The following is a 51656-nucleotide window of genomic DNA, read 5'->3' as shown; positions in this document are numbered from 1 at the left end:
CTTGCAATGATTATTCTGTAGTAAAAGACCACTAAAATAAACATTTTATACGAACTTTTAAGTAGTGCTACAAACTACATGGATTATCATACATTGCCTCAGTGGGTACTTCCCTGAATCTTAAGTCTGATGCATGTGAACCCATTTTGGACTTGTTCGGCTTAGATGTAGTCTCCTTCTCTACACCTGAACATATTTTCTGGACCCAAATGAAGGAATGCGGTCGGTGGCTCATTCACAGCTGCGTAACATGCTTTGACACGGTCTAGGAAAGGACCAAATGGGACACAGCACACACATAACTACAGCCGTCATCTGGTAAACTCTGCGCAGTAAAAGGGCTTCCAAAGCGCCTTCCAGTGGCAAGTATTTTAGAAGTTGAACCCCATGCAAACTGCAAAACTCGGGGCGATGCTCAGGGGAATAACAGCACTCCCACCACAGCCTTGCATGCTGAACATGGCCAGGTCTTCTGCCAGCCCCAGGCATCCCGGCCTCCACAGCAGCCCAGCAAGCCCCAAACTTCATTCTCCTTTTGAGGTTGCGTCTTGAAAGCCCAGGAACAACAGTTTTACCACCGCTGCTAAGGCCACATAACTTAAAAGTGGGTGCAGAGAGCACTCACTGAGAGCTGTGCCAGGGGAGGTTCAGGTTGGAAAAGAGAAGACATTTCTTCTCAGAAAGAGCAGTCCAGCACTGGGACAGGTTGCTCAGGGAGATGGTGGAGTCTTCCCCCGGGGGTGTTCAAGGAAAGGTTGGACATGATGCTTAGGGAAATGGCTTAGTGGTGACATTGGTGGTAGTGGGATGGTTGGACCAGATGATCTTGGAGGGCTTTTCCAACCTTAATGATTCTGTGACTCTAAGATTCACTGTCTTTGATCATTAAAAAGACAGCACCTCAGGCGGGAGGTGAGCACTGCAGCCCTCCCTGCCTCCCCTCACGTCCCAGCACCAGGTGCCCTCATGCCCAAATGCCATTGCCCAGACTCATGTGAGGAACCTGCCGAGCCCCTCAGCACCCACAGGGACCGGCCGGGCACAGCACCCCGGGACCCTGCGGCCACCCCGCGCCTCAACCCGGCCCGTGGGCAGGCTTAATTCCCCCGGAGGGCTCTGCTCACCCCCTGAGGGTGGGCTGGGGACGAGGAGGGGACCCGTCCGGCTCCCTGCGAGCGGCAGCAGCCCTCCGCCCGCCTCCCCTTCGGCACCACGCCGGCCGCACGGAGCCCGCCCCGGCAGCGGCGGGCGGGCGGGCGGAGGAGGAGGGGGCGGCCGCTGCGGCGCGGCTTTAAACTTGCCGGCAAAAGCCGGGGCGTCGGGAGCGGGAGCCCCACCACGGCTCTCCCCCAGCGGGGGACGCCACCACAACCACAACCACCACCGCCGCCACCACCATCATCATCACCATCACCAGCGGGCTACGAGGGGACCCCTCCGGGCCGGCAGCGCTCCCGCCCCCTGCCCGCCCCCCGCCCGCCATGGCCGCCCGCGGAGCCGAGCGGCGGGGCAGAGCCGGGGGCAGCGCCGGGGGCTCGCCGCCGGCCCGCAGCGCCCTGTGAGGGGGGCACGGCGCCTCCCCGAGCCCCGGCCGCCCCCCTCCGCCGCGGGGATGCGCCACGGCCCCGCCGAGGGAGCCGCCGCCTAGACCGGCAGCCGCCATGGTGCCCCTGCGGCCCCTCGTCGTGCTCCAGGGCGTCCTGCTGCAGCTCGTAAGTGCCCCCCCTCCAGGCTCCGGACCCCCTTCCGTCCTCCCCCCAACCCTGCTTTGTTTGTTTATTAATTATCTGCCTTTATTAATTGCATCCCTCCGGGCCGGGGGAGCGCGGGGGCGAGGCCCGGCAGCGCTCTCCTGAAGTTTGCCGCCGGCCCCCGGAGCGACTGCTGGCTGCTGAGGGGCTTCCTTCTGCCTTTTTATCCCTTTTTTCCCCCTTTTTTAATATAAATCCTGTGCTAGGGGAGCGGGGTGGCCTCCGGCGGGACGTTTCCCTTAGGGGCCAGCGGCCGCAGCCGCACCAAACGCGGTTTTCAAGACTTTATTTATTTTTTTCCCCCTTTCCATCACTATTATTATGATGATTATTTCGGGAATTTCTGCCGGCGTGCTCCCCTGTCACCTCCGCTTCGTGCTGCCAAACTTCTGCCTCCCTTCCCCAGCTGCCTCGCACCTCCAAAGTTTGTCACCGTAGCCAACAGGGAGCGTGTAATAAACCCTGAAGGGATTAACCACCCTCCCCGAGAGCCGGCTCCTAATGTTGCAGCGTGAATTGATTGATTACTTTTCGGGGGAAGCTTATGTCAAATCCTAATCCGTTCTCTGGCTTGTGCTTGTCGTGTAACGTTTCTCGCTCCCGCACTTTGTCGTATAGCAGCGAGGCGCCGAGCTGCAGCCCTGCGATAAGGCACCGCCACCCTTTTCGGACGACCAAAGGCTGTTGGCATCCTTCACTCACACGGCAGCAAACAGCTGAGCAAGGCAGGGGTGAGAGGTGCGGATGGGGAGCAGTAAATGGACGGCCAAGCTGCTGAGCAGAAGGGGACTAAACAGCAAGGCTCCTTCCTCGCACCTCCGAGCCCTCCGAGCCCACATGCCCCGTTTTATTTATTAGGCAGAAAGCAAAGGGATTCATTGTATCACGAGGGAGCGGTTGTGTGGATAGTGTTTCAGATAGCATCGTGAGGTTGCTTGCTGTCGTGCTGAACGCGCTTTGCAGGGAGGCTGGCTGCTTGGAAGAAGCAAAGTTGCTGCCTAGCACGCAGCCGGTGCAGGTTTCCAGGTGGATGTGGCACCAAACTCACGCAGGAGTGCTCAGTTTTCTGTTTTCCTCACGTACAAACCAGCAAAGTTTTGTTGTCGATTAGTTTTATTGCTTACACAAGTTAGTGTAAGTAATAATTTAAAGCAAAGGGAGAATGTTTGAGATTTTAGAGATGCTTTAGATCTGTCTTTTAACGCTCAGCTATTACTAAAAATACACATGAAAACGCTTTGGCATGCGTTTCCAGAACATCTGGTTAATTTCTGGTAAACATCTGGTTAAAGCTACACTTTATTATACGTTGCAGGCAAATATGTTTGGTGCTGCTGGTGATGCACAGAATACAAGTCTCTGTGCTATCCTCTGCTCTCTGTGCAATACTTGGAGTGCCTGGTGGCTTCCTGGAATCTAATTAGCAGTTTCAGCAGGCAGGCATCGGTGATGCTAATTCTCAACTGTTTCTTAACCAACAATGAGTACGGTTAATATTAATAAAATGCAGAATGCTCAGCATTACAGCCAAATGAAGAAAAAATTGTGGCTTGCAGTGTTGTAGTACAGCAGCACTCTAGTAACCCAGAAGTGCTGCCATCAAACCCTTACTGATGGCACAATCTTAATTTTTAAATGCAAACAGACTTGTTAGGATGCAAAACATCTTTGCATCTACAGTCTACATTTTAATGAAGCCAGAAATACTTTTTCATTAGACCTCAAACTCTTGCTTGGCTTTCAAACACAGAAGGGTGTCATCTGTGTGCCCACTTTATAAAGATGTGCAGATACGGGGTAAAACTTCACAAATTTGAGGAGATGCTGGCAGAAAATCTCACTGCGTTTTTGAACAGCGTTAGTTCGGTGATGGTGTTATATGCAATACCATTCAATCAGAAGTTCATGTTTGGTATTTTCTCAGTGGAGTGTGGATACATTTTTGTAACACTTTCCTGGATTATTATTTTTAACTAGTGGATGGCGTGCCAATAATGCATGCAGTGTGAGCACGGCTGTATCTCTTAAACTACTTTGCATTATTTGGGTATGGAAAGCAGCACGGCTGGAACATGCAGCTGTGTCAGGCTGAGGTGCTAACTGGCGTCTGGATAAATGCGTTCAGTTCAAAAGTGAATTTTGGCTCGTGCTGCCAGTATAGATCAAAAAATAATTTGCAGTGCTCGGTCAGTGATGTTCAGGCTGTTATTGATAAGAAGCCCAATAATTGATACGCTGTATTGTCGCTAGAAGATGCTTTTCCTTTACCGTTAGTCATCAGTAAGCTTTTTAATTTTCACATAGTTGCTGAATACCTTCATAATTATCTCTGTATGAATAACGGAGTTCTACATATTGGAAATTGAAAAGACCAAGGTATTGGGAATTTTAATTTTAAGGAGATCTTATTAAAGTACATGCTGTATATATTTGGTGTTTTCATGTTCCTAATTTGCACTGTTAAAATGCCACATTTAATACCCTTCTTTAACGTAGTTTATGGGGTCTTTAAAATGTACAAGACTCACCCTTTGCTTTACAAGGGAGGGAGCAGGGGGCTGTACGTAGGGTTTGAATCAGCTCAGGTCTGTTTTTGCTGTAGGTAGGTGGTGTAAGCAGTACTTTGCCTTGGCGAGGGGCAGGGACAGAGCAGCACTCGCAGGTGGGACCCATGGTTCCGTAGGGTATTCAGCTCAGCTGATCTCAGCCGGCTGGAATTAAAAAGGGATTGCAGCAGCGTTTTCCAGCGCCCATAGCTAAAGTTGTGTCAGCAGTCCTCCCAAGGAACTTGCTTCTAGTGTTAGCAGTGGGCAGAGCTGTCACCATTTATAAACCGAGGGAGTTAGTTATTTTACAAACACTTAAAACTGCATTTTTGTTTTTGTTTTGTTTTGTTTTTCCCAATTGTGTTTGGATAGATGAGAAAAAAATAGAGTGACAAAGTATATTGTTTCAAGATTTTTCTCCACCTAGGCTGAATATAGCATCTATTGCTGTGAATTTCAGTGACGCTTTGTTTTGGCCTTTTTAAGGGATGACATTTTTACCTACAATGAATATAATTTTGCCTGACAGTTAAGCCATTTTTTATACAGCGTGAGTTTAAAACAGAGTTAAAAGGTCTTAACCACTTAAGTAGGAAAGAACATTTCATAACATGCTGTAGTACAAGACAATGCTTCGTCAGCAGAAATAGCTTGAAAAGTGAGATAAAGCTGCATTTCCATTTAAAATATTTATATTACGTGGGGCATAGAACCAGAAGTGTGTTTCTCTTGGCTTCTTTAATTTTGTCACCGTCACCTTGCAGACTTGCAGTGTGTAACATGCCAGTGAAGTGAGAATCAGAAATAGCCACCACGTAAAACTCCAAACTCCATTTGTGAAAGGTAAATGCTACCCTCTGGTCATTGGGAAGCACAGGGATGAAATTCCATCCCTCTTAATTTCACTCAGATATTTGCCACGAAATACATTCAGCCCAGCTTTCCTTTTGGTTTGTTTTGGTGTTCTCGGTGCTGTAGGCATCGTACACCTGCATCTTATTCTGGTGTAATAAGGTACTAGAAGTAATCTAAGGAGTGAAGGCAGTTTGAAGTTAAGACAGCCCAGGAAACGCTGGTTTCAGCACTTTGGGACTTTCATCATCCCAAATGAGGAGTATGCATCAAGGTGGATGGGCCAGGTTTAGTTTAGGAAGGGTGTTGAGATGCCACGCGAAACTCAGCTTGCGGCAGCATCACATCTTTTAGCCCAGTTCTGTGGAGCTGGTGCCTGACGTTTTTCATGGTTTATTTGCAGGTTGACTGGGGCACAGAAAGGTTGTGGATCCTATTTAATAACTGTTGAGCAAGTCAGTTTGAGTGATGTCTGTGAGACCACAAGAAACCCCAGGCTTCCCAAGCACAGGACACTCAAAATCCAAGCCTCAATCTTTCCACTTGGGACATGGAGAGCATTTGTCTGCCACTCTAAAGAGCTTTGGGATCTGCCTACCAGTGCTGTAAGCACTTTTGTTACCTGTATCGTAGTGTAACTGCCAGGGAAGCAAAACAGAGAAGTGAGTGGAGCCCGAATGCTAAGTTGGTGAATTGGGATGCAGTGGGTCAGTCACCTCCTTCTGCTTGCTTCCTGAGCCTTGGTTTCTGCAAGGAGGGAGCTCAGAGTTGTGGGCAAAAGGAGAACACATCTAAAAACACATCTAAAGAAAAATGCATCTAAAAGCAGGTGTATTTCAGAGGACAGTGCATTTTCTCTGTCAGTCTGTCTCTAGTCTTGATTTTTGCCTGCCTATCTGTAGCTCACCACTTAGCTATTCCCAGTTATAAAGCAGAGCTATTGGCTGTGACATTTTTACCACATCACAGGGGAGGTTCCCATTTACGTGACTCTGATGCATTCACCCTGACCTCGATTTCCAAATGTTCTGGTTTGGACCTTTCACCAGAATAGCCTGATTATCTTTGTGTATGTTTCCCCTCGCCCCATCCCTTGTTCCCGTCCCATTTTCATTCTCTTCCTTTCCTCCCCTGTTTGTGGCTGTAGTTTGTGGTTTCCTTGCGTAGGTAAAGAATCAGTCAGAGTAAAAGTTAAAAATGGGAGGACCTGTACAGAAGCAGAGCATCAGTAGTGTTAAGTCCCTGTCAGTCACGTTTCACCCTCTTAGAACCTCTCCTGCAATTTAGCACTTCCCACACTTGCAGGCTTTCCCTGATGCTCTGTAAATTCAGCCCATCCATCAGCTGTTCAGCTGTGGCTCGCACACTGCTGGGTGAGCAAGAGGTGGAAGGGGCGGCTGGATGAATTTGGGGACGGATGTCTCACCAAGGCTGAGGCTCACAGGTCAGGGCGTGGAAAACACTGTAGCTCCTTCACTGTAGAGGATCTCTTGTGGCTGCTGTTGTGGCCAGCCATCAGTTCAGCTGCAGCTAAAGCTTATTTCAGGGCTAGAAGGACAAAGAAACATCTTAAGATGGGAAGAGGAAATGAAGAGCTATGAAGATGGGTCCACAGAAGACCAAGTAGTTGTGTCCTAGAGGCAGAGTTTGGTGCTGGTACAGTGCTCTGGGCTCCCTGGGTTGCAGCACTTGCTCTAAATACCCAATCTGAGCAAGTTGACTATAATTTAAGGTGGAATTATTTGTAAAGAGCTTTAAGAGCTGGAGTTCTCAAGCTCAGGTTTTCTATTTGTTCCAACTGGCTGGTAGCAATATAAGTTACTAATAGCGGGCAAGTGAAAATGTAAGAATAGGGAGAAATAAAAAATAAAATAAAATAAAATAAAATAAAAATCCAATGTCTCTAAAAGCAGTTTTTGTGTGCGCTGGGACCAATTATGGTTATTGTGCCATTACAATGAAGAGTTAAGGTTATTTAGAGCACTTGAGTTCTGCTTCCCCAAATCCAGCATGTTTGGCTTATGTTTGTGATGAACAACCATTTGAGAATTTCCTGACTTTATAGAACTTGGTTTTGGTGATGACCGGGTATTTCTAGAACCATGAATCACCAGTATAAACTCAACCTGAATTTCATCATGCTGTAGCCAGTATCTAGGAAAACAAAGCACTGTGCATAGATGTGCTACTGTATTTGTTCTGTCATTGTGTGGATTTAAGGGCTTTGGTGAAGGAGCTGGCTGTGCTTGAGGCTGACCTGAGGAAGAGGAACACTGGGACTTGTTTGTGGGGGTAGGAGGTGAATATCAGAGGGAGGAAGATGATGGAAATGAAAAAGCCTGATGGGCAGGTGGAGTGAACTTGAGCAGTCACTGCAGGAGGAGAGGGACCGAGAGACCGAGAGGAGCAAGGTCTCTTTCCCCGACCTGTTCTGAGTCTGTGCTTGCACAAGTGCAAGAACCTGGTGGTTTCCATCAGCAGTTTTCGGCACTGTTGCTGTTTTTTCTGCCTTGAAAAGGGAGTGGGAACCCCAAAGTTGAGCATCCCAGGATGGTAAGACATGGACCGTGAAGTTTTTTCCTTTAAAGCTGGCTGCTCAGCTTTTTTTTTTTTTTTTTTTCTTGTTTATTTCTCCCTGCAAGCATCTGCTGGCTGTTTCTGTTGTTCATTACGTGGGTCTGGAAAGTTGGAGTTGCTGTTCCCCTGGAGGTTCTCATGGGCAGTGATTTCCCTCCAACCTCCAGCTGCAGCTGCTACTGATGAGTGTCTTCCTCCAGCACTGCCAGCTTAACCACCCGTGGGATTCCCAGCCCAAATTTTCTCCTTACCCCAAGCAGTTGGGTTCTTGTAGTTCCCACAGGCTGGTTACTGCAGTCCTCAGAGATTGTAGTGCAGGAGCAGGTATGTGATGGTAGCTTTATAGTACTTACTAGCATGACTTCGTGGCATTTATAGTCAAGAGATGTGCACTCATTTTTTTTGTGAAACCAAGGAACAAAGGCTGACTGAACGTAAACCAGAGCCTCACAGTGTGTTTCTCACTTTTTTGTCTCCAGTGCACCAGGAAAATGTTCCACACTGCTGTCCCTCCTCCCACTGGCCTGCCTCAATACAACGGCAGGAGCAAGGATGAACTTTGTCAGAGAGGAAGCTGACTTCTCCAGTCTGTTTGCATCAATAGTGTATGACTATGTGTTGATTCATACGACTTACTGCTTAGGGTTTTTAACCCATTAGGTGTCACTGCACGTATTTTCCAAGTGGAACTGTAGTGCTGTGCCACGTGCTTTCTGTTTCATATACTGTAGGGCAGATAGTGCATTGTGAGACTATGGGCTACATGAGCACATGCTCAACCTACTATATCCCTTGTTTCCTGGGGTTCAACTTAAGTCTGGAACTGGGATATGACAGCAGAAACTAGCACCACAAAATGTTGCTGAGAAACAAGAATGGCAAGGTTGGTGCATAAATCTGTCTGTACAGCCTCCAGATGTAAGTGCAGGAGAAACTAGTGTATGGCTCCTGGTTTTCTAGGCTGTGCAGATGTGTTCTGTGTTTTCTCATGTATCAGAAGTTGGTGGTGTCTGTAAGAAACAAAACTCTGTTTCCAGAATTTTATTGTTTCATTTGGGAATAATTACAAAACCTGCTGCTTCTGTTTTACTCTACTATGGATTATTAAACTATGTTCTCAATTTGGAGCCTTAATTTAAAAGCAAAGAAAAACAGTAAGATACTCATTTAAAAAAAAAAAAAAAAAAAAAAAAAAAAAAAAAGAGGAAAGAAAAAGGTGTGGTGTGTTCTTATTTGTTTGGTTGTTTTTTGAGGAAAATACAGTAGCAGATGACGAGTGGTGCTAAATCTAACTCTTAGGCTGGAGACAGGGGCATTTTTAGAGCAGCACAGTGGGAAGCAAGGGACGAGCGAAACCCAGTCCTTCAGTTTCTTGAGCAAACAGCATGTGAGGGAGAAGCCGAAAGCTTAGGCTGTTTTCCACTCATTAAGATAACAAAATGCTAATCAGCTTTGTGGAAAGATTCATAGCAGATAATGTTACCTTTGTTGCTGTGACACCGCTGAAAGGTTATCTGGTGTGTTAGCACGGTCCCCTTTAATTTAGATGATTGAAACAGTTATATACAGCAATCACTAGCTAAATTTCACCTTTCTTTCTTTTAAAATGAATGAGGTTTTGGCCATTGGTTAATCTCAATGTTATGATCGCTCAAGGCAAGGAAAAGACTGGCATTAAGATCCTTGTTGGGTTGGGATGGGTGCTGTGGTACTGCTGGAGATGGATGCCAGACTCAAGTTCATCCCCCTGCTGATCCCTTGTGTAGCTTGGAATTGGTTGTAGTTGTATAGCTATGGAATTAGTCTTCCCGTCATGGAAACATCCAAATTTGAGTTAGTTTTGAATCCCCCTTAAGTCTACTCTGTTAAAATCATAGCATCAGTTAGGCTGGAAAAGACCTTCATGATGGTGAAGTCCAGCCATCAGCCCAGCCACCAAGTCCCTCCAGGCTTTCTCTGCCTCCTGGAGGTGTCCACATGATCCAAAGTGCAGCAGCCAGGACCAGGTAGAAGGACTGCCTTCCTTTCTGCTGCCCAACTGCACTTTTTTGTTTGTTTGTCTTTTTTTTTAAAGCAAAACATACTCAATCTGTACAGGAAACTAAGGAGTTGCAGCCACCTTTCCAGGATCTCCTAGTGGTCATCAGTTCACACCGTGCTGAGAGCTGTCTGTCCGAAATCCCTGGTAGCAGGACAATCCAAAGGCTTTATCAAATTGAATCTTAGATTGTGTAATGCACTTCTAGAATGTTTCCACTTAAAACTAACTGGTTTTCAACTCAGTTGTTAACTCTGGGACCAGGGAATTAAACTCCACGTTTTATTTAACAAAACACTTTTGAGAATATTGGATGGGATCTGTTACTTTGCTTTCTCTAGAGTCAAGGTTTCAGTGTTTTTTTTTAATACTTAATGTTGAACAACTGGGGAAGGAAGGAATATAAAATACCTAACTTTGCGTTACGGTGACCAAGAATACCATTCTGCAGAAATTTGCTTTCTGGTGAGGTTTGCAATGTTCTTTCAATGAACAACAAACTTTATTTTTGGTGGAATAACAAGCTTAATATGGCAAAAAATAAAAATATAGTAGTTTTTGTATCTTTCTTTGGGTTTGATGGATTGCATTGTCTTGTTCAGATCAACAACTAGACTTCATTTTTAATTCATGTCAATAAAGCAGATAAATGTAACGGAAATTCGATGTTGTCCTATTTAGATATTAGAATTGTAGTGCTGATAATGCAAACCAGTAGTCACTGTACCTGATTTGTCCTGTACCAGTGATATTCTCTGAAGGCACAGAAGGATGTTAGCATTGAGATAAACTGGTCTGTGAGCAGGCATTAATAAGCCTGCTGTACTCTGAATACGGGCCTTGTACCCTGACTTCTGTCTTCCCAGTACCATTATTTAATAGAAATGTAATTATCTTTGAGATCTCCAGGTCTTTTAGATCTAGTTGAAGTGCACAGAATGGTTGAACAGTTGTTAGAGAGGGACTGACATATAGCTGCAGCAACGGCATCATAGGAAGCTTGTTTTTTTTTTCATAGGAAATGGGCTAAAACAGTATTCTAAACAGAAACGAGTCTGAACATTGAAAGAAACCCGAGTCCTGATCAGAAGTTCTTTAGGACATCCTGGGACAGACACATTTCAGGGATTTGCTTGTTATTGTACAGGCATGTAGAGGCCACAAGACATTTTAATCTTTCCTTGGCTTTGATGAAAACGTGGGCTACTGCATAATTCATCTGGTTCGGGTTCCTCTTTAAAATACTCAACTGGAAAAGAAGTAATCAATTTTAGTCAGGCAAGAAAACCTATGCTAATACAGAGGTTCTGCTCACTTCCTCAGTTTAAGAATAACATCTTAACTAAAAGCAGTCAGGCGTTTTTCTACAGTTCTGGAAAATTTCAAGTTCTGAAAAGATAGCACAGAAGTTACCCCTATGGCAGCTTTGAATTAAACACCTGCAGTTTGCATATTGTGCCTGAGAGGGGATTCAGGCGAGCTCGCTGCACAGAAGGACGTGCCGTACCTGGTAAGATCCCAGGCAGGAAGGAGCAGTGACTTAAATGCATCCCTTTTAGAAGCTGCAGAGCCTTCCCCTAGGTTGCAAGGAGTGCTTTTTCACTTGAATCCAGCAGCCTTGCTACATTAAGCTGTTTAGCTTAACATACAACAGCTTTTAAAGACTGATGAGTAAATTCTCTATGTGCAAATAAATTAGCGGTTATCCTAGTTTACAGCACTGGAAGGGAAAGGGAGCCTGTGTCTCTCAAGACAGTATCATATTTACCAAGGTAGACAGTATATTTCATGAGGGTGCTCAGTCCCTTCCCTCAAAGCTATTTAGATTCACTTTTTGGAGGAAGAGAGAACAAACACAAATTTGGAAGTGGGATATGCGAGCTGAAATTCAGTGAGGTCAGGAAGGTGGCTTTCCTCTCACACCTACCAGGTGATGCGCAGAACACAAAGTGGTGGAGGACTCATTGCAACCATTTTTCCTCCTCCTTCAACCTTAGTATAAGGTGTGTGAAAACCATGGCCTGAATTGGATCCTTCAGCAGAAATTGATGCAGGAATGCCTGGACTCGTGTCCCAACAGAGCCCATACGTGGATTAGCGCTGATGTCCTTGGTGAGACGTGCTCCAAAACAACTAAAGGCAGTTTTCATCCTTAAAGCATAAGGACTACTTGGGTCGTATGTCTTACAGGGCAATTTTAAAAGTTATAGATTTAGGACCTAGGCATCCCTTATGAACCCATGAAAAACCGTGTTTGCTGCCTCTTGAGCTCTCCCTATTCTTGTGTTTCACTTCTGAAGACAGACACCAGGCAAAGATATCCAATACCCTCCTGTAATGTAGGATTGCTGCTGCCCTAAGCTTCCTAGTACTCTTCCTCAGCTTGTTTTAGGTCTCACAGTAGTCCCTAGGAAGCTTCAGAGCTGACAGCATTGTGTTATTTAGTAAGCTTTTCCTGATATTACGCACAAAGTTTTCTTAATTCCTTCCTGTTATGTTTAGCTATCTTCTTTTTATCACTATTGATGTGCTTTGCTGTAGGCTTTGTTATTTGCCTGTTCCTGGGGACCTTTTCCTTGAAGAACCACAGCAGTAGCGTTGTGAGTTACATCAAGCTTTGCCTCTCTGTTGATCTCTGTTACTGACCATGCGTGTTTGGAGTGCCTTTTGTCATTTTTTGTTGTTGTTGTTGTTTCTTACTCCCATTAACTTTCACAGAGCCTCTTAATGTAAAGATATCTGCAGGGCTGACCCAGTCAGTAGTAAGACAGCCTGTTAATGTTACAAGATACCATCCAAGTGTTAGAGAATCCAGCAATTTTGCAGATGAAGAAAATGGGTTAGATTCAGGAGGAAGACAGTATATTCTGAGTGATACTCTTAACCAACTCTTCTTTTGAATACAATCACAAATGCACATCTGAAGCCAGTGAAATAAAATACCTTGTACTTTTATCCTACTGTCAAAAAATCCTGTTCTACTGATAGTGTATTTATTCTACTTCAAACTGCAAAGTGTTCACAACCATATGTTTTTATCCGTCTCTGGACACTTTATCTAGGCAGCTTTACTCTGGACACCAGCAGTCTGCCCGTGAGAATGGCACGCTGTGTACACCAGGCATATATCCTGAAGGTGTGAGCTACGTGACTGTATTGGCACTATGCACAAACTAATGAGCACTACACCAAAAGGTAGGATGAGTACAGTTATGCAGTTTTGATCAGTTTAGCACTCAGGGAGAATGTTCTCCTATCTAGCCAGAAACATCCTTACCAATCTCCCTAACATATTGCTTCCATCACGAGCTCTTGAAAAGTGCCTTCTGCTTCACGTACAGGGCTCAACACCCATCAATGCTCAGATAAAATACAGTGGTGGCTGAAAAGAAAAGTAACAGCAGGAGTTACATGTAAACAGATTGTATACCTGAATATTTTGCTCAGTCTCTTAATTTCTGGCTAAAGAAACATACCACAAACTCCTGAGGGACACGTTTCTTTGCAAGCAATGGCAACCTTCGTAGCTGTCAATATGTGAGAAAAGCTTCTGCTGAAAGAGGCTGTAGAAAATCATCAGATGTGTTGTTGATATAAACCCAACATTACTTCACATTTCCTATTCCTGAAAGAAATGTGTTTGGAGAAGTCTGTAAAATAGTCCTCTTACCTGGCACCACAACCTGTTTCTCATACAAGTGATCATCTTTAATAGATAAACTTTCCATTAAGAGCTAGACAAGGTGCTATTTTTTCTTCCAGTAGTCAGAAATAAGAACAATAAATGTGTGGGAGAAATTCATCAATTTTGTTAGAACATCAAGGTGCATGTCTATCTGAAATATAGACTGCATGGAAACACAAATCAGTACAGAGAAGGCTCCAAGTATAGAATTATTGACCCTGGAGGATAAGATACAGAATAACCTTTCCAGGCTGTACTTTGTCAAGTTTAAGTAGTGTTTGCAAGGGTGCGTATTTTAGCAGTCTCTTCCCCCTCAGCAAAGGTTTAGTAGTAGATGCATTATAGCTTTTCCTAAATGTTGTTCTTCTTATAAATTACAGTACTGTAATAATGTATTAATCGTTTGTGCATTTCCTAAATTTACTGTTCTGAAAAACAGTATAAATAAGTCAAACTGATTGATGTGAGTTACTAAGCGTGTAGATATGTCTATTTTTCCAATCTGTTTGTTCACTTTCTGGTTGCAGTCCCAATTCTAGGACCAATTGGTTGAGTCCTCTCTGCAGAGTGTCCCAGTGCTGGAAGTGATGGGGTCTGCAGTGCAGCCTCGATATATCATAGGATGATAGATTATGCCAGTAGATCACAATTAATCATTTTCCAGCCTTGTGAAATATAAATGCATTTCTCAAAAGTTAGCTTTTGAGATAAATCCTTATGCCACACAGTGCTAATCATGTCTGTGCTGGGATATTTTGAAATACATCAGCAAGAAAAAAAAAACACACCTACAACTTCTGTTCTCTTCGAAATGCTTTTGAACACTGGTCCTAACCATAATTCAAAAAGTGCACTTTCTTCCAGACAACTTAAGTATGAAGCAATCTGTGTCTAGTTATATTACCAAGCCAGGAAGAACATCTCATCCTATCACAGAGTGTATATATATGTAAAGCAATGTCCTTGGAAGTTAGCAGACAAAAGCTATCCTTTGGGTCTACCACAGAGTACATACATTTTTTGTTTCAAGGGATGTGAAAATTAATTTCTATGCTGCCATTCTAAGCTTATAATCAACTGTTAGTCACCATGTTTAAAAAATAAAGCTGTTAGTAAAATATTTTTTTAAATAGATCATTTCCAGCATCTTGGCACAAGCATTTCTCCGATGAAGGAAAGACTACGACTGGGAGGACGGGGTGGCAGTACCTGTCCTCCTGGCCTTGCTTGTTTAACCTGTGGAAGGCTGGACTTCTGTCACGTTTTATTGCACCTCCGGCATAAGTCTGGACCTTGAGAGATGAAAGCACGCTGCAAATACGAAGAGGAAGAAGTTAACTTAAATACTTGCACCTGTCAGTGTTTGTGGGTATTAAGTCAGATCTTCAGATTCTTCAGTCTTGATAGTAACAACTTCAATTATTATATTCTGAAACTAACTTTATAAAGAAATATGAAGTAAACAACATTGTATAAAACATTTTATGCAGTAGTTCTGATTTTTTTTCGTTTGTTTACACTGTGCTTTATAGCAAACCACCTCAAAACCTTTCAGTAACGCTCACGATTATGAAAACTTAACCCTAGAAAATCCCTTAGTGAATTCTGCCTGCACTCTTGCAGAAGAGTGGGACTCTGTTACTGACTCTCAGGAGGGGTCCCGCCACTTTTACACCCAAATGGTGGTCTACTCATCCAGGCTGTAACATCCCATGTTAAATATGGCTAACCAAAGTAGATGACATTCTTCTGTTATCCCCCAACCCCCAGATCTAGTCTTTTGATAAATGTTTGACAATTGGTTTAGTCAAGCATGGCAAATTTAGTAAATCCATGGTAAATCTGACTGTCTATTCCCAGTCATCATCTTCCCCTTCATGTGCCCAGACATGACTTCAGAAAGGATTTGTTCCATAATTTCCCCAAGGGGCTGAAGGAAATATGAACAGCTGGTAATCCCCCAGATTGTTCTTAGCTTTTTTTTTTTTGAGAATAGTCACTACGTTTGCTTTTCTCCAGTCATCAGGGACTTCTCCCAGTCTACAAAACCTTTCAAACCTGATAGAGAATGGCCTTACAGAAACATCAGCCAGCTTGCTCAGCGTGCTTGGTTGATACCCATCGCTCTCATAGTCTGTGTACGGGTTGGGATTGCTCAGGGGATCCCCAACTCAGTTCTTTTCTACTGATAGTAAAGATTGCATAGGGAATAGAATCAACATCTCAGGGGACTTGAATTAGTTGCACTTAGGTGTACAAATTAATCTATTGCAATGAATCCACACTACATAATCATTAGTATGTTACTGAAACAGGCACCAATGTTCTTGTTTAGTGATGAATGCTAAATGATCATCAAGCCAAATTTTAAAGAATCTCCTGCAAAGGAATAGTTGCCATTCACTTTTTTTTTTTTTTTTTTCCTTCTAGATGAGCTAGGTGGACATGATGATCTGCTACAAGTCTCTCTAGGGAGATCTAAAACTTGCAAGTGTGGGTCTTGAGTTTGGTCTTCCAATGCCGCAGCAGCAAATAGCTATGTGGATTCAGAAGCAAATAAGCTTCTGGGCATTGGAAACGTTTCTGTAGGATGAGGGTGCTCCAGGGGAAGCAGCAACATGCTCTCTCTTGGTCACCCTAGAGCAGTAGTCCTGTACGAACTGCTTCAACCTTCCTTCTATGTAGCTTGAACATGGTACATTTTTCCCTAAAGTCCTCATCAGCAATGCAAAAGATTGAGCAAAAAGTTCCAGAACAACATTAGTGTGGGTTAACCAACTTCTGGAGTAGAATCTCAAGACCAGCTTGCCTGAAGTACTGATTATTAGATTCTTAGCTGTATTACATTCAGCTGTACCCACAGGTACAGAAATAATGTCTGCTTAAGGCAGACACAGGAAGATGATTTGCAATTCGCCATAAATCGTGTCTTTATGAATTCAACCGGTGTATTATGGATAGCAAGCTCAGAGGTGAAACTGCCAGCCTGTGCTTTGAGTCAGACTAACAACTTTTGCTCCTGCAAAAATGATTTGCATTTTTAATTGTCTGTTAGCTTGTGTCCTACAAATTAAGGGCTTGTAGATAAATTACTAAATTGGGTACTTCTAGGTAGACAAATGAACCTCAAAGCAAATGTAACACCTGAAAATTGATCAATTCAGTGACGGAAAGAAATTATGGTCAACTGTTGTCAAGCACTTGCAGTTTTTTACCATACGGGAACTTGGTTCTCCCTTAGTTTGTTAGCTGATATAGTGACAAGCTGCTGAGAGATGACAGATTTAGCCAAGGATTTAGAGTCTGAACACCTGTGCAGTGTCATGCATTTAAAAATAGAATGTGACAGCAAAACACATCAAGCCTCTAATGTCCAAATGGAAACCACAGGGGTTTTTCCTTCAGCTTTTTTCCAGAGAAGTAGCTCTCAATCATCGCTGTCCGAGTAAACACACAAAGCTGAGGCTGTTTTGTTGAGGTCCAAAATAAACAGGAACAAACTCAGGTGGTAGGCATGGGAGCAGCAAAAATGTTCAGTAATCACCATTTCTTCCCTCTCAATGATGTTCTGGTGGCATCCATCTCCGAGGGGTGCAGGTTATTACTGCTCAGAGGCAGTTTCTCCAGGAAAAGCTTGCTGAGGGCCTAGCAGGGTCAGCTAACCTTCCTTGGCCTACCTTGGCTTCTGTGTGACTCACTCAGTCCTCCAATGAAGCCGACAAAAAAAAAAAAAAAAAAACAAGACGGTTTTTGTTTTGCATAATCTCCTTCAAGGGAGAAAAAAGCCTAAACCAAGGGCATGAAAGATAAAAACAACCTTTGATTAGATTGGGTTAGATCTGCGTATTATGCCCTTCTTTGAGGGAGCCTACATCACTGACAGTATTTGAGGGCAACGCCTCTGCTTCCCCTCTCCTCTAATAGTATCCTTGAAGCCTTAATCAAAACTAAAGCACATAATCTTTTTTTTTTTTTTTTTTTTTTTTTTTTTTTTTTTTTTTTTTTTTTTTTTTTCAGGGGGAGACTGGCTTTCCTGCCCTCTCTGAGGCATTAAGTTCGTGGCAGGCCCCGCTGCCAAGGAGCACTCTGCTCCAGGGAGCACTGCGGGCTGGCAGCCGTGGGCAAGGCCATGAACCCCCCTTCACATTACAGAGAGCCAACCTTCCAGCTTGGGTTCTCACTTCAGCAAAATGCATGGTATTTTGAAGGTCAAGTGTTTTTTCATCACGTTGGGTGCAATAATTTTGAGAGGGTATTTTTGCCTCTCTGTTTTGTTGCAGTCCTATTAACTGCGTTAAACAGAACAGTCTCAGCAAAGCCATTTATTCGGTGTTTTGGACAACAGTTTTGTGTGATTGTGTGATGGGGAATTCAGTAAGGTCCACATTTTGCTCATCTGTGCTCTCATTTATATATGAGATACTTTAAACTGAGATAACGCCTATCACACATGAATGGGTTGCTTCTTGAAATCAATGATATAAATTAGACTCCCTGTTTAGGAGCATCTGGCACCCTTAGAACCTAGTGCATGTAATGATATCTCTGTTTATTAAAAAGAATTATGTAACAATATGGTTGATTTATTTCAATGTGATTGGCTTAGCAACTTAATTGGACTATACCAGAGGAAAAAAAAAATAATTTAATTAGCTCATTCATTTGTGGCTGACTGGAAGCACTGTATATCATGCTCAGCTTCTTTAAAGGTGTGCAGCCGTTTGATCCTGCAAGGAACTGAACCTTTTCAATGTTCACAGAAACCTTCGTGTTTTATGGGGCTGCTCAGCACCATGCTGATGTTCAGACTCCGGGCCCCAGTCAAAGCCCACAGAAACCAGCAAGAAGTTTCCTTTGAATCCAAAGAGCTCTCGAAGACTCCTTGCAGACAAAGGAACCTTCCTTGAGAAACAGCAGGACGAAAAGTGCCTTGAAGAATAAAGCCGGTTTTCCCCCACTGTGGTCTCTCTTTTCCCTTGAGCTGAAACTCCCACCTTCCAACTCCCAAATGCTATTAGCATACCAGAAAATTAGCATGCTGCATCCAAGTTTTTATATTCAGCCTGGTGCAAAGTTTTATTTCCTCTATTTCCAGGGTGGCTACTTACACATGAAAAACGTGCTCTTGCAACACTGTTTGATTGCTTTATGAGGTTACCACATCTCAGCTGAGAGAGAACACTAATTGTTTTGTTTTTTTTTTTTTTTTTTTTTTATTGGTGTACCTCTTAGTAACACAAAAATAAATGGGTTATTTATTTAAATGTGTTCAAATTACTTAATAGGCAAATAGTATTTTCCGAATAGCATTTGACAGTGATTCAAGTAACTTTCAAGATCCCTCCACTTTATTTTAGTTCCAAATGCAGCTTGCTGCAATCAGCCAAGAGACTGTTGTCTTGGGGCCAAATTCCACTTGAGTGGAGTTAATCACATCAGCATAAGTTGTTTCTATAGTCTAGTTTTACACCAATTTAAATAAAATTAGAGGTTTGGATGTTGATTTCTCTTGTGCTGTTAACTTAAGATACTCTGAATCCCAAATGATTTCTTTTTCCATGCCTGTAATTGAATGCCAAACTCCCCACCATTCTCCCACCCTCTAAAACACACCAAAACAAGGCAGAAACCTAAATTAAAATCAGAGTAAGGATTTGACTTAAAGCATAAAGGAAGAAATAAGGCTGAAATTCCATACTTATCGCACCCTGTTGTACCTAGATACTGCTGCACATCTGGTATGTGAGATAATGCACTGTTTAGAGACTGCGTTATGAACACAGAAAATTGGAAATGAGTTTCAAGTCTTAACGCTACATTTCTTTACTACTGGGAGCAAGTAAGGCCCTGTTTTTCACTCTTTTTTTGTAGGTTGTGTGATTTGATTCCCTCTCTCGGTTATATAAATAATATAAACATGAATGAAATCAGAAAAGGAATGGTTCTGTAAGAAGTGTTTTATGCAGCACAGCTCTGAAGGCTTTTTAATAATTCCCAAAGTGTATACCAAGGTTTAATTACAATATTAGCCATATAGCAAAAAATAAGATCTGCTCGGCTGAAGTAGTGAGTGTAGCAATAAAAGCACATATATCTTGTTCAGTCATTTATCATATAATATAAATAATTAAAAACAAGGGCAGTGGTTAGCCATTCTTGACCTTCTGCAACAGAATATGTTCTCTCGGCACTACCTGATGTTATAATTCACTTCTGAAACGATCACACATATCAGCTATTTGCATGAGACTAGCCTGTAGCTATCAGACACAAGAAGGCAAATCTGCAGCCAACGTGCTTTTGAGACACTTCTTACTGAAACTCATCTATGGCTGTACAGGTTGTATCTTCTTAGGGGTCATATTCTTCTTATGTTTTCTTTATACAGACATGCAAAATGCAAGAGTTTTATTACAAAATGACCCGTGTGTAGCACATGTGGGCTTAATCTACAGAAAAAGAAATATATCTCTACATGCAAAGCTGTGAATTTTGTCTGATTTTTTAGTACCTACATCCTTCCAAATTAATCACTTTTCTCAGTTTCTTGTGTACGTGGCTGAACACCCTTTCAGCAGCAGTCTGGAATGAGGGGCTCCAGGGGCACTCCAGGACACAGAAGAGGACCCTCAGCAGTGCAAGGACCACTGGTGGTGGCCGCTGCCAGCCTACAGCACCAGGCAGGATGGCACCGGGCAGGAGCACAAGGAGCAGGGAAGCTGTTGGTGCATGGCAGACACTCATTCCTCAATCCCGACTTCAGCAGGAGGAGCTCTTGTACCTTGAGAGCAGGGACAGCAGTGGGAGAAGCTGGAGGCTGGGCCTCCATCTTCTGCAGCAGCCCCATCCAGAGAGGGGAGCAAGCGGGCAGTGCAGAGACCTCTCCTCCTCCCTCCCAGCTGGGCTGGGTTTGCCGTGCGTAGTCAACATGAAGACAAGGGGAGAAAAAGCAGCGAAGTGAAGCATGCTGCTGGCACCCTGGAGAAAATATCCCCTTCCAGGTATTGAGCAGCAATGAAGTGCACATCAAAATTGTTTAGACATTTCGATCCATATTCAGCTATCAGAATTTTGGCTGAAATTCAGCTGAGCTGTAAACAAACTCAGACACAAGCCACAAACATCTTATCTACACTCATGAGGTGTCGCCCTTTGCTGACTGGAAGGAGATCTGCCAAGATTTTTTCTGGAGCATGATTTGGAAATACGAAGTCTCTGTTTAGTGAAATAACATATTCAAGCTCTTGTTATCATGGGTGATAGCAACACATGTATCTCACTGCCAGTCCAGCAGTCCTGCTCTCCTTGGTGCGTGACTGGTGGACAGTGAGGAGCTGCTATACCTCAAACAGCAGCTGAAAGGTTATCTGCTTCCACCCCAGACGGGAGGAACAGGTGAAACAGATTTATTTAGAAATTTTTAATCCAAAACCATGCATATACTCTGGCTAATTTGATGGTTAAGCCTGATTCAGATTAAGTTTGTAGCAATGGGTGAGCCTGGCACACAGGGAACTGGCACTGGTGAATGTGAAACCACAGTCTCAGGGCACCAAAAACCCAGACTGTGTTTCTTTAACTGCTGGAGAAAGGGCAGAGAAAAGAAGGAAGCAAAGGCCTCCCTGGTTATCTCACTAATGCAACAGCAGAGAAATGGCTGGGCTAATTTTGTTGCACTTAATGCTTGCCTCCTGCTGCTGACATCTCCCCAGGCTTTGGACGTGTCCTGTGCCAGTGCCACCCGGTGCCAGCGCTGTGTTCCCCGCATCCTTCCCCTGCAGCAGTGCAGGCAGGTGGCACAGACAAGCCAGCCATTCCTGGAAGGCTTCATCATCACGACCAGCCGGCACTTCTCAGGTATCGGGACTCGTAACGTTGTTTGATCTAGCACAGTCTATTGACCCGAGCACGGAGACTTGGAGATTTATAAAATCACATTTTTATTACTGATTCAGTCATGCACATACATATTTATAGACTTTTAAAAATCTTTGTAATTGATCGAGTAGGGCAGCACATTCAATTTTAATACAAGGGATTACTTGCAGTCCCTGTAGAACCACCATTGGTATGCAGAGGAGGCAGTTTAAAACATTTACAACGGAGTTGCTTTTTTGGCTGTCTTATGCTTATTACCAGCTTTGGCCTAGGCAGCAGTTACAGCTAGATTTGTCTCCTTTGATCTCTACAATCTGCATGAAAACACGCATTAAAAACAAGAAGGAATGTGTGCCTTTTCAAGCCTGACTTTACTTACACGTCATCAGCTCTTGTACCTTCTGCTTATCAGATCACATCTCATATCTTTTGCTTAAAAAGCTGTTCCTCCCAACCCCAGTTTGTTCAGTTTTTGAGTGTTAACAAGCAGCATGATTAATCTCAGTCCCAAACCCACTCGTATATTTTGCTTAGGTTTTGTGTACAGACTCAGAATTTGGCTACTTAATGAGAAAGACTTGATTTCATGTTAAACCCTTTTAGACAGTAAGTGAATTAAGCAGTGACCTGTAAGGCTTGTTTGCTGTTATGGATTCTGGAAAGCAGATTGGAAACACATTCATTATCTGCGCAAGAGCTCAAGACTGTGATCAACTGAAAAACAAAAATCAAAAAGAAATTTAAACAAACACTGATTTACAGAAGAGGCACTTTTTTGTTATTGTGCATGGTCAAGGCTGGGGCCAGTGAAGAGAATCACAGGGGTTGTTGACAAAGAACTGTGAATAACACAGACATTATCTAAACTTTTGGGAAAAAAATGTCTGCTGTGAGTTAAGTCAATAAAGCCAACAGGGCAGAGATTTCTCATTGAATGGTTATCCAAACTGACACCATATTTAAGCCTTCTGAGGTTTTTGTAGTCAAAGGTTTGGGAAACAGAGTGGACAGAAACATTGGCTGTTAGGACACATGTATCCACCGAAATCTGGATTCCTATTTGCATTATTCATGGTAACCCAGGGAAGACTTTTTAAGGTCATGCATTTTCATAGCCTTTCCTCTAAAACACCTTTAATATGCATATGAAGAGAATGCTTCCTGCTGTCTCTTTTCTAGGGTTGCACATTTTCTAGGCTATATATTTTAGATGTGTGTGCCTTGAAAGCGCTGTGCTAGAGTCCCATCTCCCCCAGCCCTGGTCTGCCAGCGGGTGATTTATCTGCCTTTAGTGCTTGTTTCACCAACTGCAAGCACCCTGCCAGTATCATTCTTTTATACAACCTGGAAACGTTATTCTGTATATGCTAATTGAAATGCATCAAATGCATCCTGTGATGAGATCAAATTAATACTTGGGGTGATGTGCACAGTAATTTACAGTAAAAGAAAGATTGAAAGATGTAAAGATGCAATGAATGTATTCCCTTTTTGTTTGATACAGATACAGCATATGTAGAGCAAATAGGTTTGAAATTATATTTTTATATGCAAATGACAGCAATTTGTATTAACTCCTATTGTGCTAGAACGTAACATTGATGTCTGATGTAAGCCTTTCTTTCTTCAGATCCTTTTTGTGTTCTTAGAGTGCATGTTTAAAGATCCTAGACACTAAACACCTCTGTGAATTACCAAACGGGAACAAGCCAGGCATGTATTGTGACAGTCTTCCAGGCGAACTGGATATCAAAGTCATCCCTTCTCTATTTTTGAAACCCGAGTCATGATTTTGGTACACCCAGGTACAGGCCAGATGACTAAACAACTTCTAGTTAAACCCTGCTAAATATCACATGGCGACTGGATTTCAAATTTGGACCTCATCATTTCTTAAGCATCTCAAAACTGCCATTTCATTTCAGAATTAACATCTTGTGTATCTAGCAGGGCTCTTGAATGGGAGTAATTGTGTATTCTTTGTTTGTTTTTAAAATTAATCCAGAAAGTTGAATTCTTAGATTGATAAGCAGCTAAAAAATGGCTAAGGAAAATATTTCTATTTTAGGAAGCTTTTAATTTAGAAAGGATTTGACCAACTAATCTCTAACTGCTCCCCAAATCTTCAAAGAACAACCAAATTCAAGCTGGAAGGAATTCTGTTTTTCCTTTTCTTGGGGACACAAAAGATGACTGACTAAATTAAAAGGGATTAAATTTGAGTTTAAACAGGACCTTACAGTGTAAGTCAGTACTACACCACAAAGCAGTGCACAGCAGCTGCACGCATGGCTGACTGCTGCTGGTCAAAGGGTAATATTGTTTCGCCTTCAAACTTAATAATAAGGCAGCATCAGTTCATGATTTTCTCCTCTTTAAGAGAGTAATTCATTTTGGAAAGCAGCATGCAGGCTTGTGTGTAGGCAGCAATGAAGTATCTGGAAGTGCCCCCGTGTGCTCCCTCATGCTAGGTGGCTTCAAAAGGAAAAAGACTTTAATTTAATTTCGAAAACTGACGTGGGCTCCCCAGTATCACGCCCACGCTGGGGTGGGCAGCGAGAAGGGGCCAGGCTGTGCTCGCAGCAGGGGGCTGTCACCCCAGGCCCCATGGCACCCCAAGGCCACGGGCAGGGGGTTTCTCTCTGGTTTTCCCCCCTCATGCTTGCTGCCAGCCTTCAGGGGCCCTGTGCTGCTCAGCCCTGCAAGCAGCAGCTCTTCCAGAGCCATAAGCCACCTTCCTCCTCTGCCTCAGCCGAGCCTGGAAGTCAGATTTCCAGGGTCACCATGCAGAAATCAAGCAATGAAATGGGTTTTTTTGGAGGCCAGCGTTGATCTTGTGATTATAATTGTTTCCCATATCCTCGCCCAGCTCTTGGACGCATCCTCTTCAGATGGCAGAGTGGAACACTGACAAGTGATTGCCAAGCCCTGCTGCCAGGCCCCTCACCATGCAGCATGCCTGGCCTGGCAAGCCCAAGGCCAGTGTTAGGACAATATCTGTGCTTTTCATTCCTCGAACAGGACATTTCCTAACACGACAGAGTTACACACCCTCTAGCAAGAAGCACACAACAGTGAAAGCTGAAATCAAGTCCAGATACACTGACTTTGTCTCTCTCTCCCCTCCGTGTCCCACGGAAGGCAGCAGTCCGCAAGCACACACACACGGCCTTCCTGGGATGGACCAATTTAACTATCTCCGTCTCTTCAGGTTGTTAGGAAATGCAGCCTGCAGTGAAGCAACAGAAAAATCTGATGCTGTATTTAACTAAGTGTGTTCATTGCCTATTAAAATGTAACTCCTCGCTTTAAAATAGGATTAATTAAAATGTACAAGAATGCAATTCAGTTACATTTTATGCTTCAGCCCAGCACACGCTTTTTTTCATAACTCGTTCCCAGAAGTAATATTCAGGGCAGCACGGCATTCTCAGTCCTGCCATTAAAAGCGCAAATGAATATAAAACCTGTTCTTTTCAAAAACTTGGCTCCAGTATTGCCATTGTTAGATTTTGCGTAACATATTACTTTGGCCATTACTGCTTTGCAAGATAATCGTATCAGTGATCTAACTTTTGACAGTATCCAAAGTGGCTGAAAATAGTTTGCTGCAGCACCTTTGTCTTTTAAAGGCCATTTGGGGCTTGTTATTTTAATCCTTGTGCAGCCTGATTTATCACTTCAAACATCTGTCAGCTGTGCTTTGTCTTGAAATTGATAGTGATAGTGTTACTGATTTTTCAACAGCAGCTGTTAGAGGTTCATTAGTTAGACTCTCAAAGGGAGTAGATAACTCTAATATTTTTCTTTGTTAATCATCTCTTACGTGCTGTAATAATTCAGAGTTTGAAATCTGCTAGAAACGTACAGCTTCTTTCTGTTTCTAACTTGTCAGAAGCATACTTTTATTCATTTAATCTGCCTAGATTATTAAAACTCTACCTCATAATGCTGTTAAAGTATTGAATAATGGCACGTGAGTGGTAAGATAGAAAATCACCTTTTTCTGTGTCGTGCTTAGCATGGAGGGAGGTCAGCTGGGTCTCGGAGTTCTCATCCAAATATGAATCAACTCCAAAGACGAGATTAAGGGCTGTTCTGTAATTGATTTTTAATTTAAAATTTATAAGTCATACAAAACCTAGATGACAACTTGAGTAAAATCAAGTTGATTTCTAACAGGTACAGCAGTTTTACATTAATGCGGTTTCCCCGACACATAAAATCGTCTTAATGGTTTACTGTGGCTCTTAAAACCTCTCTCCCCCTCAATCCTTTCATGCCCACCTCCGTCCGAGTGCCCTGGTGACTCCTGCTCGGAGCTTTGCGGGACTGGGGCAGCCATGAACTCTCCTGCTGTTCAGAGCCTATCAGTGCTACCACTGGTTCAAACAGCAGTGCTCACCAACAGATAATTACACTTTGAAATTAGTATTTTAATGAACTGATCTCCACAAATGTAAAGCGAAGTCTCCCAGGCATTAAAGAAATAAGCAGGAGGGAGAATTATTAACTGTAAAGTTCAACAGACAGCAGGTCAGCAGGTGCTGTGTTGGCAAAGGACTCGAAGTGGTTCCATTTCAATTTGCTGTCGGAGGAAGCTTTTTTAGGTATTAGTCCTGCAAGCCGCTGAGCAGCATCTGCAAGTGGCATGGTGGAGGTTGAAAGCACCTGGGACATCTCACAGGCTTACCAGACAAAAGAAATGTCTTCTAAAAATACCTAAATATTGGTTGGGAGGCCAGATTCATCCTAAAGGACAAGTCTCAGTCCCGTGAGCTGATACATGTCCATAGCACCAGCTAAGCTCCATACAAAATAGGTTTCATGAGCACAGCTTGAACTTCCAGCAGCTGAACACGGTGATTCAAAGAGCACCTGAAGCTCTTTGCAGGTGCCCAGGGAGCAAGGCCAGAGACCTCAGGGGGCTCGGTGCAGCCTCCCCAGTGGTTGAGGTGTTCCCTTCTGAAAGCTGGACTGGTGCCCTGGCCTTGCTGGCAGCAGGCAGGGTGGTCAGGGAGAGGCTGTGAGGAGGACAGGAGCAAATGGGGCCAGAAGGCACCCACCAGAAGCAGCATCCTGAGTGCCCAGGCAAATGGCCAGAGCCCCCAGCCCACTGCAGCACGGAACCTGCATGCTCAGGTCAGCTTTCAGCTTCCCCTTTCCCTTACCAGGATCAGAAACTGGCCTTGAGAAAAGCGCACTCCCACTTTTAAAGTCAGATTTTCAGCTTTTAGCCATCTGACTTTGGAAGTCCTTCAGAAGTCCCATCTAGGCAGATTATGCCATTAGTATTTCATAGACTTGATGACCTTTTTATTTCACTTGCTGAAGGGCAGCTCATCTCTACCAGAGACGCTGCCCCGCTGAGCCCCCCCACCGCAGCATTCCCTTTTCTGGCCTCTCATCAACTACACACGCTTCTCGAATATTTTAGGTACTTACATAAGTACAGATCCCAACTAAGATTTCTTTATCTATCGTGACTGATCTAGATGTTCTGTTATGACACTGCTTTTCAGATCAGTCACGGAATGGTTTACATCTCTATTACTTCTCCACCCTTGAAAAAGAGCCGAATGCCTCACAAGTGGCAAAGAGAAAAACTACTTAGTAATACCAATATTTATATCTAATCTATGTCAGACAAAATTAGGAACCTTTTTTTTTTTTTTTCTATAAACAAATAAGATACCTATTTTTTATCTCAAAGATCTCTATTTTAGCTTTAAGGGAATCTTTAATGGATTTAAGTAGAATAAGGTGAAGTCTTCAACAGCTGAGTTGTGTGCATTTTTTTTTTTTTTTGGCAAGTAGCATTTCTCAGAGTGAATTTTCTGTTGTTTCAGCAAAAAGGTAGATCAATGCAATACACGGATATCATTTAAAAGCCATCTATGCAATTTATCCAATTGAAGCTGGAGGGAACAGTTAAGCTGAAACTACTAGTGGGGGTTATGGGTAAAATGGCAAATGCTTTCCACAGATACCTTTCTGGAAAAAGAATTAATTACAGGCTTCCTTTTTTTTTTTTTTTTTTTTTTTTTTTTTTTTTTAATTTTCCTTTATTCTTTTGCTTCTTTCTCCCCCACAAATTTCTTTCCTTATTGAAGTGCTGTTTTAGTAAAGTACTATTTTGCTTTCTCACAAAAAGTGGATAATTTTATTTTTTTTTCTCTAAAATATTATATCAAGGATACATTTTGTTGAAAAATATGCCATGAAATCATGGTCTGAATTGGAACTTCTCTCAGCATGCCCATTTGTTTTAGACTGATATGTTTGTCTGTAGGTTATTTGAATGATAGCTATATTCTCGTTAAAGCAAAGATTTCTACCTGTTACCTTCCCTAGCCTTCAGGGGTACATAGATGTAGATAGAGGTTTTCTCTCTCAGATCTTTTGCAGAAAAATGGCAAAGCGCCTTTCAGTGGCACTCAGCGAACCCACTTTATTCAATTCCCGTATTTCTGCCGTGAGAATAAAAGAGGAACTTGCCGTATTGTAGTGGGGGAAATGGTGCTGAGTCTGCACATTTGCTTTTATGTTTCCAATTTATGTTTTCTGCCTTACCTTCCGTGACAGTCTGAAACTCCTGAAAGGCAGAAGGCTAAGCAGTTAAAGAAAGCTTCGGGCTGGCTGTTACTGTCGTATCTCCTTCAGGTATTTAAGTTTATATTTGTGTTTATCAGGATTCATTGAATTTCAGGCAATGATATGCAGTGTCAGAAAATACAAATATTCACAATTAATATACAGTCCCATTGACTCACTCCCCATTTTCTTCCTTTGACATCCCCATTTCACTGCTCTGACACTTTCCCAGAGCTGCTGGGGGGGTTCGGTGCAGGAGGGCATCACACTGCCCATGGCTGGCAGCAGCAAGCAGAGCGGCCCCAAGCACAGTGTCCCTCTGTGAGAGGCATCTTCTTGCAGGATTCCTTTACAGGCAGGAAGTTTAATGGGCTGTAAGGTTCAGTTGTGCCTGATCTTTGCCTCCACTTGCGATGCCTTCTGTCATTCCTTTAATTTTTGGAAGTTGTGAAAAATGTACTTCCTTCCTCAGTCTGCTCCTGTCCACCAGCTCAAGGGCTGCCATGCCATGGGGCTGGTCCAGGGACACCCCTGGCTCTGGCTAGGGCATGCCGCGGCCACCCCAAGCACCCTCAGGTCACCCAGCACCTCCTCCGTCACCACAGCAGAAGAATTCAGCTCAGGAAGTAAAGCCAGCAGTCAAATACAGAGCCTTTTTGTTAGCTTCACTTCATCTCCAAGTCATTTTGTACTTTCCTCACAGCTGAAGCGAAAGGCAGAAGTTAGCTGCGCTCCTTTGCAGCTCTCGATATTTTCCCAGTATGTGAGCCGCATTCCCTGCTGCCAGGCCCTCAGGTATTTACAGACACTTTTGAACTTAATAATTTCTAATAAAGTAGCTTATCTCAACTCCTCTATCTGATTTAAAACAGCTCCTGGGAAAAGACACAAGCCCCAGATCATGGCAGGATGCTCAGTGCTTCCTGCAATGAGCTCAGCCCCCAACTGCTGTAGCTGCAGCCGCGTGTCCATGGCTTGGCGTATCAGGACCAGGGCCCTCAGCTGACTGCAAAGTCCAGTGGAGGAGGAATCGGTGCAAAACCTTGGACCTGCCTGGCACTGAAACCTCTTCAACTCTGAGCAAGCAGCGACTCGTTCCTTGGTGCAGGCTGACCTGCACGATCTCTTATTTTGTTTCCTCAAGGGAAATCCAAACATCTCCCAGCAGCATTTCTGGGAGAAGGGAAGCAAAATCAAAGTTTTTGAAGCAAAAACCTGAACATAAGTTTGGGCTGCTGAAGATCCGAGTATCCAAAAGAATTTTTCCTTTAACAACCCCAGTTGTTAATTCAAAGCTTTCATTCCTAGCAGAAGCTGCAGTGGTAAATGAGAGTTAAACCACCTTACAATTGCAGCTCATGTGCTTATAACATCCTGCAAAATGAGGCTGTGACTGGATGGGACAAACATGGCTCTTAAACATAGTCCTGCTAAAAGACGTTGCTTAATTCCTAAATTCCTTGAAGCATTCCTGACAGCAGTCGCATCTGCTGCCATAAAACCCATCGCGGCCTCTGCCTTTGAGAAAAACGTATTTAATAATCGGTAAAGTTCAAACTCAGCTTGTTGTGATGAATTATTAGGAGCCGTCATCATTTTCTTGCAAAAAAAAAGGTTATAATGGAACACAATTTTATGTTTTTCCATTTAATTGATGACGGTCTGAGTTTTTATTAATCTTCCTGGGCTCTGGTGTAAGATGCTGAAAAAGCTAATATGAGATCATTGTATCTGGTTAATGTGTGTGCTTTGCAAAATTGATAAGGCCTGTCAAGACATAAATTATTTAAAATTTGATAAATGTGTTGAAATCATTGAATTTTCAAACAGATAAAGCAGAGCTATTTCTCTTCCTTCTACCCCCCCATTCACAGCAAGGTTTTCGTGAGGCCGCTCAATGATTCTGCTTTATTCTTGCAGCGCGTGGCTTGCAAGATGCTGAGATTAGCATGAGGCAGCCAGGGCAGCATCCTCTGCAGCTACAGCAGTGAGATGAATACAAACCCTCGTGATGCAGCGGCAGGGCTGGGACCAGAAGAGAGCTCGGAGCCCACTGGAAGCTCCCCCAAGATGAGTTTTTCTCTTGTCTGCGGGATAAAAACGCTCACCGCAGCACGGGCGAGTGGCAGACTGGTGCTTCAGAGCAGTTTATCCCACCAGACCTATTTATTTCAGCTAATTGCCGGCGGTTTTTAAATGATTCCTGGCAGGGCAGAAGCTACAGAAATGATTGCTGGTGATTGATGACTAACCTGGATCAAGTCCCCAAAGCATCAGAACTGTTAACTCTTGCATGGCTGCTCCTCCTTTATTTAGTGCCTTGCCCATGGAGGAAGGTGTGGGAGCAGGTTCCAGGTGAGCGAGCACAAATTTAACGGGGCAAATACAAAAAATACAGCATTTACTGATACCGGCATTGCTTCAGCACAGACTAATTTCTTAAAAATAGTTCACAGGGACCTCATTCAACCCTGTGCCTCTCTGCCATGATCTGAATCATTCATGGAAGTGAAAGGCCTTGAAGAGAAATCACAATCATTCAAAGAAGCATGCAGGAAGAGGCAGTGGTTTGAGTGAAAACCACACAAATAAACACGATGCTATGCTTTGGTCTGAACTGCTTCTGTGGTTAGCGTACCCCACCAAAAGAGCAAGGCGTGTTGTGGGTTCTGCACAGCGTGACAGGTCCAAGATAATGCCCAGTACAGGAAGATGTCTGTGGTCTGATGGAAATTTGGGGGTAACCGGGTTACAGTTTACAGCCTCTGTAATACAGAAAATAGATGAGGTGATTTCCTCTGCTTGGGAATTGATGGGTTGGAGGGAATGGGAAAATGCAGGTGCAGCAGAGGAGAACTACAGCCACAGCCATCTATTTAAATGTATATACAAACTTCCCTAAGCTAGTATTTTTTTCAAATACCTTCCTAGCAATATTTTCCACTATAGAGAAGCACCGTAGTGAGATGGGAAGATGCTGAGGAGGTCATTTTTTCCAGCACGCTCTGCATTCTTTTAATACAGATTTTTTTATTTCCTGGAAATTGCTAACCAAAGTGAATAACCAGCTGAACAAAACACATCGGCCCATCCCTGCTAATAGCAAAAGGCTATCATCACGTGAGGGGTCTGTGCAATGCGTAGCAGCAAATGATGGGTTAGGGTTTGGTTCTCTCGTGTTGCAGAAAGCTTTATTTAAAATAGCAAAGTCTGTGCACACACACAAAGGGTTTTGTACAAATATTATTCATGTTTCTGAACAAGGTGCCCTCACTCGTGCTCCTGCGCTGGGCACTGAGCAGAACTAGGCTGTTCTTTGTTAGGCACTGTTTATTGAACGTTTGCAGAACACCACAAATGTACCATCCAGGGCTTGCAAAGTCCCCTTTCCTGTGACTGACTGAGCCGATGACTTTTTCAGCCCCTGAGCCTTGTTCCTACAGCAAGATGAGGGAAGAGGGCAGAAGCAGGAGGAGGCAGAGTCAAGAGTTAAAGCTGCCCAAGTCCTGTAGTCTTCAACCTGTTTGAGAGAGGAGGAAAAAAATACTCATTTTAAGGAAGCAGCAGCGATTATTGGGTGCTGTATGTGCCCTAAACAGGAATATTGCATCCTCATGATTCAACACATTAATGGTTTTGTATTCCTGTGTTATGAAAGCCAGTTCATTGCCACATGAACCAGCCCATGTCACTGCAGCTCCAGCGGCAGGTCTCACTGTGAGCATACCAGCTGCTCCTTCACTGCAACACATACACAATTAAACGTCGTGGCAGTGGCTTGGCATGGCACAACTCCGCAATTCCACCACCATGGCTGTGAAATAACTGTGCCCTAATACCTTCCCGATGTGACAATCCTGACTTGTTTTATCATGCGGTAATGTTTCCCATTCCTTAGCTCCCCCGAACCTTATACTACATATTTCTTCTTTTTATGGCGGAGCCTGCGGAAAGAAGCACTTCCGAAAGCAATGCTCTGCTATCTCATTTGGAGTGAGCGCCCCCAGAAGAGCCATACGCCGAGCATTACCGCTAACACATGGCTCAATGCCCTCTAGATCTCTTCCTAAAAGGAAGGGGAGGAAAGCCAAAGAGCCGCTGCACACATACCAATAAGCACTGCAGAAGGAAAGCAGCCCAGAAGGACGGCTGTGTGCATCCCTGTGCCCTTGCCAAAGGACAGGCAGAGCTGCATGCAGACACAAAACTGGGTCCTCCTGCGCACCGAGCGGCTTTGGGGCCAGCAGTGCTCCTTCACCTCACCCCCTGCAGTCCTCAGCCGGGTACCAGTTGTGGGTACCTGTGCCTCCAAGTGGTTGTTAGCACTTCAAATAGGAGCAAAAGCTTCTGGACTTTCAGCCCTATCCCCACTGGAGCCTGGGGCTGCCACAGGATGGCATCCCACCTTCATCACCTCTGCATCCTCGGTGCCAGCCCCGGCCTGCAGCGGGGAGCTCCCAGCTGCTCCCAGTGCCACCTGGCTCACCTTCAGCCCTTGGGCTGGCTTAGCAGTGGCTGAGGACCCATGCATAAACATGCAGTGCTGCACCGGGAGCTTTCCATCACCGTGACAGCTTCCCCCAGCATCGCTATGACAGCAGTATTCGTGGTGGTGCAGATAAGCATCCGTCTCTGCTTCCATTAGGATCTCCTATTTTCCCAAGTTCGTAGCTCAGCCATAAAAAACGTAGCATGGAGGCAGAGACTTGACATACAAGGTCTCAGGCTGAGAGTGATCGCTGGTGTCTTTTTCCCCCTTTCCAACCTAAAGAAGAAAATAATTTACCTACGGAGGGGTGCTCGTTCCTCCCCAGCAAACCATCCAGTGCCTAGCCCTGCAAGATCCATGACAAACTCGGGGCAGCATTTTGCCAGGAGGAGGAGGAAGGAGCTTTTCTTTGGGGGTGGAACACTCTACAACTCAGTTATTTCCCTATTTAGCTGCTTTTCATGCCGTTCATGCAATGGGTAGCGTGTTGGTGAATGATAATGCAGCTGAAAAGCTTCTCTTTGTACGTGAGGATGCTGATGTAGGATAGCCCTGAGGAGGACTACCTTGCAAATATGTTTTACAAAATTTATGTTTAAGACTTCAAGGGCTTTAAAACAAGTCAAATGTCCACTTCTAGCCTGTCAAAACACACGTCCTACCTCTGATTTCCTGACTACACGCTCAACTTCTGTCTTTTCAACAGGACTCCCCTCTCAGGGTGTGCAGGAAGAATGTACCTGGGCAGTATCTGTGTGCATTGAATCGGGAACCTGATATTTACTGAGACACGTGGGTCAGAAAGCTAACACTGTCACTGCTACGAATTGTTATTTGCTCTCTGACTGCAAACTATTTTGCATTAGACATAGCTTGGCCTAGTCATGTTACTGAAAAATGATGAGACGTGCTCTACAAGTGAAGTTGCTCAGCTCCTCATGCAGGTTAGGCCTTGCAAAATACACGCAGCTTAGCACCTGCAACCAACGCACCAAAAGCTATGATTATGTTCACAGTCTGACTCAAACTGAGAGCACGAGTGGGCACACCAAGTTAGGTATGCCAATGGAAGAGACAAGACCAAAAATACAAATGTATAATAAACATTTTATTGTACAGATAGGAGAATTTTAAGCATTTGGCAGGTTAACTACGCAGAACAAGAAAACAGAATGGAAAAAAAAATCTGCTTTTGTCTGTCACCCCATCTTTTAGCAGAGGTTCTGCTTTGCTGTTCGGGTTTTCTTGTGTCCTTAGGCATGGTTTTATCTAACACATCTGAGAGCAGTGTGTGCTTGCCTTGCTTGACACATGACAGTCCTCGACCTGTCCAGAGATTTATGCATTTGTTCCCCTGGATGGCTCCCATTGAGCTTTTTGCATCTGCCGTAAGCTATTGTGAATAAAATCCTTGAGCTTTCATGGGGCAATAGAAATTACTCATTACAGAAGTCCGTGTGACTGAACTGGCACAGATGTGGTTCAGTCCCCGCTGATATAAAAAGAAATATTAATAGCTCCTTTCGGATCTTGACATTTTTATTTTCATACTTCATGCCATTCTTTTTCTGTTTTGAAACAGGTATTTTGTGACGCTAATCAAGTCGTACAAGCCACGGACGTGCTGGACTGGGAAGACAAGGATGCTGCAGAGACATTGGTCGACAACGTGGTCCACTCCAGGATCATCAATCCCTTACGCCTGTTTGTTAAGCCATCTCCAGTACTGAAACATGGCCAGGTGTCCTACTCAGACAGCACAGAAAACTTTTGGGATTGGTTGTCCAACATCACGGAGGTTCAGGAATCTCTTGCACGAACTAAACGCAGACCTATAGTAAAAACTGGGAAATTCAAGAAGATGTTTGGATGGGGCGACTTCCACTCTAACATCAAAACTGTTAAACTGAACCTCCTGATCACAGGGAAAATCGTTGATCATGGCAACGGCACCTTCAGCGTTTATTTCCGACATAACTCCACAGGTCTCGGGAACGTTTCTGTAAGCCTGGTGCCACCTTCCAAGGTGGTTGAGTTTGAGTCGTCTCCACAGTCAACGCTGGAGACCAAGGAATCCAAGTCCTTCAATTGCCGGATCGAGTACGAAAAAACAGATCGCGCTAAAAAAACTGCCTTGTGCAATTTCGACCCCTCCAAGATCTGCTATCAAGAGCAGACTCAAAGCCATGTCTCCTGGTTGTGTTCTAAACCCTTTAAAGTTATCTGCATTTACATTGCTTTTTACAGCGTAGATTACAAACTGGTGCAGAAGGTCTGTCCTGATTACAACTACCATAGCGAGACTCCGTACCTGTCCTCTGGCTGAGACAGCTGCCAGTAACTGTAAAGATCCAGCATCAGTCATAAAAATCAGCATTCCCATTAACCTTCTGGAGAAATATGTTTTCCTAGCAGGTTAAAAAGTCTTTTAAAACTGTAGCTGTGTTTGTGCTGTATCGTAAATAATCAAACTGTTTATGTAACAATCATTTTCATTTGAGACCATTGCACTTTAGCACTCTCATCGTTCACAAGGGAACCACCAGGCAGACACATTATGAAAAAAAAAAAAGAAATCAAAGCAAATTTTGTCTGTAATGAGCATCGATCATGAAAATAATTCTTTTTTAAAGAAGACTCAACAGCAGAGAGATTATCTTTTACTTGAATTGGACAACACTTAGCAGGAAACGATCCTGTTTCTCATTGGGAACTTTAGGAGGTGACAATATAAAGAACAAGTGATTCTCAGCTGCTTATATGGAAACCCAAATAAACAGCTCTCCCTCTAATTTCACAAAGAATGTTATACACACAGGGCTCAAAGGATCAAGTCTAAATATTGAAAGTGTTATTTCTAGGAAAAAGAAAAGGAAGCTGCATTTCTATGAGTTGTAGTAGTTGTATGTATTCGTTGAAGTGAAGAGTGAGTAGTTCTTCCTTCAGACTTTTACCCATGGATATGCAATGATGTAATTAAACACTGATGAGTTTTAGTTTATTAGACCCACCAGGTGTGCAGGTTTGGTGTACATTTCTTCCTTCTGTGGTCATCACTGGTTTTGATCATTCTTAAGTGTTTGCACACTTGTACTAGTTTCATGGTGAGAGTATACATACCCTGGAAAAAGATAATCTCTGTTTAAGTCTGAAAATGGTAACAGGGGCTGGTTTCCCCTCAAAGGAAGCAATTGTCTTGCTACCACTATACTGTGGCGAAGAAAATACATCACAGTGTAAGGATGATGCCTGAGTAACACGAGCTTTCTGCTTAACAGCACCCAGTTGTCTTCCTTATCATTGCATTGCATATTGAAGGTCAGTACATAGGCAATGAAAAACAGAGGAGAACAAAAATCTATGCATCTTCACCTCATAAAGCAGATTTCAAACAATTGCTGTCGATATGAAAACACTCAGCCAGACTCACACCTTGTACAGAAAGCATCTTGTAGTTGTAAAACCCAAGGGTCTGGCTAGGAATTTGCTTCAGAAGCAAAGCTGTTGCTCCCTCTGAAGTCAGTAGCAGCTAGCTCCAACGGTGCGGCGCCAAGCACAAATTCCCCAGGCTTTCTTGCAGTATTGATTTTACCACTGCTGCTGGTTTGCTATCGCAGACCCCTGTGACAGCCTGATATTAGAGGTCCCGTGCAAAAAGCTGGCTGAGGAAGTGTTTTTCATTACCTATAATCAAACTAACATGCAGGGCCCAAGAAGCTACACGCAGCTTAAATGAAGTACTGTTAAAATACTTTGCTCAAGTTTTATGCACCCAGACAAATGACTGGCAGCTCAGAAGGACTCACTCATGAGATTAATTCTGATTTCCATGGTAAAGTCACACACATGAATTTATTCTGTCAAAAAAATAAAGGTAATGGTTAATTTGCTTTTCTCTTTAGGTGACAAACTTAAATGTGTGGTTTTGTTTCATCACAAATCTGAATGTTTTCCTCCATTTTATAGAGTCTCTCCTGTTCTAAATGATGTTTTTAGTTTGTCAATTATTGTTGATTCCTACAAGATGTTCTACTTTGTATTCTGTATAGCGTGTCCTCGTTCTAGCTGTATATAAGCTTGGATTTATTGCTATGGGTTCGGTGTTTGGTGCTTTTGTAACTTAGCTGTAAGCCATGATTTTATTGCCATGTATTTTTACTCAGCACTGTAGGCAATTAAAAGAAAACCCTACATGCTATTTATTGTAGAGTACGTGGAAACCATATATGTATATACACTTGAATATGTGTACATATACAGAATATATGTGTACATGTATTTGTATGTAAATAAAGAGAGTTTGCTAAATCTGTCACTCACTTGTGGTAAATTGGATTTTTTTTTCCCCCAATATCACTTTGTGTCCTTATGCACAAAAACTCAGATATTGCTACACATCACTGAGTATTTTTCCCAGCTGGAATGTGTTCTTTGATGAGATATTTAAGTCTGGCCTGCACCTGACTGTGCTAGAAGCCTGGGCTGAATAGGTTTGATAGTGTTTATGGCAGCTGAGAAGTGGATGGTTTGATGAATGTGGTCATGAACTGCTTAATTATTAGGTAAGGCCCCTGAACCAGGGCATTAAAAGTAGAGGGGTTGGTTGGGCTCATGTCTGCTGGGTTCCTGCCCAGCAGAGGCTCTGTGGAGATGCAGGGCCTGCTGCTTGGTCTGTCCGTGCTCGGGGAGCTTCTGGGGTAGGAGCTGGGTTCTCCACCTGCAGCTGCAGAGCCAAGGCCTGGGCTGGGCATCCCACACCACAGGGTGAGGGTCCAGGGCCTGTGGCAGGCAAGCGGGGCTGCGAAAAGGCCTCAAGCCTCCATTTGTTATGAGCCAAGCTCCAGGTAGCAAAATTGGCTCACACACCAAGAAGACAGGTGCCCAGGCAGCAGCAGATGACTTGAATCAAGTCTCGGGCCCACCCATAAATCCCCCCCAGGAGCTTTCCTTTCCCCTAAGGGCTGAGGAGTGACCACTGCCAGCCCTGCTCCTCTCCTGCCGCACCAGTGAACATAACATAGGCTAGGGAGAGCCGAACATTTTCCACAGAGAAAAAGGCCCCGGTCCAGAGGGCCCCACACACCTAAGAGAAGCCCTCGAAGGCTCAGGGTTTGCCTTACAGCAGGCCAAAAATTGGTGGTGCTGCAATGGCAGCCCTATACCACCACCCTCATCTTCCTCCTCCTCCAGCCCCAGTGCATTGGGGCAGCCTGGCTCTGTGCTTGACCCTGTGAGGGATGGAGCCCCGGTACCAAAACCCTTTATGTCACAAAACTCACCCCTATCCACCACGTTGTTTCTGATCAGTACCTTAAAAATCAGCCCCAAATGATTACAGTGCATTTTTTAATATCATTTTTGAGAAAATCACTGCAAGAAAGGACTTGCAGTCAAAAATCAGATTAAAAAGAAAGTGTTTCAGCCTAGCGAGTTAAGCAAAATATGCTCCAATGAACCTAACAGTGACAGACTTCATTAACTCGAGTTTCACTACCTGTGTAAACAGAACAAAATTTAATTTTACACAGAACAGGCACTACTTTAAAAAGAATTTTCTGTATAAACAGATGACTTTTTATACAAGTTCCAAATTTCAATAGTTGTCACTCATGACCCTTATCCAGAGAATTTTGAAATAAGAATTTAGTAGATTAAATGTCATGCACCTTAAAATAATTGCTTGGAAGCAAAGAAAATACACAATTTTTTAGAAAATGTCCCAAGTGAGCAGGAATGACTTATGACTGAAGAACCAATGTTTCTCATCTAATTCAAAAAAGTTTAATATATTGAGTTATAAATCAATTCAAATCTCAACAGTGGAGTTTTGCATGTATTTATATCAATGCAAATAAGAATTTAAACTCCTCACTAAATATGCTGGCTGCTGTTCTCTCCATCACTCTGATATGAAGGTGTTCGGTGCAAATCAGCATCCTGAGCTGCTACCTCCCTCCCCCAAAATCATGGGTAATTCAAGGACATTAGAATTTGCTATTTGTTTTATGCTCCGTTGACCAGCATAATCTGGATAATGTTTTATTTATAGTATAATAATGATTCGTCATTACCACTGTTCCTATTCAAATATGCACAGTAGAAAAGACAATAACAAGTCGCAAACTAAGCAGCTCAAGGAAACACACATCAATCAAATACATTTTTAGCTGTAGGCTGTCTCATTTGAAAAGCTAGACTATGCCATTCCCCTCTCTGCCTCTTGTGAACATCTCTTAGATGCATCCACCAGAAGCAGTTTACTTCTTGTTTTTTAAAATGAATAAAATAAAATGATGTTTCTAACACATGGGCAACTAGCATTGAAGTGTATACAGAGAATTTTACCTGTACTGTATCGGTCACTGACTAACTAGGAATTAGCATAACCTCCTCACAGGTTTCCAGAATCAGGGTCACAAGTTGATATCATGTCCCAGAAGCTAGAGAAAAGAAGTTAAGCCACATGCCAGCAGCACAGCCTGCTCAAATCTACGTTTAGTAGTGATGCAACTTGGATGAAATCCATTGTGTGTTGCCAGCCTCGTGGTGCAGCAACATCACCCTGCAGACTGCTGCTGCCCACCAAATCGCTCAGCTCACCAGCCTGGAGCACCCGTAGGTTTTCAGCCAGAAGGCAGCTTCCAGCTGCAGGATCTCCAGGCCGGGTTTGGGATCACATACAGACCTGGGCCATGGGAGCTGCACACAGGACCCTGCAGAACACAGCCTGGCCGTGGCAGTGGGCACAGTCCCAGGAGAGAAGCAAAAGCTGCTTCTGCAACGTTTCCTCTGATGTCCTACTACTCACCTTGCACCTCTTCCTTTGACTATCATTAGTAAAAAAAAAAACAGTTTTATTGTCACCCTGATCCTAGCATCTCACATTCCAATTATTCTGTACACCTGCCCTTGGCTGCTTTACATTTTAGCCACTTCAGATGCAAATTCAGGTTCCCTAGTCTCTTGCCTTGTTCCCAGACAGTATGTGGCTCAGCTATCATTATGCAGTCAATTAAGCTTTGGCTACCTTATCTTAACAGCTCCAAATACGCTGGTGATCTTCCTGAAAGGTGATACATTATAATTGGTTCCAAATTGGCAAGAAAGTGAAGAGCGGAATATGAGACAGTGAGGCTATATGAATTAGCCCTAAAGTTTAAAATGGAAAAAACAAAATAAAATAAAATAAAGCAACTGACGTTATCAGTGTGTTTGCCTGGATCTCATAGCACTGGTCAAATTTGTATTATCTGCTACAGCCAACATTGCCCAAGAAACAAGACTTGCCCCTGGGGGCAGCATCAGCTCCATAGGGCCAAGCTCTGGGTATGTTCCTGGGGACATGGCAACACCAGCATTACTAACTGCAGCCACTTGCATAACAATTCACATCTATTTTTGTGTGGACTGCTCTAAAGAAGTCCAAGTTTCAAAATTTGTCAAGCCAATTTTAACTGAAGTACTTCAAAACTTGAGCATTTGCATTTCAGCTTGGTAAGAGAACTGAATATTAAGGAACCCTGAGTCTATTTTATGTCAATACTACTTAGGCTCTTCTTCCACATTTTGAGGTGTTTTTGAAGCACACGCCACAATGGCAGGTGATGCTGAGCTGACTTACACCACAAACCTGGCAGCCCAGTGCAGAATACTTAACACAGATTTCCGGGGAGGTAAACCAGAGGATTAAAAATACTTCAAGATGCCATATTTAAGATGATAAAGCAAGCCTATTTAACATTATCTAGTACTTGAGAAGTGGATTGGAATTAAGTAGCCTTATGTCAATTGTATTTAACTGCAGCATTTCTGGCTTCAATCACTGAAGATCTGGATTAGACAAAGAAATCTTGGGAAACCAAGGAACCCGAGCTTCCTGGAGGCAATGCTCTGTCCCAAGTGAGCACCCTCTCTTCCAACTTTCTTCTGCCAGTTGTAAAGTATTTATATTTATGAGACCCACAGCATTTTGTGACAGCCAAGCACAACCTCACTGCTCAAAGTAAAATGGTACCATGGATGAATAGCATGCAAGGTAGTCCAGACCCATTAAATCATCCACACTCAGTGCATTGAGATAGAAGGACTGGTTGTAATTTTATTTGGCAAAGGAAGTGGAGAGAGAAACGTATTTGATACATTACACCAGTTACCTTTAAAACAAGCAGAACCCCGTATTTAAAACATAAGTATTGAATAGCATTGCCAGAAGCAGATTAATTGCAGCTTCCAGGAAAAACTGAGCTTATTTCACATTGACTTTTATTCCCACTTGAATTAAGTTCCTTATGTTACACTGCTTCATTTGAATTTTTTGAATTGGTTTTGCATAGTATCATTTACTGATGTACTATCTTTAATTACATAATACACATACAGTCTCCAACTGCATTATTAATGGAAGTGTTTTTAATTAAATGGCTCTCAGCATAATATCCAGTCATTAATTTCACATGTTGAGGATGTGGAGAGATTCTATTCTGATGGTCTGGGGAAACTTTGTACTTTAGATGAGGAATACTTCCAAAGTGATAGTTTTAGAATGAAGTTGAAAATCATTATGAGCATTGAATTACCCTCTCAGCAGCTGGTACCGCAGTTATGCTCTGCTGGGCATTATCTATTCTTCAGCTGAAGTGCTCCTTTTGCTCTGCCATGCTTCACCGCTGGTAATTTTCAGATGCCTCTCACAGGGTTCATGTGTATTCCACAGTGAATAATATCAGGCTCACCTTTTAGGAACAATTTATGCTCAGATAACAACACTAAGGCTCCACCTTCCACAAGGAAAAACCCTGCGTCCCCCTTTCTAATTATATCTCACCTACCAGCACCTACTCAAGTTTTCAGTGCTCTCAGAAATGACAGTATCAATGCTCGTGGGGTCTGGGCTTTTTTCACCCATCCTGCAGATGGAGGCACGGACACACTAGTGCAGAACGCAGGCTTTGCTGTGAGCATTCACCCTGCAAAGACAGCTAATTAGGGTCAAGAGACAGAAGAAGAGCATTATTCCCCACCTTGTACCCTCCCCCCATAGCAGCACAACCTCAATGTTGCTTTATTCCCAGACAGCCAGCAGACCTCTTATCCAGCCCAGCTTGGGGAGGTCCATCCAAGCAGTGGGTCAACATGAAATTTTCTTTTCCACAAAGTCTGAAGATAGGATCAATTGTCACCCATTTATTTCCACCTTCTGTTTATTAAAGATAAATCCTTACTTTTTTTCCTCTCCTTAAAGTTCTAGGACAGCACTTTACAGGACTTTTAACCTTAGAAGTCTTTTTGTGTGTGTTTCTATGAGAGCTCAAGGATCTTAAGTGCAACTAGGTTGCACACTACTTGCATTTGAAATGTCGATTTTGGGGTAAATTTGCCCATTTTTCTCAACAAGAATTTCACATATGGAAATATCATGGCAAGATTCTTGCCATCTTATTAGCCTCTAGGGAATTAAGTCCCGCATCTTTTTTGAGTAATTAAGCCCTTCCCTAAAAGCTGTTTTTTAGTTCTTTTTCAGCTTAAAAGCTTTTTCCTCACTGCAGAGGTTCTCCTGGTTTACACCTTGCTTACTTTACACCTCTCTGCCTCAGCTCAGCTTCCTGCTGCAACACTCCTGCTTTTGAATTTCTTTCTGCTAAGCCCCTCTAGAGCTGCCATCCTTTTTGACACCGAGATGCTGCTGTTGACCCTTCCTCTTCTGCTCCTGTGGCCTAACTGCAGCAATTACCTGCCACCATCTCAGTTCAGCTGAGCAAAGAAAGCCTTGTGAAGGAGGAGAGGAGACACAGGAGGAGCATAAATTAGAACAAATGCTCAGAAATCTCTCAGCAAGATGAAACTGAACTCTACTTCCAGGAGAACCAAAGGACTTCAGGTAGCAAGTTCATACCATCACTAGAAATCCTACGAAGGCTCAAAGCAGAGTCCCAAGTTTTAGTGCCCTGATCGGGAGAAAAGGCAAGGAGGCAGAGCATATCCAACCAGGCTAGCAGCAACAGAGCCCATATTTCCAGAGCATCCCTGTTAAAGATGGTTGTTTCTCTGAGTTTTTGTAAAGGAAGAAGGAAGAAAAGGGGATGAACACAAACACTTAATGAATTCCACTGTATCAAAAAGATAGTTGGTTGTGGACCTCCAGCGCATTAAAAATGGATTTTACAGAAGAGAAATAACTCAAGTATTTTTATATGACAAGACTAATTAAAATATATGCCCACATTCCAAGCTTTTCATGTCTACATAAAACATTGCACCATAATGAAGATAATTGAAAGTATGACTTCCATCAATATTTAATTAGCATTTGGTGCTAACTCATTATTTTGGTACAATTAATTTGACATCTTGCAATATGGCCTGTACAGATTTCCTTCTCGAGTGCTGTTTTATTGGCGGAACACGAGTAACACTAGACATGTGCACCTTCCCCGAGGCTTCTCGAGGACCATGAAATATGGATACTATGATTGACATTTTAATCTAGCGCAGGATATGAAAACATAATATTGATGCTCAAAATATGCATGTGTATTTGGTTAATGCATTTTTGTAATAAGGGAAATATTCCACTCAACTAACATTTCAGAAAACAAATTGTACCGTCATCACGTCTGCCTTTTCTCCCTGAATCCTGACTTATGTACACAGCGATAATTCAGTACATCAGACCCACAGTGCCTTATTTTAACTGTTTAAAACCTTTGTAACTATCAATTTTGAGATGATTCCCTATAAATCCGTAGAGTTCTCTACAATAAAAAGTGGATCTTTAGATGATCACAGGTTACAAGATGACTCCTGATGACAGGGATATATAGCTCACAGGAGTATATTCTGCACTACCTACAAAAACAGGCAGACAAAGGCCAAAAGGGATAGGGTTGAAATTACATCAGTAATTTTGGCTGTCAGTCTAACTTTTGATGGAAGGCAGCAGATAATAGGGGTTGGGTGGTAAAGAGAGATCCTGGGGCAGTTTTGTCAACACTGATGGGATTTCACTGCAATGTTTTGATTCATACAATGAGACCTCAATGGATAAAGTTTCAGATCTGCAATACTTTTCTTTAGCCCTGACTTCCCATGGCTTCCCTGACTTCACATTGCAAATATTACTGGAGCTTGTAGGTTAGCTTGCTCTTACAGAACACAGGATTGCCTTGAGTTTTGTGGTCAAATTAAAAACAATATAATGAATGCATTTTGTATGCCAGGACTCAAATATGTACTTTATGATAGAAAAACACTTCAAGCACTGCAATCTGCAAAATCTGAAGTTACCTTTCCATTGCAGCAACATTTAAAAACCTACAAGAAGCATAGAGACTCTTTAGAACTGCAGATACCAAAGTTAATGTGTTGTCTAAAAAACCTCTGCTCTGTACACTTCAATATACATGCTTAGTGATACATAATATAACATTTTCTGAAGACAAGGACTACAATTGCTAAAAAGTACAACTGGCCTTTCAAAACTGTTGAAACACCCTCAAAGTAGCCATTCTTTGGAAGCCTGACCAGTTTGACGCACCTTAAATTGGTCACACCCCCAAAACTTGACTTAGTTCAAACTAATATTTGCTTACATGCAAGAGGATGGAATGAAGTGTTTGGCAAAGCCTTAATGAGTGTGACAAATGAAGAATTGGTAACAACAGCTGTAAGAGGGAAGTACCAAGATCTGCTTTAAGCGCTGTTTTTCTTCATTTTGCACATACCTACTTGTTTTATTAAATATAAAACCCTCCAGCTCATTGATTTTTAGAATTTCCCTCACTTGTAGGGACATTTTCAAGTATGTACTACATATTTTTAAGGAAAACCACTTCTTTTTTTTAATGATTTTTCAAGCAAAGGCAAAGCTAATGAACAGATCCTATAACTTTGTCACTTTTGAAGGCTATTAAGACAGTAATATTCATGCCTGGCATGTTAATGTAGCAGCGCATCTAAAGAACAAGAGGTAATCTCTCTTTAACCAATTGAAAAAGCATTTCCCAGCCAGCCTGACAAGTATCATTTACAACCTGCAGGCTCTGGCACACGTTTTTGTTCAAATCCCATTACAGGGCCCCAGAAGGACACGCATCGCGCTAACGCAGTTCCTGGGCAAGGACCAAAGAAAGATCACCATTCCCCTCTGAGTTATTCTTCCTGCAGATCTTCCAAGCGCAGTTATGATAACTCTGCCATCCACCTACTCAGAAACAGGCTATTGAGCACAGTGCTCACAACAGAGCCAGGATCTATTTTTCAGTGTCATTTCTCCTCACCTATTCCCCAAGCAGCTGTCAACCCAGGAGAGTGGGAGCAAAAAAAAATTTTGCTAGGTGCAAATGGGAAGGATGAGTACTTGGCCTGCAGTGTGAAGGTGTCAAGTCCTTCCAGCTCAAACTCACTGGAAATAAAAGCCCTCATCACCTGTGCACATTTTGCTTATCAATTACTTGATGGTAGGTGGTATTTACTTAAGGCACAGAAGAAAAATCCACAACTAAGAAATCTGCAGTGGTGCCTTTCTCATTCTGGTTCGCAAAAGACATTCCTATGACTGCTCATGCACAAGAATTAAGCAAACAACTTCTTAGCAAATCCTAGCCAGGCATTTTAGTTCTGTGCATGTCCGTGCACACATGCATGCAGAGCTAAGTGTACTACAGGGAAATTAATCCTAAATACAGGGAGGTCGTGATGAAACCAGGAGCAAGTTCAGCTGCAAACTCTAATAATGTATCATGCTCAAAGAGGTTTATATTACACATTTAGAGAATTGGCTAGGAAAAAAAACACAGGTATTTCAACTGGTGGAGAAAGGTGTTGATGCGACAGCTGTAGATGTAAGACACTCACCATGAAGGCAGACAGTGATCAGGACTTCACTGCAGGTTTTACTGCCTCACCAATAACCCTTCTGCCCTGCGGGAGAGCCCTGGTGTGGACAACATGTGAACGTCCTCCTTCACCCTGAACCTCACCCTTTTGGCATAAATTGATGACCGAATGGCTTTGACAAGCACTTGCAGAGACACTAACTGTAAGCAGGTGAGCACTGAAGCCTCAGCCCTACCGAGCCAGCCATGGCCTTTCCTTTTTCCTTTCCTCCAAGGCAGCACATGGCAGGCAGCTCTGGGGAAATTGGCATCTCCATTACAGGCACTTAAATCCTTTTTATCAGCAGGAAAAGAAGCCAATTCTGATACTTGTAGACTTGCAAGAGCCAAATAAAAGTTACTAAATGATGCCAGCGCTATTGATGGTTCTGATAGGAATCTCCACACACAGCTGTACAAGCTGCTTATGTTTTACCACTCATCGACCTCAGCACCACCCAGTGCTGCTGAGCCAGCCCCATGTTGTGTGTTTGCTTTTAAAGGATGAAATGATGAAAAACATTCGCGTCAGGAAAAATTTCTTCCTGTCTTTGTGCTTCGTTTTAAAATACAAACACAGATTATTGTTAAAGACCGTCTCAGTGCAACAGCAGCCTCCCTACCTCTACGTGCCTTTATTCGGAAGAACCAGGAACAAATATTGAGTTTGCTCTCTGTAAACAAGCAAAGAGGGAAGGTTATGGATTTGCTGATAGCACTGACTTGAAGACTATAAACACAACGACTGTTCATAGAATGGCTAAGAGTGCAGAGATTATTTTTTTGATCTACACAGAAGCCCAACGACAAAATGCACTTGGGTTTTATACCAAATGGAGTATTCTCAACAGCTGATTTGAGGGTTATATTTAAAAAAAAAAAACAGACTTAACATTCCTCAACATTAAATAGTAACCTCCACTTAACATAAACCAGTCAAAATCCTCTTATTTTTTAGCTTTTTTTTTTTTTCCCCTCTAACTGTCCAGAATAACACATAGCAGCCAGCCCAGGACAGTCAGTGTCTTAGAGGAATCGGATTAAGCTACATATCGGAGACCTTACCTGGAACTATACTTTCAGTTCTCACATTGACTATGCTATTTAAGACTAAAGGATATTTTTATCCCAAGACATTTTAAATAGCTTCTAATGCAAAGGGAAATCATAAGAAAAAGCTTCCTGAACATTCATACTAGCATTTTTTTTTTTTCAGGATAATTCTTTTTGAAAGCCAGTATTCTGCTTGAGTACTTTGATTAAAATTCGTACGGGATATTCACAGAGATGAATGTGACCAGGGTACGCTGCCCCAGTAAGCATCGCATATTTAACTAAACAAGTGACAAGACTAGTATGAAATATTTGTCAATAAAGCAGCTCAGAATGCAAGCACTCCGTTTCTTTGATGAAGTACATCTGAATAAATAGCCTTTTTGTGGCTATCCAGAGACACTAATTTCAGGCACACAGACTCTGCAGCTCTTGCAGGCCTCCAGAGCTGTTACAAACTCATTCCTCTGTTCCTGCCAGTTCCTGTGGTAACTTTAATCAGCAGCACTGAAATCACCAGTTTAAGAGTTGTGAGCCAGGTACAGGCAGAACCAGGCCTTGTATACACCCAAAAGCTGTCAGAGGGCCTACCAGCCACAAGTCATCCTAATAAACACCTGCAATACCTGCTGCTCTCCAGGCTGCAGGCCTGAAAGCTGTGGAGAAGGGGCAAGCCTCTTATGAGAAGGAAATGCAGTTTTTACAGTTTTAGCCTCAACTTGTGATGATGGGGCAGCACCAAGCCAAGGAGCAGACTGCCCAAAGTTTATGGTGAACTATCTCCTTGCTGTCTCACTTGGTTTTGCAAGTTCCCAGCTTGCATGGCGTTCATGGTAGTCTTGAGTTATTTTTCTGCATTAGCAATTTGAAAGCATCTCCATTGCAGAAAGCCAGTTTCAGATGATTATTCTGCCAAATACTGCATTCTATTTCTTCAAGCTGATTCTTTATATCCTGCCAATCTATTATAATTTTTTATCCTGCTGCCCTTTTTAATGAGAAAATACTTGTTTGATCGCGGTTCTTTCCTCTGAATGAGCTTTTGCATCAGAAGAGGCAAGATTAATTAAGCAGAAACCAAAGTTGTTTTTTGAGAGTCAAAGGCTAAGTACCTGCAGAGCAGCATGGAAATCTTGAGCTCCCATGCAGGCAAAATAAAGTAAAAGGAATAGCTAAAATATGCTACTGATTTTAAATGCAGAATACATATGATGGACTTAAGAGAAATCTCTCAATGTCAGCGCATTGAGTAGGACAAAACTGAATGACAAAGAGGTACAGATATCCTAAATATTCTGAAAAAAATCTGAAGAGATGCCCAACATCAGGGCTTATCTTTTGTCATCTTGCAGATGTAAGTTTCCCAAAGCAGATTTAGACTTATGAGTTGAGCCTCCTGATGAGAGCTATGCATCACTACATTCCCTACCTACCCCTTAAAGAGTAGCTGAGAAGAAACTGTTTTGTAGAGAAGATTTGAAACCTGGGTTATGCCCAAATTATTTATTATGGCAAAAGCATATTAAACTATTTGATGCATCTACCATGTTCTCCCTGCTCAGTTGAAAATATACACCTGAAAAACCTCAACATCTCAAAGAGATAACGCACTAACATGGCTCACCCTCACACACAAATCTACATTTTTTTAGAAACACTGGAGCCTGAATATGCAAATTATAAGAATGTATTAATTATCATTAGTCATTCCTTCACAAAGACTAGAACTAATTGGAGAAATAATTTGAGAAAATTGAAGTACATGACAGAAAGCATTAAGATTCATTAAGTTTCAATTCTCTGGTCTGTCAGCTTGTCAGAAGTAGATGTCTGCTATTTAGGCATTACTGGCAAAACACAGTTTTCCTAACCTTGTATACAATTTAACCCTTCTTGTAGTTTGCTCTGAGATCAACCAGATTTGACATGATACATTTACTATGAAAGGCACTGTCAAAATGTGATAAAACTTATCTCTATGTCTTTCAACTGAGGAAAATGAACTTGCTGAAATTCTTGCAAAGCATTTTCAGGTTCCTTAGATGAGGTATTTTATTTATATTATTTCAAAGGTGACAGCCCCCATTCTGGAAAAAAAAAAAAAAAAAAAAAAAGGAAAAAAGACAGCAAAAACCAACAAGACTTTTGAAGAGACAGGTACTTTCATAAAAGGATATCCATATGCTTCCATATCGAGCCTTCATAAACTCACGTTAGCCAGAAAATATAAAAATATGCAAGATGTTCTGGCATTATTTGTCATAACACTAACAGCCAAAAGCATTTTGATATTTATGAAGGCAAAGAAGTAGCTTAGAAGCTTGTCTGCATCTAGAAAGACATCACTGCACCAACAATCAATATCAAACAGCTCTCGTTAACTTCAGCTGCACTTTTTAGTATTCAAACTGTGCCTTAGCCCAATAGTTACAGAGAAAAAGGGCAATGAAATTTTACATCTATCCATTTGTTGCCTTTAGATAATCCTCCTCAACTTGTGCTGGTATGCAATCTATTAATCCAGCATAATAAAACAGTCCTGTTATAGGGGGGAAATGAAGTCTTAGTGCTGTGAGAATTCCCACATATATGTCTAAAAGGAAAAAGCCATCTGCAAGATCTGACAGGGACAAGATGCAAAACTTATTAGTCTTTGTTTCTTTTACAACATATGGTGTGGGCTCTATGGAGAACATCACAGCTCTTAATTTGAGGGTGGCACAACCACCCCACCAAGTCTTTGCTGAGCACAGTGGGCAGACATTTCAGTTGCATGCTTCAGTAGCAGGTAGGTGGTTTGCTTTAAAATTTCAAGACTTGATAAACTTAACAGAGCTGGTTTTGAAATTATGTGTACATAATGCATGCAATTAATTTTAAAGCTTACAGAAAGTTATCAACTTAAAAACAAAAAAGTTTTAATAGTTTACTCGGCAATTAAGGTTAAAATAGGACATTTGCCTGCAATTAAAACTTCTATGATTTAAGAAGTCATGCTATTAGAATTTTTTGCATATACTTCAAAGTTTACCTTTATTAAAGGAAAAGGCTTAGTCAACTATGCAGTGAAATCTGGGAAGTCAAAACCCATAACTGCTTAAAATTCAGCACAAATTGCCTCTGCTCTGATCAGCGGCACAAAGTCTGACATAGCGCAATTTATTTTCTACATGACTATCACTGCCAATACATGAAACATGCATAAGTTTGGCAAAGCACAGATTTACACTCATTATATACATGCCCTTGATTGAAATACAGTACCTGCATGAAAATGTTGCTACACTCCAAACTCTAAGAATGCAGGACAGAAGTGTTAACGTCAAGTCATGCTTTCAAAGCAAGGCAAATCCTCTCTCTACTTTACAAGATGATTACCACATGTTGCTACTGCTATAAGGCTCCTTCAAAATACTTTAACTGAGAACTCAGAGCACTTGTTTTCTCTATAAGCCATGACCAAGCAAACTCTGCAAAATTATTTCTCCCTCCTTATCTGCGTCTGGAATCACAAGTTCATTTCTGACGTTTATACTTGACCTACAGGAAACCCAATTTTACACTTAAAACAATCTCACACTATTTAAAACACACATTATCTGAAAAAACACTGGAATGCCATCTCTATTCCCAAGCATTCACAATTTCTCACAGCTGCTTTTTTGTTTAGTTTGGGTGGGGGTTGTCTTTTTTGTTTTTGTTTTGCCTAGATTCTGTGGTTCTAGCAGGACACCATCACAGATCTGAAATACTTCACTCAACTTCTGCATTTGCATTTCTTCCATTTTTTTTTCTGAGAGAACAAACATGGGATCTTCACAATAGATGATGCAAGAAAAAAAGTATTACTCTAGTGGAAAATTAGCAAAATATTTGCAGAAAAACTGTTCAGAAATGCTGTAGTTTCAACAGCATTTACTACTATTTCTTCTATTACAATACAATTAGGAAACTAAGTGCAAAAATATTTTTACATATAAATCAAGTAGTCTTACCATTAAAATAGTTTACTTAATAAATGTGTAAAGTAAAGTTTGAACTAGAATGTGCAAAGCTCTTGCTTAAATAGTAACAGGATTCATCTAAAACATGGAAAAAACACTGATATTAAGGGTTATATTCTTCCATATAGAAGGTAATAAAGCATTCATTAGTTTAGCTAAGTCAAACAGGCAAGATCCTAGAATAAATTTTACTGAATTTCTTACAGAAAAATTAAGAATATTGAATAATCGTGACAATTTACAAATAAGTTTGGAGAAGTGGCAGACACTAACTGTCATTTCTCACCTGCGACTGCTTAAGCTGCACTTTGAAATACTTTAATGTCAGTAACAGGGACTGCTGAAGCTGGCACCCCTCAGGACAAACTATGCCTTCAGCGTATGGCAGAGCTGGCAATTTTGTGCTATTAAAATAAAAAGCAACTCACTATACATCTTATCAATTCCCATCAACCTTCATTTCTGTTTTAAAGAAAGATGACAGATGAGACTTCAAATGATAATTCTAAGAAAGCTGCTAAAGAAAAACTTACTAATATTTAAATTAAATCAAGATTGGCAGTGTGAAGTACTCTTGTACACAGTTTCCACACAAAGGACTATTAGAATTCAGCCTAGAAGGCAAATAGGTGCTTTTTTAAAAAAATGATTGGTGAATAATAAACTAAACCTTAGTGAATACTGAACTAAAGACTAAGGATAAAAATACAGCCTTCTTTAAAAAGCCTCTTAAGCTTTCTTAAATGCTTTAACGCCCTTTACCTAAATGTAGGAGCTCATTTATAAACTGGAACTTGCACAGTTAAATTTGATTACGATTCACTGTGCTAACCAGTCAAGTTTACTACGGATATTACTGAAACTGCCTGTAACTGTGTAAGTTATGCCACTCTTTTGCTATAAACCCCAAGAGGAACTTTAAGCTGAATCATTGTGGAACAACCACTAAAGGATGTTAATTTCAGGCAGATGTGGAGAATTTTACATGTACCTACAGACAAACATGATGTTCTATGCTGAGACCCCCAAAAGCATCCTCATAGCTATACTTTAAGCTATAATTTTAGGAATTCCTGTAGTAGCATAGTTTTACAGCAATATATCATCGGCTGTGCTAACTCATAGAGCAGTCTATGTAACAAGTCAGGTAACTGTGTTCAAATGGCCTGTAACTGTATAAAAAGTAACTTACCTTCACATTACCTGCTCCCTCAGCTCAGTGTCCAAATTCAAATCTGTAGAGCAGCATACTAACCATTCCACATATTTTTGCAAAAACCTATAAAACGATGAAAACCCATGACCTATCCCTAAGGA

General features: G+C 42.4%; 1 protein-coding gene across 1 annotated transcript; it reads left to right on the top strand.

Moving 5' to 3' along the window:
- Positions 1-1311: 1311 nt before the first annotated feature.
- Positions 1312-36725, top strand: NXPH2 (neurexophilin 2). The gene is made up of 2 exons (XM_084523606.1): positions 1312-1712; positions 33993-36725. The coding sequence occupies exons 1-2, from the start codon at positions 1662-1664 to the stop codon at positions 34734-34736; spliced, it is 795 nt and encodes a 264-aa protein (XP_084379732.1). The 5' UTR covers positions 1312-1661; the 3' UTR covers positions 34737-36725.
- Positions 36726-51656: the final 14931 nt, after the last annotated feature.

Source organism: Aythya ferina (assembly GCF_964211825.1).
Source record: "Aythya ferina genome assembly, chromosome: 6".
Classification (NCBI taxonomy): Eukaryota; Metazoa; Chordata; class Aves; order Anseriformes; family Anatidae; genus Aythya; species Aythya ferina.
This window is presented reverse-complemented; position numbering and strand designations above follow the sequence as displayed.

Coding starts and splice junctions, on each gene's coding strand:
- NXPH2 (XM_084523606.1), top strand. CDS start 1,662: ATGGTGCCCCTGCGGCCCCTCGTCGTGCTCCAGGGCGTCCTGCTGCAG. Junction 1,713..33,992: donor AGGGCGTCCTGCTGCAGCTC/GTAAGTGCCCCC, acceptor GTTTTGAAACAG/GTATTTTGTGACGCTAATCA.